General features: G+C 35.6%; 4 protein-coding genes and 1 pseudogene across 4 annotated transcripts; 2 read left to right on the top strand and 3 right to left on the bottom strand.

Annotated features, from left to right (window-relative positions):
• The first annotated feature begins 7,261 nt into the window (after window positions 1-7,261).
• On the top strand, window positions 7,262-8,903 carry LOC116146591 (glutathione transferase GST 23-like). The gene is made up of 3 exons (XM_031432003.1): window positions 7,262-7,387; window positions 7,978-8,313; window positions 8,406-8,903. The coding sequence occupies exons 2-3, from the start codon at window positions 8,002-8,004 to the stop codon at window positions 8,763-8,765; spliced, it is 672 nt and encodes a 223-aa protein (XP_031287863.1). The 5' UTR covers window positions 7,262-7,387; window positions 7,978-8,001; the 3' UTR covers window positions 8,766-8,903.
• A 22,125-nt stretch (window positions 8,904-31,028) lies between these two features.
• LOC116146564 (phosphate transporter PHO1 homolog 3-like) lies at window positions 31,029-34,843 on the bottom strand. Its single transcript, XM_031431987.1, has 12 exons — window positions 34,127-34,843; window positions 33,691-34,039; window positions 33,553-33,601; window positions 33,396-33,467; window positions 33,175-33,304; window positions 32,945-33,065; window positions 32,587-32,845; window positions 32,385-32,489; window positions 32,256-32,300; window positions 32,010-32,159; window positions 31,497-31,912; window positions 31,029-31,344 (listed from the first exon to the last, which is right to left on the bottom strand). The coding sequence occupies exons 1-12, from the start codon at window positions 34,656-34,658 to the stop codon at window positions 31,245-31,247; spliced, it is 2,328 nt and encodes a 775-aa protein (XP_031287847.1). The 5' UTR covers window positions 34,659-34,843; the 3' UTR covers window positions 31,029-31,244.
• Window positions 34,844-56,615: 21,772 nt separating this feature from the next.
• LOC116146583 lies at window positions 56,616-57,372 on the top strand (annotated as a pseudogene).
• A 270-nt stretch (window positions 57,373-57,642) lies between these two features.
• LOC116146555 (G2/mitotic-specific cyclin S13-6-like) lies at window positions 57,643-60,219 on the bottom strand. Its single transcript, XM_031431976.1, has 6 exons — window positions 60,078-60,219; window positions 59,308-59,582; window positions 58,844-59,212; window positions 58,347-58,754; window positions 58,076-58,254; window positions 57,643-57,989 (listed from the first exon to the last, which is right to left on the bottom strand). Exons 1-5 carry the CDS (start codon window positions 60,112-60,114, stop codon window positions 58,138-58,140), a joined length of 1,206 nt encoding a protein of 401 aa, XP_031287836.1. The 5' UTR covers window positions 60,115-60,219; the 3' UTR covers window positions 57,643-57,989; window positions 58,076-58,137.
• A 1,440-nt stretch (window positions 60,220-61,659) lies between these two features.
• On the bottom strand, window positions 61,660-69,708 carry LOC116146548 (stomatal closure-related actin-binding protein 3-like). The gene is made up of 13 exons (XM_031431963.1): window positions 69,511-69,708; window positions 68,078-68,380; window positions 67,642-67,770; window positions 66,837-66,929; window positions 66,536-66,676; window positions 65,860-65,928; window positions 65,115-65,198; window positions 63,891-64,071; window positions 63,561-63,677; window positions 63,417-63,475; window positions 62,795-62,929; window positions 62,275-62,424; window positions 61,660-61,910 (listed from the first exon to the last, which is right to left on the bottom strand). The coding sequence occupies exons 2-13, from the start codon at window positions 68,360-68,362 to the stop codon at window positions 61,878-61,880; spliced, it is 1,476 nt and encodes a 491-aa protein (XP_031287823.1). The 5' UTR covers window positions 68,363-68,380; window positions 69,511-69,708; the 3' UTR covers window positions 61,660-61,877.
• Between the last annotated feature and the right edge of the window lie 2,381 nt (window positions 69,709-72,089).

Here is a 72,089-nt window from a genome sequence, read left to right as displayed (position 1 = left end):
GACAGTAGTTGATGAACCCGCTTCAGCTTGAGATGAAGTTGGACGAGGACATGATTACGAGGACGCTCTCTAGAACCATCGGGAGTTGTAGGTAGGGGTGTTCGGTTCTGGGTACCCTACACTTTTTGAAGGAACCGGAACCGGAACCGAAACCGACGGTTCCTTGAATTTGGAACCAGAACTGGAACCGACGGTTCCGGTTCCTAGGTACCCAGAACCAGACCTATAACAACGGTTCCGATTCCGGTTCTAGGTACCCTGTAAATTATATGACCCCCCAAAAGTTTTTAAAATGGTAAAAAAACCTTTAAAAACTTACAAATACCCCCCCACCCCACCTGGCACTTGTTAACAAAAATAAAATTACAAATTAGAACTATATCAAATGAAATAATGAATGAGAAGCGATATTTAAAGTGGTTCGAATGCTCAAAAGCAAATCCTATGTCCACTGTTATTGTATTAATAAAAGAGTAAAATTAGGTCGCGTGCAGTAACTTAAGCTACAATTTAAAGAGAATACAAAGAGAGAGAGAGAGAGAGAGAGAGAGAGAGAGTGTGTGTGTGTGTGTGTAAGCTATTAAGTAAAATTAGCCAATCCCGCAAATGAGAGGGAAGACATCTATTTATAGTGAGAAATTTCAAGGTAATGATTACAAATCTGCAAGTGAGTAAGTGTCGTGCAAATCTTTCTTTGCGTCTCATTGGTTATCTGCTCGAGAAATATCTTCAACTTGCGTAGGGTTTGGACACATGGACGATCTCTAACCACTCACAAACTTGTCACTTACCTATTTGCTGACAAGAACCATACCACTTGAGCCATTACACGACGTGGTCGCGCCTAGACGGCACAAAACCTTCCTGACCCCTAATTGGCTCTTACTGATGAGAGTACGCGTCAGCCCTAACTTTTCAGGCATAACAACCTTCAACATATGTTTGAAACCTATAAAAAAAAAATGCGGTTGAAATTATTAACGTTGAACCTAAAATTTGAAGGACTTGCTATTAATGATGTTATGTTTGAAATTGGCGATACTATACTTAAAAATTTTAATGTTAATAATAATTTAAAAATTATAAATAATACTTGAAAAATAGGATGTTATACATGAAATCATAGTTGTCAAATCGTATATCGTATCGTGTATCGAAAACTTAATTTTTCGAATCTTGTATCTCATATTGTATCGTATCATAAGATACGCCTTTTAAAAAAAAAAAAAAATTTATTTTATAGTATTATTAGCTTTAAATTATGGTATTACGTAATCAAAATTAGGATTCTATATCATTTTCTCTCAATCTTTAATATTATTTCCAAGATCAATGTCAATATCTATATCACCACTTGTATTATTATTATCATGCAAAATAGACAATACATGTTCTTTTTCATTTTCTCCATGCAAAATGGATAAATTTAGGCAAGTTTTAGTGAATCGGGTTGGGTGACTCGAATCCAACCCGAAATTTTTTTAGGCCTTTGGCCTAAATTAATAAAGTCGTATCAATATTTTTAAGAATATGAATGAATACGTATCGTATCATAAGATATATATCAATGTATCGAAAATTTTAGGATATACTGTCTAATACGTATTGTTAGCAATCTGTATCGAATCGTATAATAAGATACGTATCGTGTATCGTGTATCATATGATACTAATAACCATGCATGAAATCTACACTGTAAAACATAATATATATATATATACACCTGGTTAAAATAACCGGCTGTCCCCGATTATTTTTTTAATTTGGTGTCGCGTAACCTTACCCAAAATTTGAATTTGGGTAAGGTAAAAAAATCCATTTAGAATGTAAAGGTATGATAATATTATATTATTTATCTTTTAAGTTAATTATTTTATTTAAGAATTTTAAAGAGTACTTAACGAAATTTTTTCCATATAAATGGATGAGCATTTATTTTAGATTAAAAATACTATTCATTTAATATTTTTGTAAAGTTATATATAATACTAAAAAATAAAACAGTTTAGTATAGGTTATTTTTCAATATTATGACTAACAAATTAAACTAGATGAAAAATAATAGATATAATTATAAAATGGGTATTATTTTAAAGTAATCATTTTAAAGTGTATTAGCATAATTGTCATATTTAAGTATTGATATAGATATAACTTTTTCAAAAAAAAAAAAAAAAAAAAAAAAAAAAACAGTAGAATGATGTAATGGGCCCAAAATGGTCGAGTCGATAATTTAGGCCCAAATAGCACTTACTCTATTGGGTTTGGCTAAGCGTGACTTAAGACAATCCAACTCCACTCAGAAACAAATAGAGTTTTATTATCTCATAATTATAACCCATTTCCATTACCAGATTTCTCTAGGGTAAGCGGTTTCGGATACCTTTCATTTTTTAAGAAAAGTGGAATTGAAATTACACAATACGGGTTCCAAATAAAAAAAGAACTGGAACCGAAATCACACAGTACAGGTTCTTAAATTCAAGAAACCAAAACCTAAAATGCAGGTTTCGGTTTTTTTCCCGGGTACCCTGTAAAAATTAAGTACCTCATAATTAGTTTAAAAAATGACAAAAATACCTTAAAAGTTTATAAATACACCCCTAAAAAATTTTAATTACTCATTCATTTGTGTCCAATGTAACTCATAAATCATCTAATCTCTAAACAACACTTGAATTCAATTAATTCATCACAATTCACATAAATTCCTCAATCAAAATCAAAACACAAATAATTATTCATCACAATTCACATCAAATAACTTTACCAAAATCATTTAAATAGACAAAAATATAGAAAGTTAGAATTAATTACGTAATAATTTAATTAAGTAATCATTTGTTTATAATGTACTGTTACAATTAATTATGTTACAATTAATTAAGTGATCGTACTATAAATTTATAATGTAATATTAATATGTTATAAATAATTAAATTTTTAATCATTTAATTAAGTATTGTGCTAATGTTTATGTAGTAAATTACTAATGTTTATAATATAATGTCATAATCAATTAAATAATCATTTAATTATGTAATGTTATAATTAATCATGTGATCATGCTATAATGTAATATTATAATGAATTAAGTAATCATACTATAAATCTATAATTTAATATTGTAATTAATTAAATTTCTAATCATTTAATTAATATACTAATGTGTATAATTGAATGTTATAATTGATTAAGTAATCATACTATAAATCTATAATGTAATGTTATAATTAATTAAATTTTTAATCATTTAATTAAGTAATGTAATAATGTAGTAAATTACTAATGTTTATAATGTAATGTTATAAATTCATAACTAACTAAGTAATCATTTAACTATGTAATACTATAATTAATTGATCATAATATAATATAATGTAATGTAATAATGTTATAATTTAATTAAGTAATTATTTAAATATAATGTAATGTTTAATTAATTAAATTTCTAATTATTTAATTAAGTAATCATTTGTTTATAATATAATGTTATAATTAATGTTTATAATATAATGTCATAATCAATTAAATAATCATCTAATTATGTAATGTTATAATTAATTATGTAATCATACTATAATGAAATGTTATAATGAATTAAATAATCATACTATAGATCTTTAATATAATATTATAATTAATTTGTTTATAATATAATGTTATAAATAATTAAGTAATCCTTTAATTATAATCTAATGTTACAATTAATTAAGTAATCGTACTATAAATTTATAATGTAATATTATAATTAATTAAATTTCTAATCATTTAATTAAGTATTGTACTAATGTTTATAATATAATGTCATAATCAATTAAGTAATCATTTAATTATGTAATGTTATAATAAATTATGTGATTATAGTATAATGTAATGTTATAGTGAATTAAGTAATCATATTATAAATTTTTAATATAATATTATAATTAATTAAATTTTTAATCATTTAATTAAGTATTGTACTAATGTTTATAGTGAAATGTTATAATTGATTAAGTAATTATACTATAAATCTATAATGTAATGCTATAATTAATTAAATTTTTAATTATTTAATTAAGTAATATACTAAATGTTATAAGTCAATTAATTAAGTAGTAATCAATTAATGTAATGCTATAATTAATTATACTATAAATCAATTAAGTATTGTTATAAAATTATAATTAATTAAGTAATCATTTAACTGTAATGTAATGTTATAATTGATTAAGTATGATATTTAAATAGTTATTAAATTTATTAATATTTATCAATTTATCATATATAATTAATTAATTGCTAATTTACTATAGATATACTTACAACTTGATAATTGAAGTAAATAACAAGATATATTATTATTAAATCAAATATACTATTTTATTCAAAAATAATTCTTTTAATAACATTAAAACACTTTTAACTGGATCCTAATTCTAATTATACACTTAATTAATTAAAACTTTAATGTTAAATTTTTTAATATGGTGTAGTTTATATGTAATAAATATAATTGTATATTTATTTATTTAGGTTGTTTTAAAAATTCAAATTTTTCTATTTTAAATTTTTTTATATGTAAAATAATGAAACCCCCCATTATTCACAAATATTTCATTGCAGCCCAAGTTTCAAAAATCGGTTCCAAATAGGTTTTAAATCGGGTACCCGCTACAGATTCCAAACCAAGTACCCGTTTCAGGTTCTTTTTCCAGGTTCCGGTTCTGGTTCCTCCACACATAAGAACCGGAACCGGAATCATACAATATCGGTTCCAATAAAATGGAACCGAAACCTACCTGCACAGTATTGGTTCCGGGTAGGTTCCGGTTTTGGTTCCAGTTCTACTTACTACCTGTGCTCACTCCTAGATTTCTCAATGTACTATTAAAACATATAAAAAATATATATCATTTACATTGTTCTAGTTCCTTGAGGAGAAAATCGAATACAAAGGGATCGAGGGAGAGGGGTCAAAGTGACTCCTTGACTTTGAAAAATTATCATTATTATTATTATTATTATTATTATTGCAAGGGCTAACTTACAACCCTTTGTTATTGTACCTTACTTAAATTGCTGATCTTCAAATGGAGAATCAAAATTGAGATTGTGCGTCTATATATGTTATCTCTAAATCTCTAAACTATTTGGATTACCCACAGATGAGTCATATCAAAATATTGAAGTTAGCAAAAAAAGATAATTATAAAAAAATTGTAAATTGATACATTATTTTAAGGGGTCGAAACATAAAAGTGAAATTACAATAAAAATTATAATATTTTACTATAAAAGCTAGATAAATTTTTAAATATTTTATTAATATAAATTTTACTGTAGTTTAATTTGAAGGTGTTGTCATTTGTATTGGCTTGATAACTTGTTTATTTAGTAAATTTTCTTGGTTTTGTTTTACACTCGTTAAAATATTATAAATTTATTCTATATTGTCAAACATAATCATAAATATATTAATTATAAAGAGAATTATAAATAAATACATATATTTTTTTATAACTTATACTCAATATAATATTTATTATAAGTTTATTTACGGTTATATCGTTAAGTTTAATTAACATCTTGACCCTTTTAGAATGAGTTTCTGGTTACGTCTCTCTAGTGAGTTTATGTCATATGTGAAATTTTTTTTTTCCCTCTTCTATCTTTAAATTAATTGTAATTAATATAAATAACTACTTAACATGCATGCATGATCTTGTGATATTATGTCAGCAATACCACTTAACTAAATTTTTTATTTATTTTAAAATTTTAACATTATTGATTATCCATCCGAAATCCCAATCAATCTAATAATTTGAAAATGGCATGTTGAGAAAGCAGTAGAAAATTTTCCTTCTTTGTTCTCGTTCGATTGGTTTAGAAGTACGGTTATTAAATATTGTCAAAATTTAAGTTAAAAACTTAGGTTTAAATTTTTTTATAGAATATTCTTAAAAGTTAATTTTAACATTATGCACATTCTCACATTTCAGTAAGTACACCTCCTAGAATTTTAGTACAAATTTCGTGAAATAAGATTGGTTAAGATGGTCAAAAAAATTGTAACAAATTTCGCAAATAAGATTGGTCAATCATAGATTTTTAATATAATTTCAGATGCGTTATGTATTTTCTGTTCTTGCAAGGTAAGGTGTCGTCTTCATTGCCGGCCGCTTGCTCCATTTCACAAGAATGTCGACATGCCTTATAATATTCAAACCCTGTTGCGGAGTCAAGTCAATTAACTCGATCCTTACTATAAAGATATGAGCTCAGGCTTCAATTCAATGTCGCAAAGAACTCAAAATCGAATCTAAGTTAGATTTTTAAATGTTTGCGAGAATGATGGTGTTTAATTATTAACCTTTTATATATTTTGATCCTGGCATAAAGTATTGCTTAATATGGTTTAAGTTTTCAAAGGGTTGTTATTTTTTGTTTGACCCACCTTTTTTTTATTTTTATTTTTTCTATTAAATGAAGTAATATCTCATAGATAAATGTGGTTATTGATGATTGAAACATAATATAAGGGTGTGTTTGCTCTACGACTTTTGGTTGTTAACGACCATAACAATGGCCCGTTAATGACGATCAATTTTAGTCGTAGATCTAGCCATTTTCAATCAGATCCATGTGAATTTTATCGGAAATGGATCAACGCACGGTCAGTCAGATCTGACCGATCGTAAGCAGTTTCGACCACTGTTGTCGTCGTCGTCGACGATGGTGACAAGTAGCCAGTAGTGACTTGATGTGGATAAGAGTATTTTTGTTAAGTTTTAAACTTTTTTGGTAAATTACATAGGGGTTAAAAATTATTCAAAAAATAATATTATATTAATATTAAAAAATAAGAGTAATTTAATAAATTATATAATATACCCATCAATTCATTTTTCCCAAGCAAACATATTAATATAACATACCTATCAATTTATTCAAATCAACTAAATACATTTCCTTAAACATTCCTAGTAATATTCAAGGTAATCTATTTTTCTATTAATATAACATTCTCTGAACTAAACACACGTTAATATGTATACAAAGTTTAATATATAATATACTAAGTGGACCAGTTAGACTGGTTTAATCGAGAACCGATGCCTGGGTCGGGTTTCAAAGGGTTAAAAATCGTTATATACAATTTTTACCCGGTATGTCCTGTGATTGGACCGGTTTTACTGTAGCTAAACTTTCGGTCCAACCGGTTTTGGCAAAAAACCAGGTTAACTCAAATCCCTAAATTCCAAAACCCTTTTTCATTCGGCATCTCTAATCGACGACAACCGAACTTCGCCAGCTTCAGTCTTTGTCGCATTCTTCAATCGACCACCCGTTTGCCAAAATCGACCGCCGCCAGCATCAGTATAGTCGCCGTCCGATGAGGTTTGTGTTTCATTTCATCTTCACGCAAATCAGTCTTTCTTCCTCTTAACCAATTAACGCAAGCAACTAGTAACCTTCCCCCAAGAAACCATCAATACAATCCCTACCCACAACACCAAAGCAACAACATATTCCTAACTCGCACGGTCACATAATCAACACCGAAATGCTTAAAAACAAGAATTTTTTTAAGGAAACAAATGTGAAGAAAATGGGATGGGCGGTTGTAAGGCTGTGAGAGGTATGGGCAATGGGGTGGAAAGAGAAGTGGGTTGGGCGAGGTACGGGGTGCCATAGGGTGGTGGTGGGGGCGTGCAACGACAAGATGGAGGTGGGTTGTCGCCGCTAGGATGGAGGTCTTCATTTGTTAATATTTAAAAGATAAAAGAGAAAACAAAAGCACAAAATTCATAAATAAACACACCCCTCCAATATTCTATGGTGGTCTTCATTGACGGCTATAACATTAACAATTCGCTAAAATGTCGACATTCGTTTCATCTTTTAGGCATCTAGCCAAGTCAAGTCACTTAAGTAACTCCATCGTTGCTATAAATATATGAGCTTAGGCTTTAATAAAATGCATACAGGCAAAGAGGAGGAAAATAATCAATATGGCGAAAGAAGTAACGCTACTGGGGATGTGGGCGAGTCCTCTTGCTCTCAGAATTGAATGGGCGCTGAAACGCAAAGGAATCAGCTACGAATACATAGATGAAGATCTCTTCAACAAGAGTGAGCGCCTTCTCATGTACAATCCAGTGCACAAGAAGATCCCTGTGCTTTTGCATGGAGGAAATCCCATTGCTGAGTCACTAGTCATTCTTGGATATATCGATGAAACTTGGACTCAGAATCCAATTCTGCCAGAGGATCCTTATCAGAGAGCTATGGCAAGGTTTTGGGCTAAATTTGGAGACGACAAGGTAAGCAATTAGTCATATATATATGTCTTATTATTTATTCAGAGTTTGATTGAAAAGTCTTGACCTTGATAATTTTTGTTTTTGTTTTGAAGATTTGGACAATTTACGTCAAAATTTTCTCGAAGACTGGATTTGAACTCGAAAACATAAGAAATGAAGCTGTAGAAAACCTGAAGATTCTTGACAAGTTACTTGATGGAAAGAAGTTCTTCGGTGGAGAGTGTGCCGGATTCTTGGACATCGTGTTTGGATGGATTGCATATTGGACTCCCTTTTGTGAAGAAATAACTGGTTTGAACTTGATTGATAAAACTTCAATGCCAAATCTTGAAGCATGGTCCAAGAATTTTCTTGAAGTTTCATGGGTGAAAGAGATTTTACCTCCTCCAGACAAATTGCGTTCTAATCTCCAAGCTTTTAGAAAGCATGTTGTGGCTGCGTCAAATTCCTGAAGAAACTTCCATTGTCCTTTAGCAATATGTAATGTTATATGTGTCATTCAGATCACATTACGTGACGAATTATTTAGGATTTGTATCACAGTATTAATCTATCTTAATTAATAAAAAATGCCATAGGGGCATATGTGATATATCTACTAAAATCTTAACCGATTGCAATTTCTCCGTGATATTCTGATCCTTCCCCGCGTATTTGACTCGTTCTTCAAGTCATTTATAATTATAGGACTCACTCTCTAAAGAGAACAGACTCAACTTACATCTTCAATTTCATCATTTTTCTTTCCTCCAAATTATCGGTATATATATTGACCTATACAATCTGAGGCATAACAATTCAACATGATCAGACTTGTTGAATTCTTTTTCGCTGCGCATGTTGTAACAGTGAATAGCATAAGCATGTTGTAATCTGAGGCAAAATACATAACAGTGAATAGCATAAGCATGTTGTAAATTAATTTGTTTAATTTCTTACCAAAATTTATGGCAATAAATTCCTTAAATTTACATTCTATTTTCACCCTTTTGCTATCTTTACGCAGGTGGTTTATGCAATTTAATGTTCTTCTCATCACCATCATTGGATCAGTACTTGGATGGATACTCTTAAAAGTTACCGAAGGCATTTGTGGGGCATTGGGATTTGGTTATTCTGAAGATGTTCTTTCATTTTGCTAACTTGTAACTGTAATCCTGAAATTGTAATTTTAGATGATTACGCAGGGAGGATAGAACCAGTTGAAGAAACAGCTGAAAGTCAACACCATTTGGTTGAGTTCGAACTTGATAACATTATATCTCAGTGGAGGCCAAAGGTTTTTGATCTACAAGGGGAAATTTTACTTTTCAATATTCTGTTGTAGTGTATATTAACTATTTAGTGGTAAATATACAAATATTAAGTTGCCATAGTTGAGAAAAATAATGGATTTCTTAAAGGCTTTGAATTTAAAGTTAAAAGGTCTTGTTATATTTTTCTTTTCCTTTTTGATAGGATACTCAATTTGAAGCAATTATATCTTTACTTTGAGAGCTTTTTTACTTGCAGCCATTATCATCAATTTCACAGAAGATTAAGCAATGTCTCCTAGCATTTGCAATGAAGATGAATCTGATTTGTTCCTACAACAATTACACACTGGTATTTATGCTTATATAGTTGTAATAATATCATCACTTCTTTGCAAGATTTCTTTTTCATTAACAAATATGGAATATTGTTTTTTATGGCATAGAGGTCGAAAGTTATTCAGATTGGAACTATGACAGTTAATGAATTTAGCTTCTACATGATAATATCATTTACACTGAGATGTTCATTTTGTTTTATTTATCATCAAAATGCATTGGATTTTTTTTTTTTTCTCACCGTCATATTTACTGTGTAAAGTATAAGTGAGCTACCAGATGAAATGGCAGGTAAAGCAGGTTCTTTTGGAATATTCTTTTTAAGTTTGGTGTACTTCTTGTGTAATTGCATTATTTGTCACTATCAAAAATTGACGAGGTACAGTTGGTAATAATTAATTAAAAGAAGGATCATTTTATCATTGTCTAACTTGCTAAAAAGACTGGTTTTTTTCTGTGGACTAAATGGTTGGGTTTCTGGTGGGTATGATTCCTCCATTCCGGAAGGTGATGATTGGTGACACTGCTTCTCTTCGTGTTATCGAAGGCTGTGCAACTGTGCTGAGGTAAGCTTAATTATGTCCATTATATCCAACTCTTGTTGAATAGGACTTGGTAAACTCTTGAACTCGGATTTCCCTATGTATAAATTATGTTTCTCGTATTTTCTCCAGGTAGGCAGCCGTCCCAACTTCTACATTAATTGTGGGGCAAATCTTCTTAAAGGTAATAAACTATCTTTAATTCGATATTCTTTTCCATTGATATTTTGTGTTTATTCATATACTTAAACCCTTTTTTTAACCCAAAAAAGAATTTAAAATCATTTCTATCCGTCTTTATGACTTCAGAATCAATTATCTAAGACACAGACAAATTCCAGACACATGTATCAATATACTATTTTAAGTTTGAAACTTATGATATAACACAATAGAAACCACACTTTTAATTTGTCTTTTAAGTTTACAATCCATACCAAGAGCTTTTCTCTTAAACTAGTTATTGAGGATGGTTGACTTATACTGATAGCAGTAGCAGATTGTTATGGTCGAAACCACACTTTTAATTTGTCTTTTAAGTTTACAATCCATATCAGGAGGTTTTCTTTTATACCAGTTATGCTTAAAGAAAAATAAACATAACTATAATTATAATCAATATCTAGTACAATAAAACCATCAGAAATATAATCATAACCATAGTAATTTGTGTCAAAAAATAAATGGACATCAATACTTGAAAAGTTTTAATTAAAACCTAATTTAATAAGTTCTAACACGAAAATTAAATTTCAACGAATATCGGGTGCATATAATATATCGTGTAGGTATAGGATTCGACCTTCACGTATGATCAATTTGCATGTGTCGATCCCCTTAACTTCCACTCTTGAATTGTTACCTATATATATCCACTTTGTTTCCCGTGGTATTCGTCGAAACTCCATGAAAGCACTCATGTCTTTCATTATGTGGTCTGTAACTGCTAAATCTACAGTCCACGAAGGATAAGATTCATATAGAAAAACAGAGTTGGAAACATTTATAGAACTTACTTGTGCAAACAAGTAATTTACCTTTTTGGGCTAGCTACAATTACGAGCAAAATGTCTCTTATTGCCACAGTTATAACATTTCACCTTTGCCATGTTTTTCTTTTTGGCAAGATGTTTTTCTTTTCTGTGTTTATAAAACTTTCTTTTATTTCCTTGAGCCTTATTATTATTGCCTCTTCTTTGGGATTCACCTTGGAATTTACGTTTAAATCCCTTCTCACCATGTGAATTTGAACCCATCATATAAACATCAGTATTTGCGTTACTAGCATTAAGGCGATCTTCTTCCAATTCTAAATGTCATGTGGCATCTTCTAAATTTTTAATGCTCCCATTATAGGTAAGGTGTATCTTCATGTGTTCCCAATTTTGAGGCAATGATCTTATGACAGCTTGAACTTGTTGTTCATCAGTTAGGACATGACCTACATCTCTCAACTCGCTAATCATGTTTGACAAGTGCCTTAAGTGTACTCTCATAGTATGTTCAGGGTTTTTCTTATATGTGTCAAACTTGATTGTAAGTGACCAAAGTTTTTAATAGACATACCTCCAAACTTTGTAGCAAGGGTGGATCACATGTCCTTTGCTAATTCATCCTCCCGGTACTTTTTCACGAGATCATTGTCCATGCTGCTCAACAAAGTGATGCGAGCAGTGAAATTCTTTTTCTTCCACATGTCATAAGCCGCACAGTCTCTTCTATGTTGAGCTGTGGTTCCTTCTTTAGGCTCTTCCATGGTCGTGGTAAGAGCTTCAAGAATCTCATGTTCTTCCAAGACATATTGGATTTTCATGCTCCATATCTCATAATTTTCGCCATTAAACTTTTCTCCTTGATTAAGTTCGGCGACAATGTTCTTAGATACATATGTCATTTCTAAAAAAATATATATATACACATAGGATAATGACGTTATTCAATGCTCGGAACATACACATATTTCCTTAACATCAATTAATTATATCAACAATTATCTTATATTAGATTTAGAATCAACTGTTCACTTTTTTGTCAACAATCATCATCTAAAATACTAAAATTTAATTATCGTTAATATAATTTAATTGTGTAAGGAATTCTTATAAAGTTATGAAAAAACTTAAAAAAACGTACTTAATGAACATACGATTCTCATTCAAATGATGATTTAAAATATTTCTAAAAAATGTAAATAAAACTAATTTCATTGCATAAATAGAATTCATCATGTATTGACATAAAACAAACATATTTCCAAAAAAAAAAAAAAAAATTCCAATTGTAATGCCATATCCCACAAACTAAGAAGGATCTAAGAAGCTTTATTCTAAGGTCATTATCTAACTTGTAAGCCATCATAGGCAAGGGAACTTCTAATCTCTTGTGATGTCCTTTACAAGTTAGGACTCTAATAGATACACTAACCGTCTTTCTGGCACCTATATCTATGTACTCCTTGATCTATTTGTTAACTAAATGTTTATAACCTTTATCAATATCTTTAGGGTTTTGATCTTCGAGCTTGGTCCAAACCAGATCAAGGAGACCAACGAGACTAAGGTAATTAAGAGTCTCTCTAAGGACATTGTACTTCATCTCATCTCTCATTAATCTTCCGTGCTAGACAATTTCTTGCATCATTTTATTCACATGAATGAAATGATTCACTAATTGCACCAACTCATCCTCTGTGTCTTTTAATATTAAGGTGTGAGTTTGTAGAGTTCTAATCATGGTCATTATCCTTTCCTTCTAAGCGGGTGTTTTAGTAGCCCTCACACCTATAACATAACATTTTTTCTGTAACAAATACAAAAAAATAAAAAATTCTATTCATTTATCAAATAAAGGTTAACTATATTTGACAAATAAATTTATTTACACGTATTTATGGCTTAAAAACAAAAAATATACCCGCAATTTCATACCAAATATGCATTCTATTCTTTTAAAAAAGAAAAATCATATTGTTAGAACTTACACATGCACTGCCACGTGCCGCCACATGCTGGTATCAATGTGCCACATGTTGGCTACAATCCCCACGCGCCGACACTCGTAGGACCATCACCTCACTTGAAATTAAGGGTGAGGTGACAATCCTGTGCATGCCGATGCGTGGGGACTGTAGCCAATGCTTGTCAGCGCATGAAGGCACGTGGAGACGCATGTATAGGTTCTAACAATATGATTTTCTTTTTAAAAAAAAAAAAATAGAATGCATACTTGGTATGAAATTGCGGGTATATGTTTAGCTTTTAAGCCATAAATATGTGTAAATAAATTTATTTTTCAAATATAGTTCACCTTTATTTGATAAATGAACAAAAATTTTGTTTTCTATTTGTTATAGAAAAAATGTTATTTTATAGACGCATGAAGGCTGCTAAAACACCTGCTCAAAAGGAAAGGATAATGAACATGATTAGAACTCTACAAACTCACACCTTAATATTAAAAGACACAAAGGATGAGTTGGTGCAATCAGTGAATCATTTCATTCATGTGAATGAAATGATGCAGGAAATTGTCTGGCATGGAGGATTAATGAGAGATGAGATGAAATACAATGTCCTTAGAGAGACTCTTAATTACCCTAGTCTCGTTGGTCTCCTTGATCTAGTTTGGAACAAGATGAAAGATCAAAACCATAAAGATGTTAATAAAGGTTATAGACGTTTAGTTAACAAATTTATCAAGGAGTATATAGATTAGGATGCCAGAAAAATGGCTAGTGCATCTATTGGAGTCTCAAGTACTCGTAAAGGACATCACAAGAGATTATGAGTTCCCTTGCCTAAGATAGCTTACAACTTAGACAACAACCTTAGAATAAGACTTCTTAGATCCTTCCCAATTTGTGGGATGTGACATTACAATTAGTTTTTTTTTTTGTTTTTTGGAAATTTATTTGTTTTATGTCAATACATGATGAATTCTATTTATGCAATGAATTTAGTTTTATTTACATTTTTTAGAAATATTTTAAATCATCATTTAAATGAGAATCATATGTTCACTAAGTACTTTTTTTTAAGTTTTTTCGTAACTTTAAGAAAAGTTTAACGGCGAAAATTATGAGATGTGGAGCATGAAAATCCAATATATCTTGGAAGAACAGGAGGTTCTTGAAGCTCTTACCACGATCATGCAAGAGCCTAAAGAATGAGTTATAGCTTAACATAGAAGAGACCGTGCAGCTTATGACATGTGGAAGAAAAAGAGTTCCACTGCTCGTATCACTTTGTTGAGCATCATGGACAATGATCTCATGAAAAAAGTACGGGAAGCATGAATTAGCAAAGGACATGTGGTCTGCCCTTGCTAAAAAGTTTGGAGGTACGTCTATTACCAAACTCTGGTCACTTACAATCAAGTTTGACACATATAAGAAAAACCCTAAACATACTATGAGAGTACACTTAAGGCACTTGTCAAACATGATTAGCTAGTTGAGAGATGTAGGTCATGTCCTAATTGATGAACAAAAGGTTCAAGTTGTCATAAGATCATTGCCTCAAAATTAGGAACACATGAAGATAAACCTTACCCATAATGAGGGCATCAAAAATTTAAAAGATGCCACATGACATTTAGAACTGGAAGAAGATCGCCTCAATGCTAGTAACGCAAATACTTATGTGTATATGACTAGTTCCAGTTACATGATGGGAAGGGATTTAAGCATAAATTCCAAGGTGGATCCTAAAGAAGAGGCAATAATGATAATGCTAAAGGAAAGAAAATAAAGTTTTATAAACATAGGAAAGGAAAACATCCTGCCAAAAAGAAAAACATGGCAAAGGTGAAATGCTATAACTGTGGCAATAAGGGACATTTTGCTCGCAATTGTAGCGAGCCCAAAAAGGTAAATTACTTGTTTGCACAGGTAAGTTCTATAAATGTTTCTAGTTCTGTTTTTCTAACTGAATCTCATCATTTGTAGACTATAGATTCAGCAACTACAGACCACATAACGAAAGAGATGAGTTCTTTTATGGAGTTTCGATGAATACCATGGGAAACAAAGTGGATATATGTTAGTAAAAATTCAAGAGTGGAAGTTAAGGGGATCAACACATGCAAATTGATCATGCGTGGAGGTCGAATCTTATACCTATATGATGTGTTATATGCACCCGATATTCGTTCAAATTTGATTTCTATGTTAGAATTTATTAAATTAGGTTTTAATTTAAACTTTTCAAATACTGGTGTCCATTTATTTTTTTTGATACAAGTTACTATGGTTGTGGTTATATTTTTGATGGTTTTATTGTACTAGATATTGATTATAATTATAGTTATGCTTTTTTTCCTTTATTACATCTTCCAATGATGATGATGTGAATGTATGACATGCAAGACCTGGCCATATTGGCCAACAACAAATGAATATATTAGCAAGAGAAGACTTGTTAGGAAACCTAACAAAAGTAGACTTATCTGCTTGTGAACATTGCCTAGCTTGAAAAATAGCAAGAAAACAATTTGGAAAAGTGATAACAGCTGAAGTTCCATTGCAATTAATTCATTCTGACATGTGTGGTCTAATGAATGTGAGGGCAGACATGGGGCTATTTATTTCATCACATTTATAGACGATTTCACCTAATATGGTTATGTCTTTTTTATTTCTCATAAATCTGAAGTTTTAGAATGCTTTAAGAAGTTTAAAAACTTAGTTGAGAATCAATTAGATAAGAAGATAAAAGTTCTATAAACCGATCAAGGTCGTGAATATCTATCTAGTTACTTCAGAAATTTTTGTGATGAAATGGGAATAGATTGTCAATTAACTATTCTAAGAACTCTGCAGCAGAATGGTGTTGCAGAAAGAAGAAACAAAACCCTACTTGAAATAGTGAGATCTATGGTGGCACAGACAAATTTGCCTATCACCTTTTGGGGTGATGCCTTATTGACTGCCACATACATACTCAATTGAGTAACCTCCAATTCTATTACTACTACACCATATAAGTTATGGATAAATCAGAAACCTGATTTGAGTCTCCTAAAACCATAGGATGTGCTACCTATGTTCATATCTCTTCCCATAAATATGAAAAATTGGGTCCAAGGGGGAAGAAATATATCTTCATAAGATACTCAGAACATTCCAAAGGATACGTCTTCATAGGAGAACAAGAAGTAGTGACATCACTGGGTTTGAATCACGAGATGTCACATTTTTATAAACTAATTTTCCTAAGAAGGGCGAGGTAAGACAAGCCTTGTCTCTATGTGAAACACAAGACCAAGGCAATTCCACTACTGAAAACCAATTGATTATACTACATCTTAGTGAGAGTGATATGGAAGTTGATGAATCAATTTCAGATCCTCCATCATTCCCTACTGATGATCCGACTATGATAACTGGTCTAAGTGAGAGTAACACCTATCAATCTCCAATACGTCGATCAAACAGTAAACAAGTTCCACGTCGATGATTTGAGATTGAAGGGGGAATTTTCTATTTACTCCACAAGACGAAGAAGAGCCAAGGAATGTATATGAGGCTTTCAAATGCTCTTCATAGGAAAAATGGATGAAAGCAATGGAGGAAGAAATGAAGTCTATGAAATCAAACCAAGTATAAGAATTGGTTGATTTATCGAAAGGATGCAAAGCCATTGGGAACAAATGGGTTCTCAAAATCAAGTGTAAAGCTAATGACAGTATTGAAAGATACAAAGCTCGCTTAGTCGTAAAGGGGTATACACAACAAGAAGGAATAGATTATGAAGCAACTTTTTCGCCTGTTGTGCAGTTTACCTCAATCAAATAGCTATAGTCGCTAACATGGATCTTTAATTACATCAAATATATGTAAAGACTGTTTTTCTCAATGAAGAATTACAAGAAGAGATATATATTTAAAAAACCAATAGGTTTTATCAAAGAAGGTCAAGAACATAAAGTGTGTAGACTTTTAAAGTCAATTTATGGCCTCAAGCAGTCCTCAAGATAGTGGTACATTTGATTTCATAATGCGATAATGTCGTATGATTTTAAAATGATTGATGAATATCATTGTGTGTATACAAAGAGATCCAATGACAAATTTGTTATATTATCTTTATATATTGACGATATACTTATAACTAGAAATGATAAGGGATTTGTCAATGAAATCAAAGGTTGGTTATCATTTCGTTTTGAGATGAAAGATATTGGTGAAGCTGTATATATCCTTGGAGTCAAGATTTCAAGAGATTGCTCAAGGAAATTAGTCTCTCTTTCACAAGAGTCATACATTAAGAAATTTTTTAAATGATTTCATATGCAAGATTGCAAACCCATTGACAACCCTATCTCGAAAGGCGAGACTTTGAGTCATAAATTATGTCCAAAGACTCCACAAGAAAAGGAACAAATGAAGAATGTTCCTTATACAAGTGTTGTTGGAAGTCTCATGTACACCATGATGTGCACAAGACCCGACATTTGTTACGCTATTGGGTTGGTAAGCAGATATCAGTTTGACCCAAGACAAGCACTTTGGAAAGCAGTGAAGAGAATCTTAAGATATCTAAAAGGAACAACTGATTACTCATTATGTTATAAAGGAAATGATTTACACTTGAGAGGCGACACCGATGTTGATTGGGGAGGAGATTTAGAAGAAATGAAATCTACTTCCGAATATGTTTACTTACTACATGGCGGGACTGTATCTTTGAGCAGTAAGAAACAATCATGTATAACCTTATCTACAATAAAGGCTAAGTTTGTAGCATTTTCAGTTGCAATGCAATAAGTCATTTGGTTGAGACGGTTCATGAATCATCTAGGAATAATTAATGTTGCTATTAAACCAGTGAGAGTAAACTGTGATAGTTAAGCAACAATAACATATACTAAGGATTCCAAATATCATGGTAAAACAAAACACATAGATATCAAATACAATTTTGTGCAAGATTTGGTGGCATAAAAAAAGGTGAACATGGAGTATATATATCTATGCATGACATGGTTGCAGATCCATTTACAAAGCCTATACCAAGAGATACATTTAATAAACATGTTAGATCTCTAGGCTTACGTAGATGTTGAATGTACTCATACTTTGAGATTTCCCAAAATGTTCATATTTATCTTATCAATTTTAAATAACAATGGCTCCGTTTGGCACATTATTTCTATCCGTATTCCCAATCATATTCCCAAAATACTTGTTTGTTTTGTTATTTGAGAAATATTATTATATTTTTTTAATTACTATTAGACCCCTTAAGTTTATTAATTTCATTAAATACCCCTAGAAAAAAAAAATTAAAAAATGAACAAAAACACCCCCACCCACCCATACTTGCCGGATTCCGGTAACCACCGTCGGTGGTAGCCGGAATCTGTCACAACGGCTAACAAACGACTGGAACTGGCCATTAATTCACCAATCTGGCCGGAAAAGGCCAGATTTGGCTGTCAGTGACAGCCAAAGAAATGGTCGTCTTTGATGGTCAATGATAGCCAGATCTATAGACCGTCGACGGCCAGATCTGGCCTTTTTCCGTCAAATCCGTGGTAGATCTGGCCAGAAAATGCCATATTGACACCTTACCCGTCAGATCCAACCGGTCGACGTCGAAACACCATTTTTCGGCCATATTCTGGCCATATTCTAGCGGTGGTGGTCGGAATCTAGCTCTGTGGGTGGGTGGGGGTGTTTTTGTCATTTTATAAAATTTTTATATATTAGGGTGTTTAGTAAATTAGCAAACCTAGGGGGTTTTTTTGTAAATTTTTAAATTTTACCTCGTAATACTCCCCTATTCAACTACCCAATATTATTCCCAAAATCCTATCCAAAATAATAAAACAAATGGACCCAATATTGTCAATGCTCAATTTTTGTTTATTATGAAACATAAATAAAGGAGTGTATATATATACACAATTTATCAAATAGGTAGTTTTGAATTTATGTCTGATTACTCTATTAAAACAACAGAAGACACAATAATGATAATCGAAGAAAATGTTGAAGAAATTCAACTTTTTTCTGAAGAAGTAATACATAAACACAGACAAAACAATTATAAATTTTTACACATAAGATTAGTTCAAGTAGTAGTAAAACCATTATTTAGATTAGGACGAAACATTCCAATATTAGTATTTTAAGAGATGCAAGAAATTTAAACTTCAATAACTCTTTATTAGCAATATTAAATTCTAATTTAGAAAGTGGTCCAATATATTTTGATTGATCCAAACTTTACTATAGGATTGTATGAACCAACAATAATGTCTGCATTAACTATTAACTTAAAAGCTTCTAATCTTACTTATCAAGATAAAACTCAACCAGTAGCATTAATATACAAGATTTATTACAAAGTCACGAATACCACAATTAGTCCAAGAGCCGTTAGGATGTCCCGACCAAGACACATGGTTATTATGGAAGCTGATAGAGCAAAACATAAAAATTTTACACCAAAAAGATTAGCTTGGGATGAAATTATTGAACAAACATATTGGAAATTAGAAAAAGTATGCCCTCCAAAACCTTTACATGATCAAAATGAATCTGAAATACAACAAATAACACAATAACCAGATGATACAATAAGATTAAAATTTAGAGAAATTCCCTTAGAACAAAATCAACACATAATTACTAATAAAAATCATCACAACCCTAGGATTGAAGAAATCACTACACCTAGGCCCTCATCAGCAAGTTCAACAAGTAAATTAGTAGGTCCTCCTGTACCAAAACCTGCATATGAAAACACATCCACTCTACCTAGTTCACCAACACAATCAGAGGCATTAGGAAATTATAGTCAAATTAACACAATTACAAAACCCTTTGAAATTAACAAAGAATTATTAAAACAAAAGTTCCTACAAATTATAATAAAGAAAAAAGACAAATTTTCTTTAAATTATAGACAAATACCCTTAGATCTGAATGGTATAATACACAAGAAAAATTAAAACAAAATATTTATTTCTTTAATTGGTTAGAAAATAGAAAATATCATCAAAATTTAAGTGAAAAGAAAACTATATTTGTACCAACTAATACAACAAAAAATTGGCAAACATTAACAAATAAAATTATTACATTTGTACATCCACCTTTAGAAGAAATAAAAATAGAACATCAACAAGCAGAAATAATAGCATCACCCTTTAAAAGAATTAATAAAATTAATGATGATAAAAAAACAACAAACTTTAAGAGATATTAAAAATACTCAACATCAAAACAATTACTCTAATCAAATTCTTCACACTATTAGTCAACAAATGAATAGGATAGAAGATAATATTATAAACATAATAACAAAAATTTCAAAAACCCCCGAGAAGGAGATAGTAGAAATAGAAAATTCATCTCCTAATTTAACACCTTTTTATTCACAAAAATATGTTAAACCATTTTTTGAATCCTTTGACATTCCAAAAGAAGAAATAATAAAATTCAACAATCATAAAACTATTTTAGAAACTATTAGTAAAAAACTTAATGAATTAGCACCTTCAAAATCAAACATAACGTTCTTACAGAATCCGACCCTATAGAAAAATTTAATCAAAATTTTCAAAACTTATCCATTAATAAAATGAGAAATAATGTGAGATATCCTAAAACTCGAAATTATTACCCAAGACCTTCCATACCAGATATACAATTCGAAGATGTAACACAAATACCAAAATCTACCTATAGTGGAACAGGAATAGATGATTGGAATATAGATGGATTAGCTAAACATCAAATATTAAATGTTTTAAAAGAAATGACAATGTCAGCATTAGCCCATAAAGTCCACGAAAACACTGATCACCAAATAGCAAAAATATTAGTTTCAGGATTTATAGGAATGCTAAAAAATTGGTGGGATAATGATTTAATAGAAGCTCATCGAAAATTTATATTACATGCAACAAAAAAGATTAGAAAAGTTAAAACAGAAGGTACTAGTCAAATGGAGTATGAACAAGAAGAAGAAGACACGGTCTCTACATTAATCTACGCAATAACTAAAAGCTTTGTAGGAGACCCAACAAGTTTTCAGAAAAGATCACAAGAAATATTATCAAACTTAAAATGTCTAACTATGACAGATTTTAGATGCTATAAGGATATGTTTTTACAAAAAAAGTATTTACAAGAACAGACTGTAGAAAACCCTATTGGAAAGAAAGGTTCCTAGATAGTCTACCTAGATTATTCAGTCAAACTGTTAAAAATGTATTATACAAAAAAAAAAAAAAAAAAATTGATGGAAATATACCTTATGAAGATTTAACTTATGGAGATTTAATTAGTGTTATTAACAATGAAGCTTTAATAATTTGTCCTGATTTAAAATTAAAAAATGAATTAAAACATAAGAAAACAGAATTAAGTGAATTTTGTAGTCAATATGGTTATGAAAAAATATTACCTCCTTCTGTTCAATATAAAAGAGATAAAAACAAAAACAATATAGAAAACCTTATTATAAAAGAGATTATAAATATGAACAAAAATTTTACGATAAGCCTTATAAAAAGAAAAAAATGTTCTAATAAGAAAATATCCAAAAAACCTATCACATGTTGGAAATGTAAACAACAAGGTCATTGAGAATTAAAAAAATAATTATTAAATATTATTCAAACATACTCTAAAGAATAATCTAGTTATGATACAGATAACATAGATATGATTTATCAAATTCAAGAAAACTCTTCTGAAACAATGAATGAGTCTTCACAAGATTTTGATGATTATGATTGCATAGGGCCTTGCTATTGTGCAATGAAATTAATAAATATGATATCAACCTCTAGACTTAAGTCAATAAATGTTATCACTAAATTAAAAAAAATATATATATATGTTAGATATTATTGATAAAATTCAAGATGAAGATATTAAAAGAGAATATTTATTAAAACCTAAAGAATTAATTTTATCTGAAGAAAAACATAAGATGTAGATTCTTATAATTTAAAAAATATATTAAAAAGATTTAAAAAACCTACGCAAGTTACTCTAAGTGACAAAAAGAGATTAATATTCTGAAAAATCAAGTCAAAGAATTACAAAAGGATAATTTTGAAATTAAGAAAGATTTATTATGCTTAAAAGCCTCTAAAGAAACTATAGGACAACCATCAACCTCAAAATCGAAATTAAAAATTACTGAAAAAACTGAAGAATAATTTATTAATGAAATCTCTAGAATTCAATTTCAAAAATGGCATGTTTATATTAGGATTAATATTAATCATGAACTACATATTATCACTCAAGCCTTAGTAGACACAGGAGTTAATCAAAATTGTATAAGAGAATGATTAATTCCAACAAAATATTATGAAAAAGCAAAAGAAAGATTACATGGAGCTAATGGTTAACAATTAAACATTAATTATAAATTATCTAATGCTCATGTATGTATACAAAATTTTTGTATTAAAAATACATTTATTCTAGCAAAAGATTTAGATCAAGATGTTATATTAAATACCTCCTTTATTACTCAAATTTACCCTTTTATAGTAAATAATAAAAGAATTACTACAAATATTTTTAGACAAGAAGTAACATTTGAATTTGTTAATCCTCCATTAGTAAAAGACATTAGTAATTTAAAAAATATTTCCATGTCTAGGATAAATGCTATTACTAAATTAGAAAGTCTAGAAATTGTTCCCACGAGAGAATGGCCCGATACTAGAAAATTTTTGGATGCTTGCATTACAAAAACATGTTTTAAACTTTTAGCATTAAAATTTAAAATTCTCCCACCTTCGATTTGGGAAGGATATCAATTATTCGCCAAAAATTTCAATAACAGTGAAGAACCTTTGCTAGCATTTTCCAGCAATTTCTTAATTGCTTGGATAATGAGTTGACAATTTTATATCACTTCACCTCCCCTCCAAAATTCAGAGAATTACGAAGAAAATTCTTATTAAATGGTGGCCTAGCTTTTCCATCCAAAATGTTAGCCCACCAGTCATGCGAGTATGGATTTCTCAACACCCTTATTTATGTCAACCTCAACAATAATCAACATTTCTAACGCAAAAATCAAAACTTTTGGCTGAGTTTGCTCAATGCCAAACTACTCAAGATATGGACAAATTTTTGCTCTCACACTTTTGATATATATATATATATATATATATATATATATATGTTAAAAAGCATGTCGGACAGTTAAAATATTTCTCTTCTCACACAGGCAATCACCTCCATTACTTTGTGGGAATGGAGATGAGACGATTTTAAGCTTATTATCTAGGTGATAATAGAGAGCCAAGCTTAAAATATTTAACATTGCCTAAATATGATAAAAATAATGTCATAATGAAGTATGACCATAAGTGATAAATTATCAAAATGTATTACTTTATCTATCTAATTGCCAGATTAGAATTCTGATGAATTAAAAGTATGTAGAGTGAACTCAAGTTAGACATTAGGTATGTCTGAATTAAATCTGTACGACATTTACAAGAAACAAAGAGACATGCACTCCATGGGAAAGGAAGAAATGTTGTAGCATGTGATTCTTGCCATATGTGCAAAAATATTGACCAAAAGGGTAATGAAAGTCAAAATCTCAACTTTAACATTGTGTGAGACCTTGAGATTATAAGAATAAAATCTCATAGAGTACCCTTATTACTCTATTACATTTCTTGAAAACTTTGTTTAATGATTATTATATTAGAATGTTTCCAAAAGATTAAGATAAATACAATCTGCTAAGACATTTGTGGAAAAGCAAATTAAATGAAAGTTACAAGAATTGAGAAAAGAGGAAGATTACAATTTTTGGATTATCACATTACAATGATGTGTATTCATTGGCCGACCAATTATGTTTTGTTTTTTATGTAAAGAAAAAACATAATTATGAATACAACAAATGTTTATTATAAATGAGATCGTTAAAGGAAAATGTGATAAGTAATCTAGGGTATTACATACAACATACAACCCAAGTTTTACAATTCGAGAAGTTATATATTCTTAACAAATATATGACTAATATGCTCTCAATGTATGTATGGTCACACAATATATTCACTAAAGTATGAACCTTGAAGAATCTTAAAGAGAAATAGTCATATCATGTGTGAGTAGGAGATATCAGATATAGGTGGGACACCCATGATGACCCACCCAAGTGCATTTATTATTTAGTAGTTACCACTAAATTGTAGTAGTTGCCTTAAAGGCAACTGCTGCATGTATATATAAGAGAGTTTTATTCAAGAAGAGACTCTTACGCTCTTATTTTCTCTCTTCATTCATATTTGTTACTAAAATTTAAGAAGACGGTAGTTTACGTTGACAAACAAAGAGGTATTTATGTTGTGATCTTTTTATTGCAGTTCGTTTATGAAATGTGATTGCAATACTAACATGTTGATATGATCTTGGGATAAATTAGGAATCTGTGTTTTTCTTAATTTACTAACAATGGTATTAGAGCATGATTCTTGTTTTTTCTTTAGTGTTAAGATATGATATGATGAAATATGTTGAATTATATTTGTGTTTTTGTTCATTCTGAATATTTCGTATTTATGTTTGAGGAATAGTTTTCTATAAACTATTAGAAAATTAATTCCTTGTGAAATTATAAGAGAATGACTTTTTGAATCACAAAAAAGGAATTAAAAAGGCTAAGAAATGGCATTTTAAAGTTTTAGGTTTGTAGTGGACTATTTTTTCGAGCCAGGTATCAAGTTGCAGACCCGACTGGAGGTTGAAGATGACTGGATCTAAGTGAAACAACATGTCATTTTTTATTGAGTCCTAAAAACGACATGTCACTTATTTTTTAATCAATAAATTAAAAAAAAAAACACCATGTCTGGGCCTTTGTTTTTAACTCCTATGCTTGACCCCTGAACCATGTGGGCCAATTGATTTGTTTGTTATTGATTGATTTTTTTTTTTTTTTTTTTTTTTTTTTTTTTTTTTTTATGTCTTGACTGAATTTTCTTTATACCATATTTAAAAGTTAAAATTTCATTACTGAGACTTAAACTCAAGTCTCCCACGTGAAAGCCTAACCTACTAACCCTGGGCCAAATTTTTTTTTTTTTGTTAGTCAATCTTGAATAGTTTAAGATATATTAGCCCAGCCCAATCCATACAGAGTCAAACAGTCAAGCTGACCCAATATTCGGCCCGGACTGTCAATGGGTTGTCAAACCAGGTCAAGTTGACGTAGTCAAAAGGAAAAGAGGGTCACCCGACTCGAAATAGGTGAAGTGACAATCCCACGCATGTTGGCTTAATTAAAAAAAATCAAACAAATGTCAAACAAATCAATTGGCCCATGTCCAGGGTTAAGATAAGTTAAAAAAAGGCTTGTTTCGGAGGAGGCTTGTCAATGCTCACCTGAAATATGTCCAAACAACATGTGTGCTCACGGGTATATGTGCTAACAATAAATTTTTCGGACTCTACCAACCTTCTATAATTAACCCGCCACTGCACTTCAGTCACACATGTAACCGTCACTACCGATGAATTAGACTTTTTGGTGATAAACTCAAAATTACCTCTCATGGCAACAAGTTTTAGCTTTCTCACCATTTTCTCTTTGTTGTCAAATAAATACCCTATGCACAACTCCGATCCATCAATAAAAACATGAGCTGATTCACTACTACCTACAATTGCCACCTCTGAACCTGCATAAAGGACCATAGTGTTCTCTTCCTCACAAACTACACCTTCTGCATAATCTATATTTAAAGGAATCTTTACATCTGCGGGAACATGTATGGGGTCCTCCTCCTCAACATTTTCATTCTCCCGCACATGACCAACCTCTTTCATAGTGTCCACCCAAATCACCACATACTCTTGATGTTTCAACTAAGAAATCAATGCCCTGGTAGTTCAAATTAAAACCAACATTCTCTCCGCCAACTTCCTCGTTATCCCCTTCTTTTGAACTAATTTCCAACGGTTTATCTACAAAAGAAACTCTTAAAATCGGCCTCAAACTATTATCGCCCACATCAATCATATATAACTTCACACCTTCATCCGACTTATAATGTTCAGGAATTCTGCTTAAAACATACTTCACAACTATATCACTACGTGAGCAACTCAAATCACCTCTTCTAATAATTTCATCAATCAACTCATCAAAACTAATCTTTGTGCTCACAACAATTGGTATAACTTCTTTGTTTTTCCCAATCCACTTCCATCAACTTTCTTCCTCCACCCACTCACCAAAATATTCAACACCCAAAACAACTTGTCCCACGTCTAATAGTAGCCAAGTACCTATAATTCAAGAAAAAAAATATTATTAACGGATGTATTAAAGGTTGAAAGATTTTAAAAAGCATCTGTAGAGTCGCTTGAGTGATCTGGTGTATCGCTTACTGGATCGCTTAAACGATCTGGTATAAATAAGCCTGATTGCTTAAACGATCTTCTGTCATTTACCTGATCGCTTAAGCGATCTGCTATCATGAATATACTTATAGCAGATCGCTTAAGCGATCTTCTACCATTTACCTGATCACTTAAGTGATCTGCTACCATCTACCAGACTTATAGAAGACCGCTTAAGCGATCTTATGTTATATACCTGATCGCTTAAGCGATCTACGATCTGATGCATTATACCAGATATACTAGATCGCTTAAGTGATACACCAGATCGCTTAAGCGATCCATCCTATCCAGAACATATTTTTAGTCATCTCCACCTATAATCGGTGCTACCACCCCCAGCTACTCACAATGCAAGAAAATATTCAACAAATTTCACTCCTTTCAACTTGCATTACATCAAACACAACCCAACAATCTAAACAACTAAATCAAAATCATAACTCAAACCCAATCCATCATTAAATCTTTGTAAATCAAAATATACAATGGAAAGGGGAGATACACATACCTGGACAAAATGTCAGGAGGAGGAGGAGGATCTGTGATGGAGAAGATGTTAATGGTAGAGGAAGAAGATAGTTTTAATGGCAGGAAGAAGAAAATGTATAGAAAGGAGGAAGAAGAAGATGTAGATGAAGCTTAGAATAAACAACAACTAAGGGAGGGATGCATTAATGGTAGGAGGAAGAAGAAAAAGATGTTATGTTTGGGTTTGTTTGCAAGAATTTCAGGTTTTTGGAGACATATTATAATTTTTTTAAGATTACACAATACTTCATTATTCCTAATTAAGTCATGATTAGTGTTTAATTATCATTATTTTGTCTTAATAAAAAATAAGCTCATTTAATAAAGACTTAAAAACTAGATGGCCTTTTAGTTAAATTCAAAGCCAATATGGCCTTTTAATCATTTGCTCTGTTGTTGAAAGGAAACTTAGACACATTTTAGAAGTAGCAAGAGCCCTAAAGTTTCAATCAAATATCCCACATAGTTTTTGGGGTTATTGTGTGCAGACTACAGTATACCTAATTAATAGGTTCCCTACTGTTGTTCTTCAAGGTATTTCTCCATTTGAAAATTTTTTTGGCAAACCACCAACTTTAGATCATCTTAGGGTATTTGGCTCATTGGCTTATTCCACTGTCCTGTCATCAAAAGATAAGTTTTCTCCTAGATCTACACCTTGTGCCTTCATTGGATATTCTTTAACACAAAAGGGGTATTTGCTATATGACTTACAATCATATAATGTTCAAGTTACCAGATATGTTTATTTTATGAACATATTTTTCCCTTTACTTAGACTTCATCTTCTAAGAGCATTTTTTTCCTCTAAATCATTTTAAAAAATGGAACCCTTACCTAATTCTTCATATATTGCATCTCATTCACCCCAAAATAGAGGAATGCATTCTGATCCAATTACAGATCAGATCTTGCTTCATGACCTAAACATATCTTATCTTTTGAACCTATTAGAAAGCCTACTCGAGCCTCTAAACCTCCAATTTGGACCTCTAATTGTATCTGTCCAACTCTTACATCCACATCGTTAGCTAACCATGTCAAATATCCTATATCAAACTCATTATCCAATACTCACCTTTCATCTAAATACCAAGCTTGTCTCACTAAAATCTATTCTCTCACTGAACCTGTTAGTTTTCACCAAGGATCTCAACTGGGTTGAAGCCATGAAAAAGGAGATTCAAGCCTTAGGAAAGGAAAAAACCTAGTCTTTGGTTAATTTGCTTCCTAGAAAGAATCCTATAAGATATACGGGGTGTATAAATTGAAGTATAGAGTTGATGGTTCATTAGAGAGATAAAAGGCATGTTTAGTTGCCAAGGGCTATACACAATAGGCTAGCATAGACTATGTAGAAACTTTTTCCCCTGTTGTGAAAATGGTCACTATTACAACTACTTTAGCTTTAGCATCCATGCATGATTGACCTCTCTACCATATGATTGTGGATAATGCTTTTTTACAAGGTGATCTGACTGAAGAAATTTATATGACATTACCCCAAGGATTTGTCAAACAGCCTGGCCAGAATTTGGTGTGCAAGCTCCACAAATCTCTATACAGGTTAAAACAGGCTTCTAGAGCTTGGAATTCTAAACTGACCTCAACTTTAATTTCTGGTGGTTTTCATCAATCCAAGTCAGATTACTCTCTTTTCATCAAGAGACTGGATCTAAAGTGGTGATGCTTCTTGTATATATAGATGATATAGTGTTGACAGGCAGTCATTCGGATTTAATTGCTCAAACCAAGCACTTGTCTCACTCTCATTTTAAGCTTAAAGATTTGGGTTTGTTAAGATATTCCCTAGGCATTGAAGTTACCAAATCCAAGAAGCGTATTAATATTTCACAAAGAAAGTATGCTCTTGAACTGACTTATGAAACTGGCCTCTCTGATTCTAAACCTACTCTTTTTCCTTTGGATCACCATACGAAGTTTACTTCTCAAGCTTATGATCAGTTTTTCAACATTACTAATGATTCTCCTTTATCTGATCCCACGGTTTTTCAAAAACTAATTAGCAAACTTCTCTATCTTTGCATGACTCGACCTGATTTGAGTTACTCTATCAATCTCTTGAGCCAGATCATGCACAATCCCAAACACTCACATATGAATGTTGCCCTGAAAGTTGTTAGATATGTGAAGTCTGCTTCAGGATTGGGCTTATTCTTTCCCTCTACTGATTCTGTGCAGCTCCAAGCTTATAGTGACTTCAATTGGGCATCTTGCCTTATGACCAGGAGGTCTCTTACTGGTTATTGTGTTTTACTAGGTAATTCTCTACTGTCCTGGAAATCAAAACGGCAAGCTACAGTATCCAAATCTTCCTCTGAAGTTGAATATAGGGTCATGGAATCCACAGTTTGTGAAGTTATATGGATTGTCAACTTATTCTCTGAACTTGGATTTCCTCTTTTGACTCTTGTACCTCTTTATTGTGACAATCGATTTGCTAATCATATAACCTCCAATCCCATGTTCTATGAGCGCACTAAACACATTGACATTGATTATCAATTTATCATTTGGTTAGAGAGAAACTCAAAGATGGCCTTATCAAGCATGCCTATGTCCATACCAGTGAGCAACCTGCAGACCTCTTAACTAAGGCACTTAGCAATAAATCTCACCATTATTTGTTGTCCAAGTTGGGAGTGTTTAACCTTTATCACTCACAAACTTGAGGAGGATTGTAAGTAGTTAGCTAGCTTAGTTAAATCGTTACAATTAATTAGCTTAGTTGAGTTTGTTAATAGTTAGTAAAAGTCATTATTTAACTATAGTCAAACAGCTGTCAATCACGGTTGGTAGGTAAGAGTTAAAGCTTTACTACTTAGAATAAAAGGACTTCGATCCTTCTTGTATAACCAGAACCTTGATATTCAATAAAAGAGAAATGTTGCTGTTCTTTTGCTTTCTGTACTTTGTTCTTTATCACTAGTGACCTGAAGGATTAACGGTTTTGTTCAGGTTTTAAGGGGAGGTTCAAACATGCGAGTGTCACTGATCATTGGGCCATTGGCATCACGGGGATTCGACATATTGCATTACCGATAATTGGGGTGTTCATAATTAAAGGCGCCATCCATTTTGGGCTGGTGAACTCAAATCCATTCTATCAGTTTTTTATTCTACTTCAGTTTGCAGTTCCCCGGCAATGACCATAGGTGTGTGACTTCTTCTTGCTTATGGTGAATGTAATAAGAATTATGATTAATTAGTGATGGTATGTTTCATTTTGAAATTCAGTTACGATATTTCAGCTGTTTGGTACTGGTGAGATTGAATATTCAGTGGTAATGCTGTGGACTTATGGATTTGCCTCAGTTTCACTTACACTTTGTGTAACATTCTTCATGTGGTTTGTCAAATAAGGATTCGTTTAGCCAGCAGTATTGAAGTAGACTGGTTTCTTAGGATTATTGAACTGAACTGGATTCAATCAGATTTGATAAACGTTGATTAAATATAATGTTATCATGTGCTTAGTGCAACATTAATTTTATTTGCAATATCTTCGTGTGCTTAGGATATAATTATCTTGTAATTTTGGTATTATTTATGTTGCCCCCGTCAGAGCAATATCTTCATGTTAGTTCAAAGAAAAGTGAAGAACAGAAAATAAAATGTGAATCTCAATTATGTTGCATTCTTTGAATTCCATACAAAAAAACAATTGGGGAAAATAGGGAACATTCTTCTGCCCTCTGCAAATAATTACAATCCCCATAAATGATCACTCAATTTCTAAGAACATAAACATTTTACTTTCATCCCGCAGATATATTTTTTTTTTATATCTTCTCAAGAATCCTCAAGGTTGCATGTATAAACATTGTTGTAGTATTTAATCTATTCATCTTTATCTTCATCTTCATAATATGTAAACGGCAATGGTACTGTTTTGAATGCACGATACTTACCGACATTGTTCAAATGCTCATTCTCCAACCTGCAGACAATTCAGCACATATAACAATTAAGAACAGAAAATAGTATAAAATAACTGTTAGTTGGAAATTGGCAGCATAATTCATTAGATTGTATGTGGAAGGCGTAGGCTGAAACTTCTGTAATTAGACAAACAGAATTCTGTAGATTTACCTGAAGAAATTCCAGATTCCACGACGAATAATCTCGAAGCTTGCAACGAGAGCAATCAAAGATTCTCTATGCAAGAAAGAGACTTGCAAGTCCAACACAGTCTGCAACCAGGCAAATCTTAGCAAGACATTCAACACCATAGCTGCGAAATACAGAGTTTTGCTGGGGATAAGGAGTTTGTCTCGCAACCAGCGGTTCTTTGATTGCCTTTGCAGAAGCCCCCAGTCAACAACAAGGTCCCAATAGAGCCCATAAAGTGCTGCAATGGCTGAAAATGTCGCGGATACTATTTTCCAGGTCATTCCTGTGTATAGACCGTAAGCAGTTCTTGTACTAATGGCAATAATTGTCGCAAAGTATTTCAGCCCATTATATCCCTGCATTGGATCTCTTTCTTCGCAGAGACGTCGCATGCACTGCAAATGGGAAAGGATTATCAGTGACAATGCTCAAATATCAGGCATATTATAGACTGTTATGTATAATTCGGCTAATATGGATTACAGAATGTACCTGAAGGAAGCGACTCAGGTATGGAATCACAGCAACGATGAAATAGAAAGAATTGTATATACCATATGATTTACAAGTGTTTTCTCTGCGTTTATAGTCTCCCCAACCATAATAACAGATGTAGAATTCCAGACTTCTAAAGGCTTGAACCTGAAACAAATCAAATTTTCTTATTAGCTTGTTTATTATGTGGAATTGAGGAATTTTCATTTCTGGTTGATTCACAGGAAAGAGCACTTCACAAACCTGGCTAGTTAACTGATCCGCCAAGAAGAAATCTTGTAGTGTGACCTGCAGTATAGAAATATGCATAATCAGTATACTGATTCACTTGTGTTCAGTTCCTCTAATGTCAGTAATTGGATAAGTTTATACCTTGTAGAGAGGAGCACAGATGCAGTGCCAAATACATATCAGAAAAAAGAAGCGACTAGAGCGATATATGATGTTGAATGGGCAGATCAATAGAACAATTACAACCTGCGGAGATAGAAAGAAGGACGCGACACTGGTTTTAGTGCATATTTCAGAAGTTAGGTGGGCTAACACAGTGTGTAACTAAGTTGAAAGACTTTACCACAACCACGCCTAGAGGAAGAAGCTCGGTCAGGGCTTTATAATCATTTGTTTCGGGGTCCATTTCCATATCAAGATTTGCGAGCACGCTGAGAAGAGCTAGTACTGCAAGACCAAAGCTGACAAGAAGAACCTGTCTGTAGCTCAGCTCTGTGCCCCTCTTGAAACCAAAAATGAAGGGATAATTGACTCGATAGCGCCGCCAGCAGTATATATTGCCAGCATACATTAGCATGTGCAGAACAATGAAAGCGAAGAAGCTGCAAATCAAAGTTTAACATGATTTTTCAAATAAATCCATATATTCCTCTTTTCTGCAAAACAAGATGAAGATTCAGCATGGTTAATATTTTTGTTACCTATAAAGGGGAAACATATTTTCCATGTACTGGGTTTTTCCTCTCTTATCCAAAAGATCACGGGCGTGTATAATGAAGATAAGGGCTAGTATAAGGGCAAATGTACAGCCAACAAAGAGACCTGGGAAAGTTTCCAATTAACAATGTTAGGTGAAAAGAAACAAGAAGAAGATCATGTCAGTTCCGCAGCACTTAGAATTTAAATGAAGGTCATGAATTTGAAATCTCACCAAGAGAAAATGTTGTCCTATGTTTTTCTCTCTTAGCCTTTGGTCTTAAAATGTTCATGCCTTTGCTCCGGTTTGAGTTCGAGAAATGCTTGATGAACGCAGCTTCTACTCTCTCGATCAGCTTGGTTAACTTCAAATATGGTACGTTTTATGTCAGATATAAATTATAAAGGGGTCAAATTCATTTCCATAGAAAATAAATTTAACAATGAATAACTTACTTCATCAGAACTGCCAATATAGGAGTTATCCACCATATTCATATAAGAAATTGATGCCTTTCTTGAAGTGATCTGCAACAGTGAGGAAAAAAAATTTATGTGAATATGAAACTAAACACGAAATGAAATAGAAATAAGCTATTTTCAGGTAACATACCTTATCGTATTTCTTCATGATTTTTGAAAACGCTAGCATATTCATGAAGCTGTTTCCGATTGCAACAAAAAATTACAAAAATTACAAATTAATTTTTATCTTAAACACAAATCAAATGATGGATTTAAAAAATATTACCTGAAGCTCTTAAGATGGCGAATCTTGCTATAAAATTCCACAAATGCGTGCTTAAGTTGTTTCTCAACTCTCTTAAGATTTTCCCTTCTAACATTCACCTCTGACTGCTGCTGAGGAGAACCAACAAAACCCTTAATGAAAGCACTTGGAGTATCAAGATTTTTGTTAAGCTTCACATGGTTTAGTATTTCCAATGGAACATCTTTGTAGCCCCTATTACTGCTCTGCTTTTGACCTTGACTTTTCTGGGGGACAGAATTTATCGCCTCTTCAGATATTTCTCCATTTGATTCATCTGATTGCTCCCGATTCCTCTCCTCACCTTCCTTCACATCAGTGGGAACAAATCCTGCCCATAAATCAAGAGATACATATAGACTGTTTCAGTATTCCTCGAAATAATATCTACAATATTAATGTCATTATAACAACTTACTTTTGCTTTCTCCGGGCACAGGTGGAGTAGAAACAAGAACTCTTGGCATCTTATTTACTTTTATTCGGAAAGCAAGCAACGCATCCATTTGTTGACTAAGAGTTTCAGCCTCAGCAATAACTTCTTGAACCTTAAACCTGTAAAATTTATCAACTTTATTGAACTCATTATCCAGCATTCTGAAAAACTCCTGCTCAGACTCCCCTCCTTCCTCTGCAAGCTTAAGAAATGTAGTCTCAAAACTCTCAGTTCCATCTCTGTTCACAGGATTAACAAGAATGAATTGGCCTTCTACATCTTTCTTGGAGAGGCTCCTGGGATTTTTCTGCGACTTCTGTCTTTGTACAAGAAGACCACTGAAAGCTCGGTAAAGTGTTACAGCTCGCTTGAGGCTTGCTTGTTTTGCAGTTTGTTTATTTCGCTGCTTCATGCGATGGATTTGCTTCAAAAGGGTCTTTAATTTATCGTAATTCATGTATGCTTCCTGCCATTCTGGCACCATTTGTGCCGCATATTCCTTCCCAAACTTCATCCTTGTTTTGACAACTTGACTTCTCAGATTCCCCTTCAAGCTTAATAGTATAACTAAATTCTCGGTGGATCTTTGTGTTGTTACAGCACATAAATAAAAGAATAGATGGTGAATGAAATTGAAAGCAACTCTCCAGGAAGATTCTCTTTGATAAAAATATGTATATATAAATTCACGCGCAAGAAGAAGATTAGGTTTTCACAGAGCATTCAGATTTGGCAGCCAGTCTATATAAGACTGGCCTCCAACTAAAGTAGGTGTCCCATTTTTCTTTCTTATTTTAATCTGGATTAGTTTGAGTCTGTTTACAGCTTATACTTTACGGTTAATTTCTTTTAAACCCCTTAAATTTGAAGAATATCGTTATTCACCTCCACTACCATTAGTATTTATCATCAGGTAACCCTTCCGAGTTCCGAATTCCCATTTTCTATTTTAAGATAGGAATTAATGAAGGATCAAATGAAAATAAAACTTAAAAGGATTTATGAGCTTTCGAGTTTGAGTTCTTTTATATACTAATAGGGGTGGTTACTAAAACTTTTATCTGATCAATAATTCTAAGATTTTAGAAAATTAATTGAGTTATGTATAAACTAACTTAGACACTCAAATGATAAAAAGGAAAAAAACTTAAAAAGGGTTTAAAAAATAAACCAAGCTTAGGATTCTTTCCAGAACCACAGTCCACAGGGTCCACAACGTCCGTAGTCGCTGAAACCTTTATTCAAACCCGCAACTATTAAAATCTTTTCACCTTTTCTCAACGAGATATTTCGACTCCTGGAAGAGTTAAGAACCAGACCCACGTCCCACTGAAAATACTCTATTAATTCATTCCAGATTTTTCACTTTACATATATATTTGCAGTTATTGAGTTACATTTTAGTGCATGTTTAGTGTTGATGCTCGTTTTAACACCAACGAATTTTTACGTGGATAATATCAATTTACTGTTCGATGCACGTGGAAATAGAGTATAAGAAAAGTGAAATAGCTGTAGAGGGGGTTTTTAAGTGGTTCGGACGCTGAGATAGCAAGTCCTACGTCCACTGATTTGTATTGATATTAGTGGATGTCAGGTCGCGGTCGCGAGCTGACTTACAACAGACGAAAAAGTCAAAGCAAGGTTTACAAGAGAGAGAGATTTCTATTTGTTCTTTTTTGTATGTACAATGGCAGTAATCCCTTAATGAAGGGGTCTTCCTTATTTTTACGACGAAGCGTTAATCATTGCTAAATCCGTAGTTTGGTGTGTTCTCAGTGTATAATCAGGCTTTATGTCCCATTTCCCTTTTTCCAAGCTGACACCGCACGACTTGTGGCAGGAGAATGGACGCGTGTGGCGCTCCACATCACTTGGCAGGTCGACGTGTGCGTGCTGTCCTGACGGAGCAGGTCGCCCTTCACGTGACTCTTCCCACGTCAGCCCTGTATTTTCTTAGGTATAACAGAAGCCCCCTAGTTTTAAGGTTCGAAGGTCGGACCTTGAAACTAAGTTCGTTGAAGTTTACTCGCTCCGACCTGAACGGGAAGAGCTCGGTACAGACCTCTGGTGAACGCGACCTCATGCTCCTTCGTCGAAGCGACCTGACATCTCCACCTTTAGCGACCTGGACCTGAGGGGCGATCCTCTGTACAGGTTCAACGAACCTGGTTTCACGCTGCCTTGCGTCTGCGCGCGCTAAAGCATGTCAGGCACATTAAATGCTCTGCGTGCTGAGCTGGCACCGTTGGCAGCGTGTGGCGCAGCGTAACCGAAACGAGGGCCATTACTGCGTCAGTTATGCGACGTGGGGCGCATTTAATGCGGAGAGAGGAGAGTGGGCTGTCGTTTCAGTTCCAAAGGGTGGTAACCGCTGGTTCGCATCCCATATAAAACTCACTTCTCTGATGAGGCCACCGAAGTTCTTTCGCTTCAAACAGAAACCTTCGCACGCCAGAAGCAATTTTCTCCCTACCGCGTTTTTCAGGCAACCGAAACGATTTCGGCCCCAACTTCGCGTCACAGAGAGTATATATTCTTCTCTTTTCCCCTTTCTTCTTTTTTTTTTTTTTTTCTTTCTTTTTTTTTTTTTTTTTTTTTTTTGGTGGAATAGTGGCGTTGGGTCTCTCGGCGTTTCACCGGAGACACGACGCCGCCCTTGATTCGAGCCGTGGACGGCGGCTCGAATCGTTGATAGATTTTTAGGCTTCCTGTCGTTACTTGGGACGAACACAAAGGCTCTAACGACCGTGTCTGTCGATGTTGCAGACTGGAATGGAACCGTCCACATCCAGACCCGGAGGGAGCCACTCGTCCTCGCGGGAAGTCCCGAGGACGCAGCCCTTGATGTTTACTCGGTTCTTACTTCCGAGGATTATAATGAATAAAGACGCAGTACGATATTCGCGCAGAAGTGTTCCTCGCAACCATACAGACCGTCGCGGCGCCCAGACACTGGCCTCGCCGCGATCTCAGAGGAGATCTTCAAGGGTGGGGGGGGATTCCCTTCCATCCTTTCATCAGGTCGGTCCTGGATCATTTCGGGATCGCACCGATGCAATTGACGCAAACGCGTATGTCATCGCTGTCGCGATGTACATCGCGTGCTGCGAGAGCGGCTTAGGGGAGCCAACGGCGGTAGAGCTCGGTGTCGCCTACTACCTCAAAGAAGTAGGGATAGGACCGTACTACCTATCTCGGCGACCTACCATTGCCGCGGGGATACATAGCTACCCCAGCAATGCGGAGCCTACGAGTCTAAGTTCTTCTTTTTCATATACGACGGCTATTGCCGTTTTCAAGATCCAAGTAGTTTTTTCTTATCGAGTTCATTATCTGCTCGCCTGATCCATATAACGACCTGATTTGTTTTGCATTTAACAGAACGACCCATCAGTCGCTACTCGCTGACCCGATAGGCTCGTTCCTTCGGAGTTTTAGACGAGACATTCGTGACGCGAGGAAGCTTGTAACGACCGCGAACTTGCGGAAGTACGGTTTTTTTCAGCGACCAGGCGTCTTTAGAACCGCTAGCAGGTAGGTCGCTGGTTTCTTTCTGGTCGTCGAGTGATTTCGTTTACTACGACCTCGAATGCAGGAACGATGCCCCCAAAGGAGTCCGGGCAGTCCCGTCGAGCACCGTTTGTCTTCCCCCGATCGAGGGAAGAGGGAGGCTGACGCTGCTCGTGCTGTCCCGGCACAGCCGGTGCGAACAGTCCCAGCTCCCCGCCCCGCCCTGCTGCGCAAGGGCACCAGGTCGGGACAGGCCGCTCAGGCACCGACTACTCGCCCCAAGCGAAAGGCTCCGCCCAGAAGTCAAAGAGAAAGCAAATTCGGCCTGACGAGTCGGAACCGAATCAGAGGAAGAGCCTCTTAGGTCGCGTCAGGGGTCTCGGAGGTCGGGTAAGAGCCTGTGGCGAGGCAGTTGCAACGGACGCACCTGTTCTAGATTCGTTGGGAGTCTACCCGAGTACCTGCAGCCGATCGTTTATGGCCTGCTCGTTGCGAGCTATCGGAGTCATACAATGAATTTGCAGATACGAGCGACGACCTGCTGGCTACGTCGTTTCACATCTGAGCAAGGTAATTAACCGTACTTGGAAATTCCAATCCGATTTGTTTCTAAACCATATTCTGCTCGCAGGGATTACTTGCGATGAGGATGTCCATGGGAAGACGCGTCTGGGGACGCAAAGGGACTAGCGCACCTGGAAGAGGAGGTCGCAAACTGAAGCAGAGCTTGGAGTCCGTCGAAGCTGAAAGGGCACAAGCGTTCGAAGCGGCGGACATGTATCTGCACCAAAAGGATGCCGCCTTGCGATCAGTGGATTTCCAGAAGGCTGAGCTCGACCGTCGTGCAGGAGATCAAAGAGCTTCAGAGGATGACCGCCCGTCTCACCAAGAGGTCAGCGAAAAGGACCAAGAACTGCGGGCGACCTTCGAACGGCTCAGCGAGCTGAAGAAGCTAATGGGGCCTTCGAACAGGAAAGGCTGGCTCTTGATCCGAACTTCATGAGAGTCGGGAGAGGATCGCTGCAATGACTTCGGAGATGCAGAATCAGTCTCAGGGTTGGAGGAGAAGGCCGCAGACTGGCGATCGGGCCATCTACTCCTTTGCGCAAAGAATCCCGATTTGGACTTCTCCGACCTGCCGAATCTCTGGCAGCGACCTTGCGGACCATGGCCGAGGAGGACCAGGCTGCTGCGGCCGCCCAGGAACCCGACCAGGGGCCTGACCAGGCTGGTGGCTCCAGCTCGAAGGATCCTCCGACCAGCCTTGTGTTTAGAGAGTCGCTCCCTTTTGTACTCGAGTCTTTAAACTTTTGTATATGACTTTCTTTGCATTTAGGTTTACTTTTTATAAAGATGCACTATTTACAATTGTGGTTCACATAAGTTACATTATAAATTTTTGACATGCGAACAGAACACATTCGAACTGTTTTAAGTAACAAAGAATGCTCGAAAAGGAATAAATATCAAAAACCGAGCTGAGTTTGGGATTACTGATTATGGCCGAAGGTGCTCGCGTTCCAAGCTCGGGTACCTTGGAGCCGTTCAATCTCTTGAGATGGTAGCTCCCTGTCTGATCACTTTGTCGATCCGGTATGGGCCTTCCCATGTTAGGCCCTAGCACCCCCCGCACTTGGCTCTCTGGCCCCGAGGAGAACTTCCTTTAGCACCAGGTCTCCGACCTGGAAGTCTCTTCGCCTGACCTTCGAGTCAAGAACCTTTTTGCTCGCTGCTGGTAGGCTGCTATCCTTAGCGAAGCCTTGCTGCGACGTTCTTCATTAGATCCAAACTTGCTCTCAAAATGCTTCTTGTCGTCCTCGTTGTACAGGTCCCTCCAGAGAACCGGTCCCGACCTCGACAGGGATCATGGCTTCACAGCCATATGCTAATGAAAATGGGGTTTCCGAGGTGGAGGTCCTTGGAGTTGTCCTGTACGCCCATAAAACTTCGGAGGTCGTCAGCCCAATTTCCCTTGGCTGCTCCGAGCTTGGCCTTCAGAGTGTGCTGAGTGGTCTTGTTGACTGCTTCAACTTGGCCATTCGCTTGCGGCCTGGCGACTGGGCAAATTTCTTGTGGATGCCCAGCTCGTTGCAGAACTGCTTGAACTCCTCATTATCGAATTGCTTTCCTATCTGAAATGAGGGTGTGGGGAATTCCGTAGCGGCACACTAGTTCTTGAAAACGAAGTCTTTTAACTTCCTGGTCGTAATCGCGGCCATGGCTCGGCTTCGACCCATTTTGTAAAGTAATCCACCGCGACCACGGCGTACTTGACCCCTCCCTTTCCAACTGGCATGGGGCCGATAAGGTCGATCCCCCACATGGAAAACGGCCAGGGGCTTGACATAGTAACCAGCTCGTGAGAGGGTGCTCGCGGGATGTTCGAACCGCTGGCATTTGTCGCCTTCTAACAAGTTGTGCGCATCTTCTTGGATTTTGGGCCAGTATATCCCTGACGAACAATCTTGCTCGCGAGAGATCGAGCTGCCGTGTGGTTGCCACGATCCCTTCATGAATTTCCCTCATGATGTAGTCGGCTTCTTCAAGGTTACACATCGGAGGAGAGGGGCACTGAATCCTCTCCTGTATAGCTGATCCCCGATGAGTGGAAACGAGCAGACCTTACTCGTAACTCTCGCCTGAACCTTGTCGTTAGGCAAGGTCCCGTCCTTGAGTTATTGTATAATGGGAGTCATCCAGGAATCTGACTGAACCTCGTTCATGGCTCGTTCGGTCGAGCTGATGGACGGAGCGTCGACAAAACGAACAGGAATGCTATCAGGGGCCTCGAATCTAATGATGAGCTATCTTCGCCAAGGCGTCCGCTATAGAGTTGCTCTCTCTGGGGATCTGAGCGATTTAAAGTGTCTGAATGACCCCAAAGAGGCCTTAGCTTTTTCCAAATACGGACCATGTTCCCTTCTTTGGCTTGGTACTCTCCTAGGATTTGGTTGACGACCAGCATGGATTCGCTGTAGATACTGATCGTGGTTGCACCCATTCTTTCGCGGTCGCAATCCGCGAGCAGGGCTTCGTATTCGGACTCATTGTTGGTCGCCTTAAACCCGAATCGGAAATTCCATGAACTCGAGCCCCTTCGGGGCTCCCCAGGAGGAGACCCGCACCTGCTCTTTTCCTGTTTGATGACCCGTCGCTAGAGGTTCAGGTCGATAGGTCTTGAATAGTTTCTTGCCCGTCTTCGCTGGACTGCTGCTCGTTTGGGAGATAGGAGAACTCCGAGATGAAGTCTGCAACAAGCCTGCCCTTTGATGGTCGACCTGGGCTATACTGTAGGTCGAACTGGCTCAGCTCCATGGCCCATTTGAGCAACTTTTCTGAGGCCTCTGGCTTCTGGAGGACCTGCCTGAGGGGTAACTCGTCATTACATTGATCGTATGGCATGGAAGTAAGGTCGTAGCTTCCTGGACGCGATCACAGGGCGAAAGCTAATCCTCCATTTCCGGATACCGCATCTCGCCTCCGATAGACGTTTACTTGCGTAATAACCCGGCCACTGAGTTTTTCTCTCTCTCTCCCGTATTAATGCTGCACTGACCGCGACACTGAGACACGACAGGTAACGAGCAGGATTTCCTGTGGAAGAGGTTTGGAGAGAAGAGGTGGCTTCCCGAGATGCTCTTTTATATTCTGGAATGCCTGCTCGCATTCGGAAGTCCATTCGAATTTCTTATTGGCCTTCAGAACGTTGAAGAATGGTAAACGCGGTCGGTTAGCCTTGATATGAAGCGACTGAGCGCTGCTATTCGCCCGTTCAAACTCATGACCTGCTTTTTGCTGTCGGCTCTCCATATCGAGCAGAGCTTGAATCTTTTCGGGGTTCACTTCTATGCCCCGCTGGTTGACCATATATCCCAGGAATTTGCCTGACGATACCCCGAATGAACATTTGAGAGGGTTCAGTTTCATTCTGTAAGTCGGAGTATGTCAACTTTCTACGAGGTGCTTGATATGTTCAGAGGCGACCTGGGACTTAACCAGCATGTCGTCCACATAGACCTCCATTGTCCCCCGATCTGGTCGGAGAACATTCGTTGACCAACCTCTGATAGGTCGCACCCGCATTCTTGAGGCCGAAGGGCATTACCTTGTAGCAGTATAGCCCCCTATCCGTGATGAGGTCGTATGCTCCTCATCTGGCTTATGCATCGGGATTTGATTGTATCCCGAGTATGCATCCATGAAGCTTAACAGCTCGTGCCCCCGAGGTGGCGTCAACGAGCTGGTCGATTCTCGCAGGGGGAAGCTGTCTTTCGGGCAAGCCTTGTTCAGTTCACTGAAGTCTACGCAGGTTCGCCACTTACCATTCGGCTTCTTTACCAGAACCGATTGGCGACCCAGGTCGGGTAGAGAGCTTCGCGAATAGATCCATTTCGGAAAGGTTCTCCACTTCGGATTTTAACGCGGCGTACCGCTCTGGATCCATCGCCCTTCTCTTTTGGCGCACCGGCTTAGCTTCATTGCTGACGTTCAGGAATGGCAGATAACATCCGGGCTGATCCCGACCATGTCAGCGTGCGACCAGGCGAACACATCAATGTTCTCCTTCAAGAAGTTCACCAGCTCGGAAGCGAGCTGGGGATCGAGACAGCTCCCGATCTTTAGCATTCACTCGGCTCTTTCAGATCAACTGATACTTCAACAGATCCTCAACCGGGCCGCTCGGGGGAATTTCCTGAATTCGTGGATCTATATTATCCTCGCCGGACAGGGCTGTGCTCTATCGGCTGATCGTCATGGCCTGACGGGGCGTGCACCGCGAAATGCCCTTCCCTTTGTCGGCCATTTGGACCGCTTTTATATAGCATTCGCGTGATGCACTTTGCGACCCGCTTACCTCCCCGATCCCCGACGGGGGGGAAACTTCATCTTGAGATGATAGATGGAAGTAACCGCCTTAAAGGTTCTCAGTTAGAGGTCGCCCTAGATCCCATTGAAGGCCGATGGGCATCTACGACCAGAACTCTGTAACTCTAGTCACTTCGTCGTAGTCCCCGAGCGTGACTGGGAGCTGGATTGTTCCGCTGGGATTAGGTGATCCCCTGTAAAACCGTATAGAGGCATCGAAGCTGGCTTCAGTCGGTCTCGACCAGGTTCATTCTATCGAAAGCCGACTTGAACAGGATGTTCACACAGCTCCCGTTGTCCACAAGCATTCTGCAGACATTATGACATCCGATCAGGGGGTGATTACCAGGGCGTCCTCGTGCGATGGTGCAAGCGAGCTGCCTCCTTCTCGCAGAAGGTGATTGGTTCTTCCTTCCTGGTTTCTGAGGTCGCTGCGATGTGCTCATGACACTGATCGGGTCATGGTGCGCTTCCCGAGCATACCTGTCCTGCGCCCCCCGCGTGGTTTCCAGCGAGGTGTGGACCTCCGAAATCAAGTTCACACTGCTGTACCCCGCTGCGATCACGGCGCTTGTTTTTCGCTCCCCCTTGGTTTTCTTTTGGGGAGTCGTCAATGTACTCCTTGAAGTGCCCCTTCTTGATAAGCTCTCAATAGCTGCTTTAGGGCTCGCCTCATCTGTGTGATGCCCGTTATCCCGATATGATCACGACAGTATTTCTTGCTGTTCCTGGCCGCTGCAGGAGTTTTCATGGGTTCTGGCTCACCGAGCAGCTGGCTTCCTCGGATTTGTCGAGGATCGCAGATATGGACACATTCAGCGGGTGTATTGGGTCCTGTCGCGGTCGTGACGGGGACAGGAGCATAGGACTTTTTCTGCTCGTAGCGGGGTTTCTTCCCTTTTCGCTGATCATCATTGTCTCCTTTACGATCAGCTCTCCTGTTATCTCCCCGACCTGGCATGCTTTGAGGTGCCGTGATCGCGACGGCGAAGTGCCGCCAGTGAATTTTTTCTATTCGGATACTTTTCCGCCAGTTTGTAGAATCTGGTGAGAGAAATATCATCCTCAGCCTGCAGTTCCTTCCACAGGTCGGTTTGCGGGCGAACTCCGGCTATTATAAGAGTTCGGATGGAGTCTTCCGGGCGTGAGCCACTTTGTTGAGTTCCCCCTGTGGAAGCGGTCAACATAAGACTGTAGGGATTCGTCTCTTTCTTGCCTTATGTTGCTAGGTAGCTCAAGGCATTGAAATTTTCCGATTGGCTTGGAAATGCCGCAAGAACGTCGCGGTCATCTGAGGCACGAACTGATCGAACCCTTTGGGAGCGACCTTAACCACCGCTTGGCGTGAGAAGTCAGCGTCACAGCCAAACATCGGCATTTCGCAAGGTCCGAACTTGGTGGAGCTCCATCAGCGTTGAACTCATACAATGGTCCTGCGGATCATAGTTTCCATAAACGCCGCATGTCTGGCATTCTGAACCCTGGTGGAAGTGGGGCAGCCAGTACTTCAGGGAAAATGGGGATGTGAGACACCTGTGTCTGCTCGTTTGCTGCTCCCTTAACCGGTCCAGAGCTCGCTGCAGCTCCTCAATTTGCGGTAATGGAGCTAATTGGGGGTTGTTTTCACCCGTGCGAGCCCTCCCTTCTCTTTGCGGTTCAGGACAGTCCTCGAATCGATTCCTCCTCGCCTCGGCCGGCATTTCCGCCGCACTCGACACATGCTGCTATGGGCATGTGAGGACGACGGTTGTAAGGGCACTTTCACGACCCTCGCGGTGGTACGAACCGCCCCAGGTGTGATAACCTCCCGCATAACGATCGGGATTTGCGCTGGGGTGATCGGGACCACCATGCCCAGCATTTTTGCTTGGGTTTGCTTGCATCGTGGCATGGGACAGCTCGGGGTCCACTCTCTCGCCAAGTCTCAGCTTTGCTGACACTCTGCTAGGGGCACCCTTGGTATTCGCCGGCCCTTGGGAGCCCGTAGGCTTATTTTTTGCCACTTGTTTACCCTTGCGCTTACGCGCTGCAGTGCTCGCGGCACGGCTATCGCCCTTTGCCGCGCTTTCGCCGCGACCTGCAGGCGTTTTTGGCGGTTGTACGGCTTCTGGCTGTCGTGGATGACATGTCTTGGTCAGACGGTCCAACCTCTGGTTGACTGTCCTGGAGAGTATTATCAAACCTCTCCAGGTAACTCCTGATGGCAGGGTCCAGTTGCGGGCTGTGGGGTATTCCCAGCATTTGTGAGATTAAAGGTACATTGGAAGGGGTGTCCCTCTGGGCCAGGGGGCTCCTTCTGCATGCTGGTTCCCTTGCTCAGGTTCAGATTGGCGGGCCATTGTAGCTGTAAGACCATAGGTCAAAGATTCTTCTGATGAGGGTAGACACTAAATCCAGCCCTCCTTCTAGCGCCAAACTGTTGATGCTCGTTTTAACACCAACGAATTTTTACGTGGATAATATCAATTTACTGTTCGATGCACGTGGAAATAGAGTATAAGAAAAGTGAAATAGCTGTAGAGGGGGTTTTTTAAGTGGTTCGGACGCTGGATAGCAATCCTACGTCCACTGATTTGTATTGATATTATGGATGTCAGGTCGCGGTCGCGAGCTGACTTACAACAGAGAAAAAGTCAAAGCAAGGTTTACAACGAAAGAGAGATTTCTATTTTGTTTCTTTTTTGTATGTAAAATGGCCGAATCCCCTTAATGAAGGGGTCTTCCTTATTTTATACTGAACGAGCGTATAATCATTGCTAAATCCGTAGTTTGGTGTGATTCTCAGTGTATAATCAGGCTTTATGTCCCATTTCCCTTTTTCCAAGCTGACACCGCACGACTTGTGGCAGGAGAATGGACGCGTGTGGGCTCCACATCACTTGGCAGGTCCTGACGTGCGTGCTGTCCTGACGGGAGCAGGTCCCCCTTCACGTGACTCTTCCCACGTCAGCCCTGTATTTTCTTAGGTATAACATTTAGGTTATATTAAACTGAAAGTTACTTCAGTTTTTAAATTTCAAATTTTTTTTCTTTTGTTTTGGAATTGATGAAAGATTCAAAATCAGAGATGGAAAGTGGATTTGATGCAGACACGAAGTTTTGGGTTTGACCTTTTTTTGAAGTGAAAATTCTTAAGTACACAATCTGAATTGTTCAATTGTCAACTATTATCACCCATCACCAAAATCTCATCCCATATCACCTAATTAAAGTTAATATTAATTGCTAATCACATCAATTTTAAAGATAAATGAGTTAAAATTTACACATGATATAAGGGTATTGACTCTAAAATAACCCGTGATACCACTGGTATTCTAATTTTTTTTTTCATCCTATAAATATTCAAAAGTTAGAGAGAGAGAGAGAGAGGATTTGAATGAAGATTACATAATACATTGATGAAAGAATGGAAAAGGTCTCATCATTCTACAATGTTTGGAATTTTTTTTTTTTTATGACCAAGGGTGTCCAGGTCATTTACCGCACCTCAACTAATCTTTTAAAGAACCCTAAACCTGTTGATCGGATAAAAGTTTTAGTGATTACCCCTAATAACAATCATGAGGACTTAAAATCAAGAGATCATCATCTTGCTCTTTTACCTTCAAAAGGACTCAAACTTGAAAAATCATGTTAGATCCTCCTTTACTCTTTTACTATCAGGTCACTCAATTATAGTTATTGTTCGGATTTATCGATACTAAATATATTTGTCTCCACTATTAAACATTAGTTTTTGACCATGTTTACCCTATTGAAAATTTCAGGTTTTGTTAAAAGAAAAATCAATCTTCTCTTCTCTAAAATGATAACAAAACGACGACTTTAATGGGTTTGACATATATAAGGATAAACTGGTTCTTAAAATGGTCAAACAAATTAATTTAAGAGTAATAAAAACTAAAGGGGAGGTAATTGATCATTTCTAAAAGTAAAAGGATCTGATTAAAGAACTTAAAACTATAAGAGGCTTAATGTTTTCTCTAATATTTGTTTCCACGGTTCCACCCTCTTTCTGAAATTACAACAGTGGAGTGGTTGCAACTGTAACCTAAAAGCAAAGTTGTCTTCTTCTCTCGTTTTTGCCACTAAAACAACACGGCTAGACGGCTAGACCCCACGCTCAATTTTAAATTACATAATAATTCTCCTCATTCTTGTAAACCAGAAAATATAAATTAATGCCTTTGAGACTATGGATTGAAGCTATGCACATCCTCATCCTCTTAATTCCCCCTTACCAGTGGGCTACCCATAGGTGGGTAAATTAATGCATTTGTCTTTGTCCTCAACTAATATATATATATATATATATATATTTTACAAATAATAAATTCATGGACTAATTAGTAAAAGCAGGAAGAAGACCCTGGTCAAATTGACTCTGTTCTTTAGCTTTACATATCTATAATTTGATGTTATTAAGTAGTTGCAATGCAATGGATTTATATGATTATTAAAATGGAAGTTGCTTCATTTTGACCACTTTATTTAAAAAAAAAAAAGATTATGTTTCTTGTTGTTTTACCATTAATGAGAGAATGAAAGCCAGGAGTTTTAAGTAGATTAATTGAAAAGAGACAAAGTTTTTTAATTTGACCATATTTTACAAGCGGAAATTCTCAAAGGAACACAATCTTGACCATTGTCAACTGGGAACAAATTAAGAATTTTTTCGCCGTCATATATATTATCAACACTTACGTTTCGTTTTGATTCAATAACACATAAAATAATTTTAGTTAAGAGAGAAAGAGGAGAGATTTTTGAATAAAAAATGGAGAAAAAGTCTTGATGGTATTAGTATGTAATAAATAATTAATTGGACGTAGACTTTACCAAAACTCCTAATTATCGATATATCTACCATCTAGAATGTAGAAATTTTCTCTTAATTCTGTTATTTTATTTCTAATAATTATAGGAAATATTAGTCATATAAGAAATTGCTACATTTTAAGGATATATACCACATCTTCCTAATATGATTGAAATAATGTGACGTTTTGTAATATTGAGCACTAGTTAAGTTTATAATAATTTATAATTATGCATTTTAAATGTGACATTCAATATTAAAATGTGGGGACAAAAATAGTGGAGGTGTTGTCTCCAAAAAACATAGGTGTCTGTCTCTAGGATTTGAATTATTGAAGAACATTATCAGTTTATTTTTATTATATATATATGAAATCGATTGTCCTCCATTCATACTCTGCACTGAAATAGTGACAGTAAAGATGTTTGTGTTTCCATTTTACAATTAATAAAGTACAATTGATGATCCGCAATTGTCAATGGTGATGATAAACATGATCAAATCAATCACTTTAACGAAGTTTCCCTTGTTGATAATTTGATCCTAGAAAACTGAAATTATAATTGATTCGCCTTTTGCCACCCACGCGGTAACCTTTTCCCTCACGTTCAAATATTATACTTTCTATGATCATTAAAAAATAAAAAATAATCGTTAATTCCACTTTTCATTTGTTTAATTAATTCTTTGTAATGAGGGATCCAGCTAGGTGATCAGGTCAGCATAAAATTATTTTTTAATGATATTACCCTTTTCTATGAACTATGCAGCCATATATTTTTAACCTTCAATTGATTTATGGGAATATGTTCTTTCGAGAGAAGAGACGGGCATATATGTTCAAGTCAAGAAATTAAGCCCGTCTCTTTTCTCAAAAGAACTTATTCCCACAAATTAACTCCAAAAAATTTAATGTTAAAAAAATATATATAAGTTATAACCCTAGTTTGGAGAATGATCAGGTATTACATAATGGCATTGTTTGGTTTTAATTAGGCTAGAGTAATTATATATGATTCCCAGCTATTAATATTCCAAACCGGCCCCCTTCATGCGTGGAGCTTTCTCAACCCCTCTAAATTATGGTTTCTGTTTCTACTATGGAATGTTGCGTAAAGAGAGTAGAAAAATATTCATAATGTTAACAAATGTCAGCACGTTTCAAAGAAGTATGCAATATCTTTTGGACCCAGATGAATTGCTTAACCTCTAAATTTGCTTAGCTTCAAAATGGTTTCTGTTTCTACTATGGAATGTTACGTAAAGGCAGTAGAAAAAACATTCATAATGTTTACAAATATCAACACGTTTCAGATATCGACAGTTGATTTTATTTACATAGGAAATGCAAATTCTCGGCAGTGGGACAATAGCAACAAGAAAAGTATGGCATAGTCTGTTCAGGTCAAAATCGCGTTAACTGACAAGCGATGTTTACAGATAAAATAACGATGGGAACAGACTAAAGATTTAATCGGTGGCTTACTTACAAATTAATCCGTTGACAATTATACATGACACAGTTAATCCTGATTGAACAAATGAAATAAGATTCAGCAACGTAACTTGCTGGTTATGTAAGAAATTTTACATTTACAGCTTGTAACACCCATGGAACAGCTCCGAGGATTTGAATATTCTGGACACAATTAAGTAGTAAAGCAGAATATTAATCACATTCTCAAATTAATTCTCTGTGATCTGGTGTCGTGGATTGAAGGAATATTTGGTTTATCTATGTTTGCTATAGCATCACTTGTTTATATAGTTTTATTCGTAAATACAAGTATAGGAATAAAATTTCCCAGGTAGGAAGGGATTTTGTTTTGTCTATATAGTTTGATTTTTATATATATATTGAGAATATTCTGTATAAATTATTAATTACTGTAGCCGTCTTCATTTGAACAGACAGTATTTGAGTAAATACACAATAAAAATTTATGTATATTAAATATTGTACATGGGCTTAAAATAAGTTCTTATCATGTTGGGGGAGATAGAGATAGTTTTGTATTCAATTACAACAATTTCCAAACTGCATTATTATTATGATCAAATAATTAAATGATTAGAGGTGTTTTTAGTCCCCGTATGATTGAACAATATCAGTACTTTATTTATTTATTTAATATTTAATTAAACCCCAATTAATACCGAAAATACACTTTAAAACTTAAAATGTTTTTTTCTTCACACCCCAATTGCTAGTTCAGTGTTCCAAAAAAGAAGTAAAATAAATTTTTGTTGGTGGTATTTACCTTCATTAAAACTTTATTGAAAGATTGTGTTAATGTCCTATGAATATTTATTTTATGTTTACATTTGTTGTAATTTGCGACCAGCACAAACAAATCTTGTTTGCTTAATCAAATCCGTTTTGAGAGACAATTGAAACCCAATATTTATGAGGGATATTATTATTATATACCACCAATATTAATTGGGCTTGGGCCTTACTTTTTTGGTAGCATTTTATGAGGTCTCCTATGCCAAAACCCACTTCAGATGAAGCCCAAGAAAATTGATGAAAGGACCAATTAAATTGTTGAAGCGAGGTTAGTGGTTAGATTAGGGTATGGGAAATGATTTTTATCATTAGCTCTCATCTTCTATCTTGGCTAGGGATAATAGTATTTAGAAAAGTTATTAATAATGGTTCTTAATTCTTATATATATTCAAAAAAAATTAGGAACGATTTATAAACATGTTAATTATTTTTGCTTAAAATCTAATTCAAAAAATTAACATAAATACCTTGTTTGATTTACGTTCCATTATATGATCAATTTTCCTTTTAAACAATGTAATTTGTAAAAGATTACCAAAATATAAAACTTAGAAAAGAAAACAAGAAGAATTACAAGGAAACTAATAAAGAACTCTCCAAAAGAAAATCAAACCGTAGTTATGTTTAATTTAGGTATAAGAGGGTATGAAACTGAAAATTAATTCATGTCGTAAAAGAGAAACATCAAGAAATTTTGATAATTATCATGAGTTTTCTACTTGTGAAACTATGAAGTCTAATTTACCTAAAAAAAAAAATTATGAAAATGCAAATATAAAGTTTTGAAATAAAAGTATGGAAAAAAATTTTTCATGACAATTATATCCTCACTTAAAGTAAAAGATAGGGGCTAAAGAAGAAAATATTGGGGATTAAAAATCATTTCTCTAAGGGTGCATTTGGTTTAGGGAATATTGTATTACTGGGAATGTTATATTAATGGGAAGATAGATTACCTTAAGGGGTCGTTTGGATCAGGGGTATATAAGATAACGGGGGTAATCTTCGTTTATTTTGCAAGATTCTGGTATTTGGTTTACAAGTAATAAAATATTACGGTAATCTTTTATTGCAAATAGTGTTTACTGTTGGTAATGTGTGGGGTTATCTTATTACCTTGTTAGGGGGTGTTATTAAAACATTACCAGGGTAATCTGATTTTTCTACCCATTTTGCCCTTAATTAAAAACCACTTCGGACACAATTGCCCTCAAATGTCTACCAAATAACAACTACCCAGCGACCCCCCCCCCCCCCCAAATATTTGAAAATTACCTAAAACACCCCAGCCACAAAAAAATTTAAAAGTTAAAGAAATACCCCTAGCCTTTTCACAACATGGCCAAAGATCTGGCATTTTCATAGCTAGATATGTGGCCGTGAAATGGCCATAGATCTAGCCATTTTCCGGCCATAGATTTGTGATTCATGGCCATTTTTGGCTTTGTCGGCGCACGACCAACCATATATGGCCAGTCGTGCGCCATTCCGTCAACTACCGACGGTAGTGGTGGCTAGCTGCCGGCAATGGCTTGAGGTGGATGAGGGTGATTTTACTACAAATTAAAGTTTTATATGGCTTGGCTGTTTTAGCAAAATTTCAAATGTCTTATAAAATGATTCAAAAAATAATAATAAAAAATACTATTGTATTAATATTTAAAAAGGAGGATAATTTAGTAATCTATATAACATACCCACCCATTTATCCTCCCAACCAAACATATTATTCACCAATTTATTCGAACCAATCAAACACATTTTTTAAACATTCATAGTAATTTTCAATGTGATCTTTCTTTCCGTTAATATAATATACCCCTATAGTAAAACATTATATGATTCAAATGCCTCTTAAGGGTGTGTTTGACTGGGGATAATCCCCCATTACTGAGGTAATATCATCTTATATTACCTGATTACCACGTTTGGTTGTCAAGTAATATAAGATTCTGGTAATCTTCTAAAACCAATAGTAATTACTGTTGCTAATATAGGAGGTAATCTAATTACCTCTATTTTCTTAGGTATTTTAAGATTACTTGATAATCTTGATTTTGTTACAATTTTACCCTTCACTATTAAAATTTTTGGACAATGATGCCCTTATTTTAAAATTAATTTATATGAACCTTGCCATTACAATTTTACTCCTAAATAATGAAAGTTTTGGATAGTAATGCCCTTGTTTTTAAAACAATTTATAAGTCACCCAAGAGGATTGCTGGCAACTGGCAACTGGCCACCACCATCGTCGGCCAACATTGTCGGAATGGTGCACGACCAGCCTGATCTGGCTGGTCGTGCGCTGATCTGGTCGGATGGCCATGGATCTGGGCTTTTTTGGATTGGGCAACCGCCAGTATTAAGCTCGACCTGGGCTGATTCCAACATCACTATCAGCCCCAACCATCACCATCTTAATCCTCTCGTTTTCCTCTTCAAATCCCACCAAACCCCATCACCGAAGCTACTTCCAATTGCTAGCAAAACCCACTATTTTTTCGTGCGATTTCCCTTTTTCTCGGCACTTTTTCAATCGCGTTTTCTACTGGAAATCACCCCCACTTGCACCGATCAACTTTCCTTCACCTCCTCTTCAAAACCCCTCAAAGAACATCTCCGTTGCACTTCTCGATCAATGGCCAACGGTTTAGGCGGCCAGCAGTGGCTTGGGTGGGTGGGTGGGGTGTTTTTGTTAAAAATTAAACTTTTATGTGGTTAAGGTGTTTTAGCATAATCTCAAATGTAGGGGGTTAAAACAAATTATTCAAAAAAGAATAATAAAAATAATATTATATTAATATTTAAAAAGGAGGGCAATTTAGTAATCTATATAATATACCCACCAATTTATCCTCCTAACCAAACATATCAATATAATATATCCATCAATTCATTCCAACCTAACCAAACACCATAAACATTCTTAGTAATCTTCAAGGTAATCTATCTTTCCATTAAGATAATATTCCTAGTAATACAACATTCTCTTAACCAAACGCACCCTAAAGATTACTAGGAATGTTATATTATATGGATTTGGTTAGATTAGAATAAATTGGTGGGTATGTTATAGTGATATGTTTGGTTGGGAGGAATAAATTGGTGGATATATTATATAGATTATTGAATTGCCCTTCTTTTTTAATATTATTATTTGAACTATTTCTTTTAACCCCCTACATTTGAGATTTTCTAAAACACCCCAGCCATAATAAATGTTTAAATTTTAACAAAATCACCCTCACTCACCCAAGCCACTGTTGGCGATCAGCCACCACTACCAACAGTGGCCTAAATGGTGCACGATCGGCCAGATATGGCCAGTTGTGCACCAATCTGGTCATTTTCGGCCAGATCGATGGCTGAAAATAGTCAGGGGTGCGTTTGGTTTATTATTTTGGATAGAATTTTGGGAATAATATTGGGTAGTTGGATAGGGGAGTATTACGAGGTAAAATTTAAAATTTTTTGAAAAAGCCCCTAGTTTTGCTAATTTAATTAAATACCCTAATATATAAAATGACAAAAACACCCCCACCACCTACAGTGCCAAATTCCGGCCACCACCGTCGGAATCTGACGGAAAAATCACCTTACGACACAAACCGGTCGGATCTATGTCGTAACACGTCCTTATGGCCTTTTTCGGCCAAATCCACCACAGATCTAGTCGGAAAAGGCCAGATCTACGGCCTGTTGTGGCCGCGTCGTCATTTTCGGTCAACGATGGCCAAGATTTGGTAGTCGTTAACCTCAACGACGGCCATTTCTTTGGCCGTCATTCACGGCCAGATCCGTGGTGGATCTGGCCGGAAAAGGCCAGATCGGTAAACTTCCGGCCATTTCTGGTCGGCAGGTAGGCCGTTGTATAGATTCCGGCTACCACCAACGGTGGTTGCCGGAATCTGGCAAGTATGGGTCGCAGGAGTATTTTTGATAATTTTTAAACTTTTTTTCAAGGTGTATTTAATGAAATTAATAACCTATGGGGTCTAAAAGTAATTAAAAAAATAGGGTAATATTTCTGGAATAATGTGCCAAACATTATTTGGAGAATAGGATTGGGAATATCGGCAGAAATAATAAGCCAAACATGCCCCAGATCGTCGCGACTAAAATCGATGGATTTGGCCGTTTCCAACCAAATCCACATTGATCTGACCATTTTCGGCCATCAATCTAGTCGAAAACGGACAAATTGGTGAATGATCGGCCAGTCGTGGTGGCTGACAGTTGGCAGTCCTCTTGGCTGGTTAGGGTGTTTGTAGGGTTCATGTAAAGTGTTTTCAAAATAAGGGAATTATTGTCTAAAAATTGTATTACTTAGTGGTAAAATTGTAATGATAGGGTTCATGTAAGTTATTTTCAAAACAAGGACATTATTGTCCAAAAATTTTATTAATTAGAGAAAAAATTGTAATAAAATTAAAATTACCAAGCAATCTTAGTAATTACTATTGGTATTGGAAGATTACTAGAATCTTTTATTGATTGACAACCAAACATGGTAATGTCATTAAGTAATGGAGAATAACCTCCAACCAAACGCACCCTAAGAGTATATGAAAAAAAAAAAAATTATATCAACAAAATGGTATAAAAACATCATCTAACTCTTATATTATATTTACTTTACAAATTAAAATTAAACTAAGATAACTAATGAGGATGACTTTACAAATAAAAAGTCTTTAAAACCAAGTAAGTCGACATTTTTACTAACTTCAACAGTGGGTTGTAAAGGTAATGACATAGAAATAAAGAAGTGTCCGAACTACCTTTGGGTGGCCGAGTGGTTCGATAGGAACTCTTGGCTGTATCACTCAAGAGANTCGCCATGTGTCGATATGGTCATTTCCGGTTAGATATCTGGTCGCTGACTGCCAGATCGACGGATCTGACCGTTGATGACCAGATCCATCATCATTCTGGTTGTCAAAGGTCAGGTCCGTCATCGATCTGGTCGTCAAAGGCTAGGTTCGTCATCGATCTGGCCGTTAAAGGCTCAAAGGCTAAATCTGTCATCGATCTGGCTATCAAAGGCCAAATCTCTGGCCGGAAATGGCCATACAGTGCACGGAGGCTATTTCCTGCCTTCCGTGCGTCGTTAGGTTGTCGGCGGCCTTGATGGTTGTTGACAGTGGTTGGGTTGTGGGGGTGCTTTGTTGATTTTTCAAACTTTTATTATGGGGTTGTTTTTGCTACGTTTTTAAATGCGGGGGGAGGGGGGGGGGAGGGGGTTGTGTGGTTATATAATCCAAATAATAATCAGGGAGCGTTTGGTTGGGGGTTAAGTGGGATTACTGGGGTTATGTCATCTTATATTACTTGATTACCATGTTTGGATGTCAAGTAATATAAGATACCGGTAATCTTTAAATACCAATAGTGGTTACTATTGGTAATATAAGAGGTAATCTGATTACCTCCATTTTCTTAGGTATTCTGAGATTACCAGGATTATCTTTTTTTGTTACAATTTTATCCCTTATTAATAAAAATTTTAGACAATAATACCCCTACTTTAAAACAAATTTACATAAATATTTTATTTCAATTTTGCCCTTGTTAATTAAAATTTTGGACAATAATACCCTTATATTTAAAATAATTTACAGACCACTACTCACCCAGCCACCACCGCCACTGCCACCCAGCCACCACCACGGCAGCAGCCAACCACCACGGACCACCGTCGGAAAATCGTCAGAGTCCTTGAAAAGGAACGAAATTCCGTGGGAGGTTCCGGAGGCTTCGATATGGCCAGAAATGGCCAGATCTATTCTGGCCATTTCCAGTCAGATCGATGGAACTGGCCGTTAACGGCCAGATCCTTGGCCATTAACGGCCAGGTCTGGGCTAGATCTGGCCGTTAACGACCATGTCCGTGGCTGTTAACGGCCAGATCTAGCCCAGACCTGGCCGTTAATGGCCAGATCCATCGATCTGGCCTGATATGGCCGTTTTCGGCCATCGAAATGGCCGAAAACGGCCATATCGAAGCCTCTTCGTCATGGTGAGGTACTCACGGGTGCTTTCGGAGATTTCCGGTGGTGGTTTGCGGTGGCGGCAGGAGGTGGGGGTGATTTCGTCATAAATTAAAGTTTTATATAAGCGGGGGTGTTTTAGCTAAATCTGAAATATTGGGGGTAAAAAAGAATTATTCAAAAATTAATAATAAAAATAATATTATATTAATATTTAAAAGGGGGACAATTTAGTAATTTAAATAATATAGGCTGCGTTTGTTTCAGTTTTGGGAATACTACTTTTAGTGTTCCCAAAAAAGTTAAACAGTAAAATACCCAAAAACTCAGATTTTTTGGAATACTACTCACAATATTATTCAAATTTTTTTAAACCCCTTAAATTTGATAATTTAATTAAATACCCCTAAATATTTTTTTTAAAATTACAAAAACACCCCAATAATCCACATTTGCCAGATTCCGGCCACCACCACCGGAAAATTGCTGGAATCTGGTAGGATGGCGCACTACCGGCTGAATCTGGCCGGTAGTGCGCCGATCTAGCCTTTTCCGGCCAGATCCACCGTGGATCTGGCCGGAAAAGGCCAGANCCCGAGTTACCAAAAAAAAAAAAAAAACTTATATCTTCTTTATTAAATTACATTAAATAATAATAGGTAACAACTAAAGACCCAATTGACTTTAAAAATATCACGTCCGGACCTTAAGTAGGTCAGGTCTTAGGAATTGGAATATAAAATTTATTTATAGATAATCAAAGTAATCAAAGTAATTAATATCACGTCCGGACCTTAAGTAGGTCAGGTCTTAGGAATTGGAATATAATCAAAGTAATTAATTATTTGTCTTGTTTATTAGAAAATATTCTTTAATTTTTAAGGGAGTTTTAATGTTGACTTTAGGGTTAGCCCATCCATCTTTAAAAGAAGACTTTAATTCAGATTTCAGACATCTATCTGATCTAGGCTGTTGCTACATGGAGCTCAAAATTACTCTCATGGATTCGGACTTGAAACTTTTGGGTCTAAACCACAGTATGTTCACGTTTAGAGTTATTTGGGCACTGAAACTCAAGGGAATTGAGTACGACTTCATAGAGAAAGAGCTCTCCAAACCATGTCCATTGCTTCGTCAATACAACCCAGTTCACAAACTTGTTCCTGTCCTCATTCATGACGGGAAACCCATTTGTGAATCAAGTATCATTCTTGAATACATCGATGAGACTTGGAAGCAGCGGCCTCTCTTCCCTCAGGACCTCTTCAAAGAGCCGACGTGCGTTTCTGGGCTTCGTTTGCTGATGACAAGGTCTTTTGAGCGTAGTGTTTTAAGTTCTTTTTTCTCAATTTTAAGGGCATTTTTAACGATTGAGCTTGTCTTTCAGATTGTGGGAGCATCACAGAAGGCGTTTAGTAGCAGTGGGGAAGAGCAAGCGAAGGCGTGTGATGTGATGAGTGAGGCGTTGAAACTTCTGGATGAAGAGATTAATGGGAAGAAGTTCTTTGAAGGAGAAGAGATTGGGTATCTTGATTTAATGTTGGGATGGATTGCGTATTGGTTACAAGTTTCAGAAGAAGTGAGTGAATAAAGGCCATGGATCCTGCAAAATTTCCTTCTTTGAATGAATGGACTAATAATTTTCTTCAGAATCCCATCATCAAGAACAACGTCCCTCCACTTGATGAGTTGCGCAAAACCTTCTCTCTCTTCAAAAGGCTTTCGGTTTCTGCAGAAAAGTAGTCTTAACTTGTATCTTTTGACTTGTTCCCATTCTGGAAATTTTGAACCACTCCCTCCTGGTTCATACTAATTTAATAATACGTCTTCACTTCATAATCCAAGGGAAAAATAATAGGTTCAAGAGCTCGCAAACCATCCCACATTCCAATGACAACACAAAAAAACAGTAGACAGTTATGGTTCATCATAGATTGACAATTTATTTGGAAGAACAGCACACATCTTTCATGCCAAAAGCAAATATAAGAAATCAGCAAGGTAACTCGCTCATTAGATTGATAATTTCTGTCGTATTTCAGGATTGAGAAGTCATTAAATTCAATCATCAGTTGAACAACAAACATCTTTCATAATAAAAGAAATAAAAGAATCAGCAGTGTAACTTGCTAGTTACATATCAATGTTTTCTTCTCAAGAGAAACCAGAAAGTTAACTAACTAATAGGTTGAACTGTGTTCTTCACTGCACCAGTTGAAGCATCACCGGACAAGAGACTTTTAGCCGGTGGAAGCAACGCAACTCCCCCTCGCTGAGGATTTGAGTACTTTCTGTATACAACTTGAAGTTTGCCTTCTGCAAGTTTTGAGTGATAGTACACCAGTAGCCTAGCACAATCCCTGTTTCAAAAAACCCAGAAAAATATGAGCAAGTTTACACATTTAATTTAACATCTATTAGCACTAGAGAGCAAAATAAAACTTACATGACTTGAGCTTCTGAGAAACCAGTATGAAGCTTAAGTGTCTCTGTCCAAACAGGGCTCTTTTATAGTGTACAACGAGCGGCATAGACTGCTGAAGCAGCAACCATTGATGGGCAGAAGATCAAGGTGTCATAATTCATCAACCCCAATTCAGCAAGAAAATACACCATGTTCTCCATCTAAATCACAATTCAAAAACAAAAACAATTTTTAGCTTCCTTCCAACTGATGAAAACTATTTCAAATCAAGTAACTTTAGCTTATTACTCACTTCCTGATCAGGAATTGATGCCTTGATGAAGCGAGCTAGAAATACGAAATGTGTAGGCACTGTCAAAGTCCATTCGAGTTTTCCCAGAATAGCTTTCTCCATAACCAAAATCTGTTGATGAGAGTAAGCTCTGTCTGAAATGCATACCAAATCATTGACCTCAGGGGCCCAGATTTCTTCATACTTAGAGGCTATAAGCATGGCCCCCATTCCTAACAACTGTAATTCCCTCCTGGGCACATTCTTCACAGCAAGGAACCGATCAATTATATTGATGGTTAGATAAAGAGTCTCAGGAGAAAGCTCAAACTTTTGATGAACATCGATCAACCAATCTACCAAAATGGCTCTCATCTTCTCATTAATTTCAGTCTGTGAATACATATAGCTGTGTGGCCTGTTTTCATTCTGCACAAAAAATTGATTATACATCAGACACAAAAGACTATCACTATACAACAAATGTAGAGAGCAAAAATTAAGAATTTGATAGATACCTCTACTAGCTTGTAGAACTTATAGATGTCCTCAACATATTCAACTCCAGCCAAATCATTGTTAGCATCCTTTGAATCAATATCAACAATCTCTTCCTTAGGCTTGTTAGCCAGACCACAAGCGGCCTTGCTTCTAGCAGTAAGTACTGAACTAAGAGTCTTCTTGGACGACCCATCTTTCTCCTTTTTCGCGTTTTGCTTCTTAGGCTTAACCTCTTCTTCTGAATCCGAAATAATCTCAATCACCTCCTGGGGCTTTGGTTTAACAGAGACTTTTTTTTGAGCTGCCTTTGCAGCCACTGGTTTTTTACCCACCGGAAGTCCCTCAACAAGAAGAGGGGCCTTATCCACATTAACACAAACTTGTTTCTGCGATTCAAAGGAACAAAAGAAACCAGTTGTTAGCAAAGAAGAGCAGAAAGAATCAAGGGAAAGATTGAACATTTGGGTTAAAAAAGACCAACCTTGTTATTCTCAGCAGCTGCTGCAGCTTGTGCATTGGCGAGTAATTGAGCGCAAAAACTCCTGGTGATGGGGCGAGTAATCTGAGTCTGAGGCTGAGTCTTGCCGTCGATCTGAGGCTGAGGCTTGCCGTCGATCTGAGGCTCAGGCTTGCCGTCGACTCCTCTAACGGTCACGCGATTGCCAATATCACCTAGTGCACGGCGGTTTCTCCCATCAGCCACCGCCCCGGCTTTCTTTTGTTGCTTAACCGCTCCTCCTCCTACGACTGCCTCACCTATAATCATCAAAAGAGACAACTTTATAACAATTTTAAAGAATCCAAGAAAAAAGAGTTCAATACGTCAGACGAGAAGAAAAAAATTAAGAGAGAGCAGAAAGAAAACCAATTGTTTAAGATTTCTCACTAATAGAACAGTACAATCTGAAAAATATGAATAACCATTTCTTGTCCTTTTTATCAAATTTTCCCGTCAACCAAACAAATGGTCAAGGAATTAATATCAAGACAGAAGAGGAAAAAAAAAGCACAAGGGTTTCAGATAAAATATTCAAAACATTGAAAAAAAAAATTTTTAAAAAGGGTCACCAAGAATAAAGAGATTTACCATAAGTCCATATTAAGTTCAATAAATTAAATCAAACAACGACTCAAGATCAAAAGGGTCATAAATCTTAGAAAAACCGAACACAAAAAGGAAAGAAAACAGAAGAAGAACAGAGAAATCATCAATAAAATTAAAGATCTTTATCTTCGATATACGAAATATACCTCTGGCTTGCTGTGGAACAATGGGTCTTGAAGCCATTTCTTCTTTTCTTCTTCTGTCTACTTGTTCTTCTTCTGATGAGAATGATACTGTCTATATTAGTGAGAAAGAGGAGAAGAGAGAATGCATGCGAGAAATGGGTCTCTTTTGGAAGCTATAATAAGGAGGCGCTTCACATACAACGGTCGAATTCCTTTTGATTTTAGACCGTCAGATCTTTCTTTATGATCCAACGGTCAACTATGCGCTGCAAAATTATAGCCGTTAAGGCCAACTGAGCAGCGTGGCAAAAAGTTACCGTTTGTGTTAAAATATAGGGTTATAAGAGGAATTTGCTTGTGTAACTTATAGTTTGGTGGATTTTAATGCTACGCATGTCATACAGCGACACGTAGAGACTCTATGACCTTTTCTCGACGTAAAGGATGAATTATAAAAGTCTCTGTTCGTTTACTTCGTGGAGAGAATATAATTAGATATAAAAAAAAATCCCAAGGATTGCTTCATGAAAAAATACTTAATTGATCAAATTATAAATTATATAATTAAACATAGAGAATTTTTAATTATATTCAAAAAATTATTCATAATCAGATATATAACTCCACTATGAAGTTAACTATAAATAAAACAATAAATTAGATTAAACTTTTTCTTATATTTTTACTGTTTATCAAAAAAAGAAAAAAATATATATATAAACTTGAATCTCAAACTCGTTTATCATAAGTTTAACGGTATACGCATGTAATATTTTATTTTTGAGTAAACGACATATTCCCACCCAAGCTTTTGCAAAATTTTAAGTTGATATTCTTAGTTGGATTTATTTTAAATTCTCACCCTCAAATTAATATCGTTCGTGATTGTTGAAGGTGGTCAGAAACAGTAAATGAGATCGGTAAGTGAAGGGATGAGTTTTATAGAGGAGGTTGCAAAGAGACCAGCGGTAGTTTCAGAAGTAATTTTAAACTTTAGAATCAGCCCAAAAAAGCCAAAAATAATCGGCTTAGGCACTGCTAACGTGAACCTTTTTTACTAACATGAGCCATTTTTTGCCAAAGAAAACGCTAATGCACTTTAGCATGCTAACGTGAACCACGCTACAGTAAAAAATTAAAAATCTGTTAAAATGAAAAAAATGGCGTTACTTTAAATGTGAAAATCTAAAATAAATGCAATTGAAGGTATCAACTTAAGATTTTACTAAACCTCGTATAGGAATATGTCGTTTGCTCTTTATTTTTATTTTATTTATTTTTTCGACAGCATAGAAATATAATAATTCTGAAAAATCTCGAAATATTTGGATTGGAAGGGTAGTGATAGCAATGACATAATATTTTTTGGCCATTAAAGGAATGGAAGTGAGGTTGAACACTGAAGGAAGAAACTGATTTCCAAATATATTTATCAAATTAAATGAACTTAATTAGTGAATAATATTAATCTTCTCAATTAATATCATAATTAGCCAAAAGAGCTGGCTCGGTAGTTACATGGTAATTGGCATTCTCTTTTCTCAACACAAATATGAAATATAATGCTAAAATTTAGCACAGGGAAAAGCAGAATGGTAAAAGATGAGCCAAAATGAACAAATTAATTAAAAGCAGAGAAACTCATTACAACAAATGCTTAGGCAACACAAAAACAATGCCTAAAACAAATGAAAACAAAATTAGTAGAAACCAATTACACAAAATCATATGCCAAACACACACACATACACATTACTCACACTAACAAAACCTAATTTAAATACTAACATTTGTGAAAGCTCAGTTAGTTAAAATTTACTCCTATACTCGATCCTCCGGTCCAGCAAGCATCACCTGTCCATGGAAAACGGAAGAAATTAGCATCACCCAAAACCATGCAATGTGTCGAAAACACTCTTTAAACCCTTAAAAGTTTTGGTTTAGGGTTTTGTTAATTTCCTACAATCCAAAGAAATACAAGCCCAACATTGGAGTCGAGGATAATAAAGACAATAGTCACCAAGTTCAACTGTTAAAGTTTGCTTACAGACTTTGGAGGTTTTTCTTCGTTTAATAATGGAGGATGATTTAAACCTCTTAAAGAGAAGTTTGCAACAGGGCTAAGTTTCGACAGTTTATGCTTTCGAACAAGAATACAAGAAGAAAAACTAATAATATTTGATGCAGTTTGTTGGTGAAATGCAAAAGATAAACTCACATTGCAATCAAGAGCATGTTTTCTAGCAATCGTAATAGCTGTGTTTCTCGCTCTCTCTGAATCAAATGTTAATACAAAAGAGAGCCCCTTCCTAGCTTGCCAAAACAAAGACTTGGCTGCAACATTACCATCACCTCTAAATCCACATAGCTGCATATCAAGAAAGTGCAAATGTAAGAAATGCTTGTCTGCAGAAGTATTTCATATCCAAATTATATAAAAGAAAACAGGATATAAAATGTTCCAACCGACATCTCAAACCGAAGGGTTTCTTCCATTTCTTTCCTTTATAAATAAAAGGGAGAAAGGAATTGTATAAAAATAAACGGGGGCCCTTGTCAAGCAAACAAGGCCAATAAAACTTTTTTTGGGAAAACTTGTTCCCTGAGACAGCCTGAAATTAGATCAAAACTCTAATAACAGACTCAAATCATTTAAAATATGATGGAAAGTTTGAAAATCCATTTGAATTTCCAATTCGTGAATGCCCCGATATCATAAACTCAGCCAGAGCTTGTACCTGCATTGATGTGTGATAATTTTCTCTGGCCTTTGTGATCCACCCTCTACAGAGCTTAATCCTCATCTTCCCCACATTAAATACATGGTTAGAATGCGAAGAATAATCTTGTCCATTCATTTGGGAAATAACCACCTATAAAACATCCAATGTCAAAACTTGATTAATATTTGACATTAAAAATACTCTACTTTAAAGTAGTAACTTGAACACACAAATTTTGCAAAGAAGCAAATCGCTTATGCAAACAATGGTCTAGCTTCAACACCACATTACACTTCAAAATTTCAACAATTTAATGAAATTAACTGAGTATGAAATTTTCCAAGTGATTCAAAAGAAATCTGACAAAATAAACAGGAGGATCATCAATCCAGAATAGTCAATGTTTCTATCCTCTTTCCTTTAAAAAGAAACTTAAATAATATTAAGGTTGATATATGTTAAGTAGTATCTCATCGAGGCTTAGAGACCAGAGCATCATTCATTGGCTCAATAAGTGGCATACACAAACTGTAGGCATAGAAGGTTCACAAAGTTTAAAGGTGGAAAAAGTAAGCAGAAAGTTATAAAGGCACTCTTGTTTTTGACAGTAGTAGTTAGAAGGGACTAAAGTACATACCGTAAATTCACTGCTAGATTTCCGCAAAAGTGTCTCCACATTGCTTCCCAATCCTGTATCTGTAAAAGACAACAGAATTAGCTTTTCATTTCAACTCACACATTAACAAAGAGCTCATATTAAATACTAATTATCAAAACCAACCAGGTTCTATGGAACCAGCAGAGGAAACTGTGACTTTTTGGCCATTTAAATGAATATCGGCCTGTAAAACTTGTCCAACATCAAAGGGCTCAGGAGCATACCCTGATTTATTGGCACCTGATAAACCAGAAAATTAAATTTAGGATGGAGTAAGATGAAATAATAACAAACTAATATGAATAATTAAAAAGAAAAAATAAGATAAAGATCAATATATGCTAATATGCTGCACAATTACATTCTGTAAACTGAATCAACCAACCAAGAAATCCAGCTGAAACAAAGCAATAAAGTAAATTACAAGTTAAAAAAACACTGATAAACAAATACCTGAGACAGCTTCCCTTTGGCTGCCATCAGGTGACACACGATACCACTGAATTGTACATTTTGAAAGCTGAGGAGAAATATCTGAGCAAGGCTGGATTCGCAGATATGAGCCCAGGGTTTCAGAACCATCTAAGCAGTACAAGTGACACTTATTGTCCTCAGCCCTCTTGCTCATTGCCAGCTGGAAAGAAGTATGGCATAAGATAGTGCAAGAAAAATGTTCAAGCCACATCTATAGCATTTTCAATAACAAAACAAGGAAATCAGATTTCAGGGAATAATGATGATGACACTTCTAAAAACCTAAATTAAAATGAGAAGGCAATAGATCTTTGACTGGGAACCAAAAGCCTAAATGGATGTCCCAAAGGGTAAGAAAGAGCTGAGAGTCTGGGGAAGAGTTGCCCATCATTTTGATTAAGAAATGTTACTGTCTACAGTTTAAATACCAAAAACATGCAAGTCTCGCTAAACCTGAAACCTTTATCAAATGCTTTCACAAGTTAATTTTCCACTGGATGCTTTCAGGCCTACATTAGTCATAAAACTTTTTGCTTAGCATTAACTAAAAGAAAATGTTATATTGGCTTCACTTCTCCATCTTACATGATACAACATAATAGAATTCAAGTAAAACAAATGATAACATTATTAATATTTAACTGTATTTTAAACTGAGTGTTAGAGCTTTAAATTATGTTGCTTAGCCCTTTCCTATAAGCTTAAGTTTTAGGTCAACTGGTATCCTAATATGGTATCAAACCCAGTTTAACCAAGTGATCTTGTGATCATATCCCTTACTCTCTAGTGGTTATGGATGCATTGGTGGTTGCAGTTGTGATCGTGTTTGGCTCATGTTCAAATGCACGTGAGGGATGTTAGACTTTAAATAATACCATTGGGCCTTTACTATCAGCTTAAATATTTCAAGTTGTAACTTAACACTCTAAAAGTTGACAGTTGGAACCGAACCCATTTGTTAAAGAAACAGTATTTTTGTTGAAGCTTATGTTGCCAACAGGCCTAGGTACAATGGCTCTTAACATTTCATTCTCTTCATATGAAGTAAATTCTATCATTGGAAGTACTCTATTGAACTCAATTTAAAGTATCCAATCTACTTGTCAATGATATATCAAATAAAAGTTGTTTGCTCAGACCACTAAAACTCAATAAACGATATTTATGGAAGTTATATAAGTATAAAAGAAATCTCCAACAAACCTGTTTTTGAAACTTAACCGACAACAGTGATTTCTCTCGTAGCTGAGCTCTTAGTGCACGAAGCTCGTGTTCCATATCCAATACCTGCAAAAATAGTGCAATTTCTAATAATCAAATGGAATGTTATTATATAACCAAACATGGAATACCAAATACATAATTAAACACATCTAGTCATTGAATAATGTATTTCTGTGACATCATCCCTAGTTACAAGAATCAGTGACCCAAAGAAGCATCAATGACTCAGAACCCTAGCCAAACAGATTTGCACTCAGATATATGACTGTAATGTGTCTAAAACAATGTATCTAAAGCACAAACATTTCTTGTATTATTTTTGTTAAAATTGAAGCACATGCTTTTGTGGGAATCATTGTTTTGCTCATGCAACAGACTGTATTTAAACTCAAATCTGAGTCAGGATATTTAAAACTGAGATCAAAATTATTTTAAAAGAGAAAACACCCTTCCCATGAACTGTTGAATACAAAAATTTCATCATTTTCTGTAATAGGCAAGACTGAAATCTAAGATCCTTGTTACGCTCAATTCATTGAGCAAAGGAAATTATCTAAGACAAAATCATAATATGAAGAAACTTAGTTCATTGAAAATTAGAGGTTGCTGCAAAACCTCACTGATTATATAATTATGATCAAACTTTTCTCATAAATAAGTATAGTGTTTGTGTCACTAAGAACCTACATGCAATAACAACATTAAGGAGATAATATGAGTTCACCTTGGTTGGTTGATGCAATCGTTTAATTCTTCTAGCCTCTTGAACCTCCTCTACCAATACCTCAACATCCTGCCACTCGGAACACAAGTATGGGAGTAATGAGTATTTACTGAATTCAATGTCAAAAGATATACTCATGGCAGATGAATCCCCCATTACTCAAAGACATCTTTATGTTTTAATCTACATAACGTACTTGATGATAACGTTACATGTAAGTGAAATGTTGTTATACAACAAGAGGCATCACATATGAAATTCAAAGAAGGGGTTTTGATGACCATGAGAAGAAAAGAAAAAATGATGATAATTTTTTCTTTCAAGTTTTTTGTGAAACTAAATTAGCATGAGTAGAAGCACTATTGTAGCTCTAAACAAAAGTCAGAGATTCAAAGTGTGTGACACCTGATGGTCTTGACTACATCAAGATCAATTCAAATAACCTACTGAAATTCTTCAAAATTATAGAAATGAGATAACTACAACCTATAAAACACCATTTCCCTTGCTAAATCCACATGATTAAATGAACAGATCCCATATCTTGTCAGAGCAATTTTCCCTTACATAATTATAATATAGATGATGCAAATATTATCTACAAATTCATGCCTGGCATCAATTCAATTAATCAACCAGATCAAAAATAAATTAAGGTAAGAGAACTTGTTGGAACCTGAGTTTTAGGTTCAGGGGAATTTCTTTCTTCCTCCTCAAGAGCCTCTCCAAATCTCTGTACCACAGCCCTAGCACTTTCAATTTCAGCACAAGCAAAAGATTTTTCCTGGTTAACCAACTTTTTAGCATCTTCAGAAGCCTGTATATGAAACATCATACAATTTCAATAAATAAGATAAAACTATTAAGTACACTCATGCGAAATGTGGAGCACACGAAAAAGAAATGATGTTTTGGTGTGCTAGTCCATGTACATGTCTAAGTGCAAAATGTGACCAAAATTACAAACCATTCATCACCTGTTTAAGAAAGTTTGCCAGTTTTTTCACTTCAAACTTCTCTTGAATTAGTTCTCCTTCCTTTTGGGTCAACTTAACTGCTAGAGCCTCCACCTGCAAGGAAATATTTTAGATGGAAGCAGTTATCATACTGGAAAGATAGAGTAGACAAATACAAGGAATACTTTACAAAAACAGTCATAAATTGTACCAAAAACTTTTGACAACCAAAATCGTGGATGGAGTTATGTGCATCATTTTTAATTTGTAACTAGTAATCACCAATGGTCAAACCTCACTTCAAGATTTGAAACCACAAAGGTGGTCTGCATTTTGTTAAGCAAGCATTTTGCCTATATATTTATCAGAATTGCTCCATATATATTGATAGGAACCCACTCCAATAACTCAATAATTTGGGCTGGGCCATGGGTCTTTCATGGGCTTTGGTAGAACTCTCCTTGGAAAACCGGCTTGCCAAGGGAGGGTGCCCAAGCCTTTATAACCCACATGCCCACCCTTTTCCCTTTCAATGTGGGATCCCAACATTCCAATAAAAGTGATGACTAAAATCCAAACAAATAAAAATCTAGCAACCACAAGAAGAAAGACCGCAGGAAAACTACACATAGCAAGAACACCAATAAATTTTATGAAAGCACAATAATTGTAGTAAATAATAGTCTTATAGATAGAAACTACATTTTATTCAATTTAAGAGCTAATGCCTCTAACACATAAGGACTTAACACATCTAGAGGCCTGGAACATCAAGGTTGAAACAGAAAGACTTACTAAGAGAATTAAGTACAAAATATCAACTGACCATAGAGATAGCTGTCTCTACATCATCCTTGTTTCGCCCAGCCATACGGCCTCTCAAAGCTTCTAATGCATCTCTAAGCTTTTTCAAAAGAACATGCCCCTCCAAGGAAGCCACCTCTCTAAGCTTTGCCTGAATGCAAGTAAATGAGCACCATTCAATCTATCATCTATTCTCATCAGAAGTTGATCATCATTCATAAAATGGTGAGACAGTTAGATAGACAAAAGCAATGAACCAGGACAGAGAAGTATTAAAAGATATGCTTTCTTTTTAAGCTCAGCAAAGGCCTGGCACATATAAACTGTATGGAAGAAGAAGTGCTGTATAGCTTGCCGATCTTAAGTGACTGGAACAAAGCTTTGCAAAATGCTGGGAGGAAATAAATTTTAAGTGCCTGTGTGGAGAAAAATGAAATACAATGCCAAAAGATGAGAACCTCATCAGCCAATTTGGCAGCAGCAGTCAAGTTCTTGTCAAATTTACTGGCAAGGTCACGAACTGACAGCCGCTTGTGCTGCCCAGTCAACTGGACAGTCTCTTGTTCAACAACTTCCTTTAAGGATAAACCCTTGCTATCCTCCTTTGGCTCTTCCACAATCTGGTTATCTGGTCCTAATTTATATTTTGGGAAGCAATTAGAAGTAAAACTCACATCGGCTGAAACTGGCTGAACAGATACTGTAAGCATATTTTCCTCGATTTCAGGACTTATCTTTGTCATTGTTTCAGATCAAATTCTCTGAGCATCACAATTAAACACAAAAGACAACATTAGTCACTGGACCTCCAAAATCCTAACAAAAAACTGAAATCTAAGGATGCATTGAAATTTCACCCAATAATTTCAGATGAACTAAACTACCAGATAATTGTTCTAATTAAAATTATTAATGAAAATCACATTCTGCTCTTGAATGAACTAGAAAATTTTTAAATTTGCTGAAATAACAAAAGGAAAACCTCATGATGATATGAAAGAGAAAAGGGGCAACAAGACACCAAAGATGCAAACAACCAAGTAGGTATAACAAACAAGAAGGCCAGACATACAAGCAAATGATGATAAAGCTACAACAGAACAGCACGAGGTAGATGGTACAAATTAATCAACCATACCTAAATATGGAACTCAAACCAGTAATTCTACATAAGTATGCAATCTAACTGATGGCATCCATGTAATGAAGCACCTAGTTATAAATAACAAACAGTACTCAACACCTCGTGATTAAATTTCCTCATCAGAATTTTTAAGCGTCTGCAGTTTGAAAAAAAAAAAAAAAAAAAAAAAAAAAAAAAAAAAAAAAAAAAAAAAAGCTCGATAAAATGGAATTAAATTTGGAGATTTATATACCTAAAAGAAAGAGCAGAAAAAAGAATATCCCAAGAAAAGAAATTGATGGAATGACATAAATCAACATATGAACAAACCACAATTTCATTTCAAATAGTGAAAAATGAAAATAATATTCCTTAATGTCCAAAAATACTAATTCTCACTTCTAAAAGCAGTTACCAAACACCAACTTAACAACTAGGTAGTATTTTCCAACCCACATTAGCAATTTTTTTCTTCAATATTTAAACAAAAAAATCGTCTTCAATCTACACAACTTTTTACTAAACAAGCTGAACCACTTATGCTACTCTGTTTCTCTTCCATTGCATGCACCCAAAACAAGAAAGAGCAACCCAGAACCAAAAAGCACAGACAGAGCATATATAAACTTGCCACAGAACAGAATGAAACTTTCGCCATGAAACATTACCAACATGGTGAAAACTAAAAACCCAGATGCAAAAAACAGAATGCAACTAAACTGAGTAGCCAAAAAAAAAAAAAGAGTAAGAAGAAAACAGAATACTTACAAATGTACAAAGACAAGACACAATGTGTGTAGAGTGTGAGGAAAACAAGGAAATGTGTGATGTTAAAACAGGTACATGTTGAGAGATTGTTAAGGAAGAAGAAGAACACAAGTAAAAACCAAGAAAGAAGAAGAATCCAAAGAAGGTGGGTATTGGGTTAGGCTTTTTTAAAAGGAAGAAAGAGAAACTAAAGAAGGAAAAGCCTTTGTTCCTGACTTTGTCTCCCTCCCCACACTCCCAACCCCAACAACTTGAATGTCTTTTTTTTTTTTTTTTTTTAATTAAATAAATTTAGTTTTACACCATCATTTCAGTTCTGTAAAAAGTGTCTGGTGATAATAGTAAAAGGGTATGATGCCTGGTTTTTTGTCGCCACGCGCTGGTCCCATCAAGTAAAAGAATCACAATGTGTGACTCGGGTCGGTTTCATCCATTTATTGATTCGGATCACCCACTATGATTAATTCTTTATATATATATAGAGAGAGAGAGAGAGAGAGTATCTTGATTTAAAAAATTTCAAATTTAAAAGAAAATTCATAATTCATTTAACCTCTAAATTCAATGCAATAGAAAACAATTAAGTTTCATAATTGTGAGAGGGGCTCTAATACCATATTAAAATTAAGAGAGAAGCTCTGATACCATGTTAGAATTGAAAAGGTAAGAAAGGCAATTGAAGAGAGTTTAAGTATACTCGAGAGATATTTATCTTTGAAAGGGTAAGAAAGACAACTGGAATGGTTGAAGTATGCTCGAGAGATATCTGAGAGAAATTCAATTATATTGTATTGAGTCGTTCAATTTGAGTTGTGAATACCACGTTCTCTTTATACAAAAGTGTAATAAATATGTAAGGATATAAAATATTATAAACAATAATACAATCTCAATAATAAAATAAAGAAAATCATTTCTTAACATAATTAGGAATAAGGATAATTTATGTCCAGATGATACGTGAATTAATGTCACATAGTTTCATCTCATATTCGCATGTCAACATTAAGTGTTTGACAAATAAAATTATATCTTTTTTATTTTAAATTTATTAAATAATGAATATCATAATTATTTTTATCATGTGTTTTGCATTTATCTTAAATTCTTAATTATATTTTGATATTTAAACAAACACATTTTAAGAATTAAATTTGATTACTATTTTAAAGGATAACAAAATTTTTCCACATATAGGTTTTTTTATTTTTTTGTAAAATAAATAATACAAATTAAACTAGTCCTCATAACAAAAAATCAACGAAACTTTATATTGGTTGACTTTCAATTTCTTTTTCCTTTTTCTGGTCAATATAATTATTTTTCAACAAATAAAAAAGAACTTGCGCCATGACTAGAACGTGGAGGGCGGACGAAGGCATGCGCGTGGGACTGGCTTTATCAGGCTGTGAAGAATTGGCGCATGACGTCTTCTTGGAAGAAAACCTTAACTCTGAACAGATTTACGAAAATGTCATGACAGGGTAAAAATGTAAAAGAATAGTGAAGTGGTGTTTTGGGCATTAAAAAAAGGGATAGATTTTTCTGGTAACCTAGAACAAGGGCTTACTTTACCATTGCCATATTTAATATTATTGTTTTGTAAAAGCAGAAGAAATTATATTTTCACCCATTCAATTAAAAAAATTGATAATATTGTTTTATATTATCAAAATATATATAAATAAAATCTTAATAGAGTAAGTAGAGAGTACAAATAAAGTGTTCCCAATAAATAAAAAATGGAGTTGGAGAAGAAGAAGAAGATGGGTCCATAGAAACCTGTAAAAGAAACGTGGGTTTTGCTTTTGCATGGAGATTTGGGACATGAGATGGGACTCCATCAAAAAACGTCTCTTTCACTCTTTGTATTTTACGCCAAATTAATATATATATTTTTACCCATTTGTCTTCTCCCACTATTTGCTTAAATTGATATATGGAGTATAACAACATCCAACATTCTATAAATTTGTATTGTTTTGAACTATAACTTTGTGGTCATAAAATAATTTTCCTTTTGTTGTCCCTCGGTAGAGTGGGTCTACTTAGCGAACAAGCAAGACGTGGAGATCAATTGATCAATATGAATATCGGAGAGTAGATGGATGACCGTTGCCTCCTTGTCTTGGAGGCTCTCCGACAAGGGAGAGGCTTGCTATTGTAACATTTTCTCCTGGTGTATGTGAAAAAGAGAAGAGTGACGAACCCTTTGTTTTTTGTCATAGGTTGGTCCAAATAGCCATAGTCGGCTTCCTTAAGTCCTTTGTTCCTCAGTACTCAGTGGTAGAGTGGTTGATTGTTAACTGACTGGTCGTCGGTTCAAATCGAGAGATTTTATAATCATCGTTTTTCTAACCTAATGACCCGAGTTCTTCTCCTTAGTTTCTAAACTAGGAGAATCGTGGAACATAATTGGAAGTTGATTTCTACAAGATGATATGTAAAACCTCTTGAGAATATTTTAATTTTGAAAGCCATTTCTTCATCACAAATAAACTAATATTCACATTCTTAGTGTTTGACATGTAGTGTTAATTTTCTATTTTTTTTTTTTTTTTTCACAATTAGTCAAGTGT

The sequence above is a fragment of the Pistacia vera genome, unplaced genomic scaffold, assembly GCF_008641045.1.
Source record: "Pistacia vera cultivar Batoury unplaced genomic scaffold, PisVer_v2 Contig479, whole genome shotgun sequence".
Lineage (NCBI taxonomy): Eukaryota > Viridiplantae > Streptophyta > Magnoliopsida > Sapindales > Anacardiaceae > Pistacia > Pistacia vera.
The sequence above is the reverse complement of the archived record's forward strand: the minus strand, read 5'-3'. Positions and strand labels throughout refer to the sequence as shown.

Excerpts from the sequence above, each read along its gene's own strand:
- LOC116146591 (XM_031432003.1), top strand. The coding sequence starts at position 8,002 with ATGGCGAAAGAAGTAACGCTACTGGGGATGTGGGCGAGTCCTCTTGCT. Across the intron at positions 8,314-8,405 it reads CTAAATTTGGAGACGACAAG|ATTTGGACAATTTACGTCAA; the intron begins GTAAGCAATTAG and ends TTTGTTTTGAAG.
- LOC116146564 (XM_031431987.1), bottom strand. The coding sequence starts at position 34,658 with ATGAAGTTTGGGAAGGAATATGCGGCACAAATGGTGCCAGAATGGCAG. Across the intron at positions 33,468-33,552 it reads TCATGAAGAAATACGATAAG|ATCACTTCAAGAAAGGCATC; the intron begins GTATGTTACCTG and ends TCACTGTTGCAG. Across the intron at positions 32,160-32,255 it reads CGGATCAGTTAACTAGCCAG|GTTCAAGCCTTTAGAAGTCT; the intron begins GTTTGTGAAGTG and ends GATTTGTTTCAG.
- LOC116146555 (XM_031431976.1), bottom strand. The coding sequence starts at position 60,114 with ATGGCTTCAAGACCCATTGTTCCACAGCAAGCCAGAG. Across the intron at positions 59,583-60,077 it reads TGTTCCACAGCAAGCCAGAG|GTGAGGCAGTCGTAGGAGGA; the intron begins GTATATTTCGTA and ends TGATGATTATAG. Across the intron at positions 58,255-58,346 it reads CATCAATTCCTGATCAGGAA|ATGGAGAACATGGTGTATTT; the intron begins GTGAGTAATAAG and ends ATTGTGATTTAG.
- LOC116146548 (XM_031431963.1), bottom strand. The coding sequence starts at position 68,362 with ATGACAAAGATAAGTCCTGAAATCGAGGAAAATATGCTTACAGTATCT. Across the intron at positions 66,930-67,641 it reads TAGAGACAGCTATCTCTATG|GTGGAGGCTCTAGCAGTTAA; the intron begins GTCAGTTGATAT and ends ATTTCCTTGCAG. Across the intron at positions 65,929-66,535 it reads CCCCTGAACCTAAAACTCAG|GATGTTGAGGTATTGGTAGA; the intron begins GTTCCAACAAGT and ends TCCGAGTGGCAG.